Source organism: Magnolia sinica, chromosome 6 (assembly GCF_029962835.1).
Source record: "Magnolia sinica isolate HGM2019 chromosome 6, MsV1, whole genome shotgun sequence".
In the NCBI taxonomy this organism is placed as follows: domain Eukaryota; kingdom Viridiplantae; phylum Streptophyta; class Magnoliopsida; order Magnoliales; family Magnoliaceae; genus Magnolia; species Magnolia sinica.
The window spans coordinates 84,159,184-84,231,272 of record NC_080578.1 but is presented as its reverse complement, the minus strand read 5'-3'; the positions used below and the strand labels follow the sequence as shown (position 1 = coordinate 84,231,272).

Sequence of the window (72,089 nt, the reverse complement as noted above, 5' to 3'; positions counted from 1 at the left end):
ATCTACAAGCAGTTGCGGTTCAAGGGAGCTGAAGACTCTTCACCACTAGGAAGATCTTCAACAATATGTGCTGAAACGGGGATCCCTCACTTACTTGTAAGTATATAGAGTTCGTTGAGTCTAAAGCCCTTTCCTTGTGTAAGATTGAGATTCAGAGTTTGAGTTGACAAACTCGCTAAGACCTTTCGTAGGCCTCCGATGGGAGAATATGTGTTTTTGTCCTTGTGTGAGACTTAAACGTTAGGTTCTTGTGTAAGACCTTGGCCCGTATGCCCTAAATTGCTAGGTTGCCTTGTGTAGGCTCCTAAGTAGTATCCTTGTGTAGGACCTGTTGCCTTGAGTAGGTATTGCCTTGTGTAGGCTCCTAGTTATATCCCTGTGTAGGACTTATTGCCTTGTGTAGACTCCTTAGTTTAACCTTGTGTAGGTTGTAAAGGTTCATGGTTAACCTGATTTAAAACTATTAGATAGTGAAATCCGGTACACTTTAGGAGAGAGTGCGTCTACCGGGAGTGGAATAGGCACATAGCTGAACCACTATATATGATCGTGTTTGGGATTGTTATTTATGCATTTATTTAATTATCTTATGTACCTTGAATGATTAGTTACGATGCATGATTAGATGAATGTTTAGGATTGATAGGAATCACATCCCACACACTCTTATACACTATCTTTATAGGCTAGTTGCTTTATTTGCAAATCATTTATAGCCTATGTGAATGGACCCTCTATTGGCTTGGAAGCCTTAGAGTTACTTTGCCTTACTTAACCTGATTGGTAAATTACTTTAAGTTACGCATTGTTTGCTTTTAATAAGTAAATATTTTTGAAAAGTCCTATTCACTCACCCTTTAGGACGCTTGGACATAATTCCTTACTTTAATTAGCGGTTCATCCGCAATTTCAATATGTATTTTATCCAAACTGTCAGTCCATTTTGAAAGATCATTTTACGGCATGAGCCTAAAAAGGAGAGATCAAAGGCTCGAGTGGATCACATCACAAGTAGTGGTAATAATCATTTAAAACTCTCGTTGTTGTCTTGAAGAGGTTTTTAACGATAATCATTCAATACCCAATGTTTCTTGTGGTGTGATCCACTTGAGCGTTCAATTTGCCTTATTTTCAGGCTTATCACTTAAAATGATTTGTCAAAAATGGATGGATGGCGTGTATAAAATACATAGATCACAATGGGCCTCATAAAGCCCTTGACAGGATCATTAGTCTCTAGTTGGGTCCTGGTGGGGGTAGTACCCAATCCCCACCCTTCTTCTAGGTATTCTTTAACGTGAAGTTTTTTAAAAGAGAGTGGCAGAGAAGCAGGTTATGTAACTCTCTCTCTCTCTCTCTCTCTCTCTCTCTCTCTCTCTCTCTCTCTTTGTAATTTTAGTATATTAAAAAAAGAAGTGTTACTAGCCCATGAACATAAGCATATATCGTATTATAAATTTTTTCGACAGTCCATTGCTAAATTATATAAATCTTCGTTTTTCTTGTCTCTTGATTTTAGTTTCATCCTTTGACTTTTTGTTTGATAATTTTTCTTTTTCTGCATTGATCGTGTGTGGGTATTTCTTCGATGGTTACATAGATTTTTCTTTTATAATAACTGGGGTCCATGTTTTGGTAATTCGGAGCATGCATGTGTTAAAATCTTACTGCTATTTTTTCCTTCAAAAGTAATTTTGCTATCGGCTTTTCTATTTTACCATAACTTACTTAAAAATAGCCCTCTACATTTTGACCATCAACTCTCCATTTTTAGTTTCCAGGGACAAGACATGTGGACACAGGAGAAAACATCCATTATTTTTGGACACATGTAACCTACCTCATGAATTGATGGGGTGTTTTGGCCAGGTCATCCACATAGTTCGGCCCACCTCATTCACAATTGGGTGTCTTGTTGAAATTTTGGCTTTAAAAATAAAAAAAATTTTGAAAATTTTTATTTCCTGCTAAAATAATTTTTTTTAAAAAACAAAGGAAATGTTGTTTTTTTGTTTAGTCCCACATCAGATAGAGTAAGAATTTTTTTATTTTTATTTTTCATTTGTAAGTCTTTGAGTGTGAAGTATTCTTACTTGGAGAAATGGAGAGATATGCTCGATTTGTGTGTTCTAGTGCTACTGTGTACATTTATAGGCTGTTGAAAACAGTTAGATCAATGGATCCAAAACCGTCGATCATTATGTTTCATAAACATTCTGAACCATTGATGATCACCCGACAATGGTCCACATCCCAGATGCTATATAAACTAGACCCTCTAAGTCTAGAATCATCCAAGTCCAATAGACTCAATCAAAATTCGATTTGATATCTTTAAACAGTTTTTCCTTTTAAGTTTATTCAAGAACTTGTTGAGTGACTCAAACATTGTTGGAATCACTGAGTTCGACCGACCACTCAAAAAATCTGCCAGAGTTTCAAATTGCGTTAACCAAGTTCTTGAGTAAGTCCCTTCGTGATTGCTCCACACATGACCTTAAGATAAAGACTTGTTTTATCGCGGAAGCAATTCTCCTGTAACCCATCAACGTACCCAATTCAATCAGGAAGGAGATGAATTAAGCTTTAATGACAACTTATTACATAGTGGATTCCACATAGTGTTAATTTTATTTTTATATTTGGTTTCCAATATTATTTATAAAATATTTTCTAACATGTCTTATTTGCAAGATAAACATATGACATTGGCTTTACATTATCTTCATAGGCGGCCAACCTGATGTTAGAGCCCTATGATTTCAACGTGGGGCCCACCTTTTGCATGGCTATGTGCACGCAACCACAAATGCATTTGAACACTGCTCTTTCCAAAGTACACGTGAAAATACAAGATGGATACGAATCCTAACGGATGAGAGGAAAAGTTCGGTTCTGACCGTTGAAAAAAAGAGGCCATAGGACAAAATCAAGCAACTCACGTTATCACCGCTCGTTACGTATTATCTTTTTGTTCTTCCATGACCTTTATCCAATACCGGTTCTCACATTTTTCTTATTTTTTGTTCAAGTGGGGTCCACTATTGATTGATCTAAAGCACTGATATTGTGGCCCCAAAATTATCCATGCACCAAAATCTCCCATTGCTGTAGTTACTATCTTGACCGTTCATTTGCTTGCCACCAATTGTACGGTTAGGATCTCTTTTTCTCTATCGGGGAGATTTTTACCATGGACCATCCAGAGTGTGGCCCACCGTATCAAATCATGGATAACAACGCCATGGGTCCCACTTGTACAAAATGAAAACGCGCGTAGATTATTCTCGAGTTGAGCATTGTAAGTAGAACTACGGTCGTGAAATGCTCCTGATCCCGTGCATCGCACGGCTGTATGGTGATCCCTCCGTTGATATAGTGGGCCACCAAAGGATGCAGCAAAGCCTAAGATTGGTTCGATTGGAATGTCCTAAATTTCAATGTATGTGATTGTCATAGCTATTTGAGGCCACTGATCAATAGATCAATGGTCCTGATCATCCTTTAAGTGGGTCATGTGTCAGGTGTACGGTGGGGATGGTAGAGTCTGCAGACCAAATAAACCATGGTACATGTACTCCCATTAGTATCATAACCGTCCACACGGTGCCAATATGGCACTCGTGATTGCCCATAAGGTGGGCCACACTGTTTAGAAACGATGGCTAGAAAAAGACAAGTCGACCGTCCATTTGTTTCATATGTTGTGGGCCACCTTATGTATAAAATTCCCTTATTTTTTTAACGAACCAGATCTAATTTCCGTGTCCCACACGATGGAAAGATCGAATCCCTCACACGTTTTCCAAATTGACACGTGTTGTTGCGATGGATGTGCATGGCGGACGCGAATTGCCTCTGTCGACCCACATGAAGTTCCTGTATGTGGGGCTCACTGAGATGTGCGTGAGAAGTCCACTTCGTCCATCAGTTTCCCAAGCTCCCAATAGGACAGGGATCCAAAATTCAGGCAGGTCCAAAACTCAAATGGACCACACCATACAAACAGTGGGGGATTGAACGTTCACCATTGAAAACTTTGTGTGGGCCACAGAATTTTTTGATCAAGATGATATTTATACCTACGATTTATCCCAATGAAAATAACCTTATGAACGGCTCTAGAAAAAATTCAACAGTGGACGTTTCTATTCTCACTTTTTCCAATCTTGTGGCCCACCTGAACTTTTGATCTGCCTGATTTTTGAATTCCTTTCCTACTGTAAGATTTATAAACTTAACGTACGGAGTAGATTTCTCACGGAAATATCTGTGGTCCCCACATGGCTTCCGACTTCCTGTAGGCCAGGCAATTCCTGATCGCGCATGCCTCCGGGAGCGTTGGCGTCGCCGGATGAAAGAATCAATCTCGTCGGATAGTCATCCGGTCAAAGTCTTTAGTAAAAGTCAGGAGTCGTGTTCATGTAGACTTCGTTTTGCCTCTTCCGCGATGTCGAATCCAGGGTGTGTCCCCATCTGCTGAGGCCCACATGTTGAGATAGGCCAATGATTATGAGCCGTACATATTATCACTACTATCGTAAATAAGAAATTATTTCATAATCACTTTTCAGTAATGATCTAAACATTTGATTTTTGAAGTTGAATGCTAAGACATTGTAATTTTCTTTTTATTGTTCTAAATTCACATAACCCATTCAGTGTTCTTTTGGCCAATCCGGTGTGGAATCTAAAGTGTGGACGGTGTCGATTGTCAGAAGATATAGCATGTGGTCCATCGTGGACAGGGACGGACTCTTGACTTTTATATCGCGATGGAGAGAAAATAAACAATTTCTTGTACTTTCCTGGAACCTCTTACCCGGGTAATATGCAGTGGGTGTTTCTCCGACCGTGGGCCACCTTGATGTATGTGTAGTACATCTACACCGTTCATTATTATTATTATTATTATTATTATTTCACCTTGATGTATGTGTAATACATCTACACCGTTCATTATTATTATTATTATTTCAACTTATTCTAGGGCATGGTCCCACAAATAAGCAGATCCAAATCTCAGCTAAAGCATACAACATTAAAACTTTTTTAGGGCTACTAGCTGGCATCATTAAAAAAACAAAAGTTTTAGATGAATTTAACGTGGAGTATTTTCTCAATTTCACATTAAGTAATATTTTTCAAAATTAGGTGGAACATACCTTAGGATACAACTAAAGATAGGGTTTAATTCCATTTTTATTTTTCCCTCCCACGACAAAACCCATGACGTTAGTGTTAAAATTCATGTGAGTCTACCACTAAGCGATGCAGAGAGTCAATCTCGGTGAGTCAGAGCCAGACAAATTCTATTTAAAAGCTGAGATCATCAAATGGGCCCACACAACTGGACATCATGGTAAGTTCTCAAGAGGTCTACGTCATAGTAATATATATACATTATTAGGACATCGACCTCTTGAGAAACTAACCATGATGTCGAGTTCTGTGAGCCCCATTTGATGTGTGTTGAACATCATCATTGTGTATTTCATGGGTAACTTTTAGGTTATAGGATATTCCATGGTATGGAACCCAGGTGGGCTAAACCATTTAAAACCCCACTTGAGTTTTGGATACGGCTTAAACTTGATCTAACCCCTCAACTAAGTGGGACACACACAATGAATAGTCTAGATTTATGAACCACATCTCGGTGGGCCCAATAACTAATTATGAATGTTTTAATGAAGGGTAATCCCTCTCAACTATTGTATGTGGTGTAGTCCACCCAAGTCATAAATTAACTTGATTTTTAAGCGCAGAGCCCACCATGAAATGGTGCATTTGACCGATGGGGTAGATGTTCAACATAATCACAATGGGGTCCGCACAAGTAGACCTCATGGGAAGTTCCCATGTGGTTTGATACACACACAGTGCATGGAACTTAGGTGGGTCATACCATCTAAAATCATGTAAAAACATTCCTAAAACATATAAAAGCATGTGGTGGGGCCCACCTAAAATTTTGATGCATTTGAAAGTTGGTCTGACCCCTCATCCAAGTGGGACACATATAATGGATGGGCTGGATTTGTGAACCACATCTCGGTGGGCCCAAAAATGTTTATGAATGTTTTAATGGAGGGTAACCCTTCTCAACATTTGTGTGTGGTGTGGCATATAAAAGTCACGAATTGACTTGATTTTTAAGCCCTAGTCCCACCATAGAATGGTGTATCTAACTGATGGGGTAGATGTTCGACATGCATCACGGTGGGCCCACACAGCTTGACCTCATGGGAAGTTCCTGTGAGCTCGACCACATAGAACCTTTTGCCAAGCTGTGTGGGCCTCATCATGATGTGTGTCAAACATCTACCCCATCAGTCATATGCACCATTCCATGGTGGGCCATCGGCTTAAAAATCAAGTCAATACATGACTTGGTTGGGCCACACCACGTACAGTAGTTGAGAGGGGTTACCTTCATATTAAAACATTCATAATAATTTATTGGGCCCATTAAGATGTAATTTACAAATCCAAACCATCCATTGTGTGTATCCCACTTGGATGGGTCATACCAAGTTTCAGCCGCATCCAAAACTTAGGTGAGCCCTATTAAGTGATTTTATATGTTTTAGGCATGTCTTTATATGGTTTTAGATGGTATGGCTCACCTGAGTTCCATATATAGCTGATTTTTGGGAATTCCCATAACCTAAAAGTGACCCATCAAATGCACGATGTTGATGTTTGACACACATCACAGTGGGGTCCACTCCAGCTTTCGATCTACTCATTCTTTTTCTCATGTCCTAAAATGATCTCTAAAAATGGATGGACAGTGAAATATAACAAATACATCAAAGTGGGCCCACAGAACTTGTTGACGTCACTTCATGTCTCACTACTTAACTTGGTAGTAGCTAATCCGCCTCCCATGGCGTGAGTGTAGGAGAGAGTCATTTAAAAAAAGAAAAAAAAGAAAAAGACTCTCTCTCTCTTCTTGCGGCCAAATTCCAGCCGTTTTCGTCATCTCACGGCTTATATGAAAGCTAGCATATAACCTCCTTACAGTACGGTACGCAGAAGACCTGCTCTCTCTCTCTCTCTCTGTATATATATATATATATATATATATATATATATATATATATATATATATATATATATATATATATAACATCCTTATTTCTACAATCAGCTATAATTTTCTTTTTATTATTCTAAATTCACATAACCCATTCAGTGTTCGTTTGGCCAAAACGACGTAGACAGTGTCAATTGTTAGAAGATATAGCATGTGGTCCATCGTAGGCAGGGACGGACTCTTGTTTTTATGTTGTGATGGAGAGAAAATAACAATTTCTTGTACTTTCCTAGAACCTATTACCCGAGTAATATCGTAGTGGGTGTTTCTCCGACCGTGGGGTCACCTTTATGTATGTGTAGTATATCCACACCGTCCATTATTTTTTTCAACTCATTCTATGGCATAGTCCCACAAATAAGCAGATCCAAATCTCAAATGCGGCACATCACAGGAAACAACAGTACACAAATATCAACTTCGTCTAAAACTTTTGTTTTTTTGAGTGATGCCGGCTTGTGGCCCTAAAAAAGTTTTAATGTTGCATGCTTTAGTTGAGATTTGGATCTGCTTCATTTTTGGAACCATGCCCTAAAATGAGCTTGAAAAATTGATGGAGGCATGGATTTCACATAATGAGTCTCCAAGTCCGCTACTCGACCGGTCGAGCGGGCCGCTCGACCAGTCTAGGCCTGCTCGACTCAAAGTCCAACGAACTCATTTTTTAGATGTCCAGGATGCTCGACCAGTCGAGGGTCAGGCTCGACCGGTCAAGCGGGTTGCTCAACCAGTCGAGGCCCTCCTTCGACTAGTCAAGGTTACGCAGATCCTGCACAGACTGCATAAATTTGAGGTGGTTTCCGGACTTTTCCAAAGGAGATGCGTAAGTGGAGTTTCCTAAACTATAAATAGGGGTCCCTAGGGCTATTCTAAAGTATTCTAAAGCTTTCTAAAAGTTTTCCAAGGGTTCCTAAAAGGGTTCTAGGGTTATCAAAGGGTGTAGCAAGGGTGAGATTCGAGATTGTTCGAATCGGGTAAGTCTTCTCTCTTGTAATTTCTATTTTATAGTGGATTTCTGTTGCTTTATGCCATGGTTTTTTCCCGCAAGAGTTTTCCACATTAAATCTTTCTGTTCTCTTGTGATTGCTTGTTGCCCTTGGATTACTATCCTAGATCTAGATCTGTGTGATTCCGCAGCACAAATCCCCAACACATAACACGTTCATCAATGTGGGCCCTATGGTCACCTTAAAAATTTCATACTAACCATTAAGTTAGATCCTGTCACCAGAAAAAAATTAATAAAAAATAACATGATATTTTTTGAATTCGGTATTAATAAACAAAACTTAACGTGGAGTATTTTCTTAATTTCACGTTAAGTAATATTTTTCGGCATTAGGTGGACCATACTTTAGGATACAACAAAAGATAGGGTTTAATTCCATTTTTATTTTTCCCACGCACGACAAGACCCATGACCTTAGTGTTAAAAGTCATGTGAGTCTACCACCAAGCCATGCACAGGGTCCATCTCGGTAAGTCAATGCTAGACAATTTCTATTTAAAAATTGAGAGGTCGACCTCAAGAGAACTTCCAATGATGTCGAGTTGTGTGGGCCCCGTTTGATGTGTGTTGAACATCATCATTGTGTATTTCATGGGTACCCTTTATGTTACAAGACATCCCAAAAATTGGCCGTATGGAATCTAGGTGAGCCATACCATTTAAAACCCCACCTGAGTTTTGGATGCAGCTTAAACTTGATCTAACCCCTCAACTAAGTGGGACACACACAATGAATAGTCTGGATTTGTGAACCATATCTCAGTGGGCACAATAACTAATTATGAATGTTTTAATGGGAGGGTAATCCCTCTCAACTATTGTATATGGTGTGGCCCTTGATTTTTGAGCGCATAGCCCACCATGAAATGGTGCATTTGACTGATGGGGTAGATGTTCAACATAATCACCATGGGGCCCACACAACTAGACCTCTTGGGAGGTTCCCATGTGGTTGACCTCATAGTTATATATATATATATATATATATATATATATATATATATATATATATATATATATATATATATATATATATAAAGGAAAAGGTTCTATGGGGTCAAGCTCATGGGAACTTCCCATGAGGTCGAGCCGTGTGGGCCCCACCACGATGCGTGCTAAACATCAACACTGTGCATCTGATGGATCCCCTTTAAATTATGGGATATCCCAAAAATCAGCCATACATGGAACTCAGGTGGGCCATACCATTTAAAATCATGTAAATACATTCTTAAAACATATAAAAGCACTTGTGGGGCTCGCCTGAAATTTGGATGCGTCTGAAAGTTGGTTTGACCCCTCATCCAAGTGGGACACACATAATGGATGGGCTGGATTTGTGAACCACATCTCGGTGGGCCCAAAAAACGATTATGAATGTTTTAATGGAGGGTAGCCCCTCTCAACTTTTGTATGTGGTATGGCCCACAAAAGTCACGGATTGACTTGATTTTTAAGCCCCTGTCCCACCATGGAATGGTGTATCTAACTAATGGGGTAGATGTTCGACATGCATCATAGTGGGCCCACACAACTCGACCTCATGGGAAGTTCCCGTGAGCTCGACCGTATAGAGCCTTTTGCCATATATATATATATATATATATATATGGAAATGGTACCATAAGGTCGAGCTGTGTGGGCCCTATAGTGATGTGTGTCGAACATCTACCTCATCAGTCATATGCACCATTCCATGGTGGGCCATGGACTTAAAAATCAAGTCAATACATGACTTAGTTGGGCCACATCACGTACAATAGTTGAGAGGGGTTACCTTCTTATTAAAACATTCATAATAATTTATTGGGCCCATTAAGATGTAATTTACAAATCCAAACCATCCATTGTGTGTATCCCACTTGGATGGGGGTCATACCAAGTTTTAGCCGCATCCAAAACTTAGGTGAGCCCTATTAAGTGATTTTTTATATTTTAGGCATGTCTTTATATGGTTTTAGATGGTATGGCTCACCTGAGTTCCATATATAGCTGATTTTTGGGAATTCTCATAACCTAAAAGCGACCCATCAAATGCACGATGTTGATGTTTGACACACATCACAGTGGGGTCGACTCCAACTTTCGATCTACTCATTCTTTTTCTCATGTCCTAAAATGATCTCTAAAAATGGATGGACGGTGTAAATACAACAAATACATCAATGTGGGCCCACAAAACTTGGTGATGTCACTTCAAGTCTCGCTACTTAACTTGGTAGTAGCTAATCCGCCTCCCTCGGCGTGAGTGTAGGAGAAAGTCATTATTTTTTTTTAAAAGACTCTCTCTCTCTCTCTCTCTCTCTCTCTCTCTCTCTCTCTCGCCTTGCAGCCAAGTTCCAGCTGTTTCGTCATCTCACGGCTTATGCAAAAGCTCGCATACAACTTCCTTGCAGAAGATTGGCTCTCTCTCTCTCTCTCTCTCTCTCTCTCTCTCTCTCTCTCTCTCTCTCTCTCTCTCTCTCTCTCTCTCTCTCTATATATATATATATATATATATATATAGGAACATTTTTGTCATAAAAAATAAATAAATCAAATATACCACACCACCCACTTTTAACATTTAGCATCAAGTGAAGGAAGGAGAGTAGAAAATAAGCGACCTATATTTTCAGTAAATATTAATTAAATGAAATCGATTGCGTACTGAGTTACTCGGTGAGTATTTATGTACTGAGTGAATTTTATTGCGCCCACAGTGACTGTATGTGCTTTGCCATCGTAATCAAAGCTCATGTGGACCACGACACTCAAAACAATGAGCACAATGATTTTCACCGTTGAAACTTTGCTACGGCTCATAATGATGTTTGTTTGTCAACCAGCCTGGTCATAAGATCACATAAACATAAAATAAAGGAAAAAAAAAAAACCAGATATCTGCTTGATCCAAAGCTCCTGTAGCCCTCTTGAAAATTTCAACCGTAGATGTTCAATTCACACTGTTTCATATGGTGTGGTCCACTTAAGATTTAGATATGCTTCATTTTTTAGACCAAGCCCTAAAATTATCTAGTAAAATGGATGGCCCGAGTAGATAAAATGCATAAATCATGTGGACCCCAAGGAGTTTACTTAGTATGCAATTAATAGAGGCACTGACATTTTCAGTACAAGGCTTAGCCCAAACATAATCCAGGACCAGGAACATTTATTTTTATTATAGCCGCGCTCTCGGGCCTTAAATTCATGCCATTGGCCAGGCTGGGGGCCTGAATTTCATGCTTGAAAATTAATGAGGTTGGGTTCATGAAGACCTTGGCCTGGCTCATCCTGGTCAATTGACAGCCATAATGTGGACCGTTGATCTGATATTTTCCTAGCTGTCTATTTGTAATGCACAATGCACAATTGGAAGTAACAATGTTGATTTTTCCTATCAAGGGACGTTTTTGGGCACGGTCCATCTACGACGAAAGCCACACCAGTCTGGATGGCCCACATGGGCCCACTAATAAATCGCCCTTCCATCAAATACCCATTTTAATTTTATCATTGATTTCTTTAATTAGTTAACGGTGCGATTTAGATACATGTGGTGGATAATCAGTGGTACCCATTTTGGGTGGGCCCCAAAACAAAAATCGGATCCGTTGGCTGTCTTTTGTGACTCAATTCATTATCAGAACCTTTAAGATAGGACCTGAATTGTAACAGATGTGGATTTTGTGGCACATGTGCCTATTGGGTGCCATGGACTGAAATATGATTTATGGCACATGTGATCTCGGCCATCCATCATGGCCAGTCCTCATGAACATGCCTGAGTCTGAAAGCTAAGCTGGTGCCGTCAATTCAAAATTCTTGAATTAGCCCAGCTACTTCTACATTTGAAATCAAACCAAACAAGGCCCACCTGTCTGGTGAGACTATACTTCAAGTATATACCATTGACCTCTTTCCTCTGTCTATTCTTTTCTTGTGTCTGTAGCCCACTTGATGAATGGACTGGCCTGATTTCTTGGTCCTGGTGGGCCCCAATAGAACCACAATGCAAATCTCATTGCTAAATTTACAATGGATGTGGGCCCCACATAGAGATAAGAAAGAAAATAGACCATCCTTTCATTTCTTTTACAAAATGATACTTTGTTTTATGATCAAACCATGATTACTGAGAAGATCAACGGTCAGATATCGATCTATTTATTGATAATAAAACATCCTTATTTCTACAATCAGCTATAAGATGGTAGTTGAAGGCATGTGGATGTTATGTGTAATCAGTCATCTCAGTCGATGACTTAACAGTTGACGAACTCGTAGTTGACGATCATGTGGCCTTGATTATAACCATTCCTATCGGTGTCGATCTGATCGAAGACGGCCTTGTCTAAATCCAGCCCTCCATTGCTACATTGGTCCACGATCCTCGCCGTCACCTGGGCCCCAGTCCTTGTGTTTGTTACCTGTGTAGCATTAGCCATTGAGTCAGTCCTAGCCATCATACTATGCATACATGTAGAAAATATATCTATGGACATGATTGTGGTGGGGCCCACAATCAGCTGGGGCCCACCATGGGTTAGATTTGGGCTGGTTTTTAACCTGCTAGGTTGGTCTGAAGTAGGGGTGTACACGAACCGAGCTAGTTCGTTTAGCTCGCTCTACTCCACTCGGAAAAAGTTGGATTTGATTCGGTTCAAAGCTGAGTTTGTGCTGATTTTTTGAGCTCGAAAATGAGTTCGAGCAGGCCCAGCTTGACTTGACTCGGATCGAATCCAGCTTGAATCGAACTCGGATCGAACTAGTTCAGTGAGTCAGTTACTTTGCCATTGATGTTGCTCACCAACTGTTTGATAAAATGACTCAACGAAATGTGGCTGGTGGCAAGGAAGGTTTGGCTGGCTGGTGGCAAGGAAGGTTTGGCTGGTGGCAGGGAAGGTATGTACATGAAACAAATATCTTTTTTCTCTTTGTTTGTTTTTTATTTTATTTTTATTTTTTATAAATGTTATTTAGAAGGTGTTTGAGAAAATACTTGTAAAACCATTGTCTCTGTTTGTAAAACAGTGGGATTTTGAAGTTACAGTTAAGGTGTTTGTGGAAATGCCTCAATGGCGAACTCGGTTCGAACTCTTCCTGAGCTGCTGACCAAACTGAGCTGAGCTAGCCAATCAAGCTCGAGGACCGACTGTGATGTGTGTGCCTTACATCCATACCATCCATCCATTTTGAAAGCCCATTGTAGGGCACAATCGAAAATTTGAAGTACATGTAAGTCTTGGGTGGAACATACTATAGAAAACAATAGAGATTGAATCCTCACCATTAAAAACTTCATGAGAGCCACTGAAATGTTTATTTGCCATCCAACTTATTGATGAGGTCTAGAGACTTGGGTGAAAAGACTGCACAAATATTAGCTTGATCCAAAACTTTTGTAGCCCATAAAAAGCTTTTAAAAGTTGATCACCATTGTTTCTTACATTTGATCCACCTTAGATTTTTGGATCTCTTCATTACAAGGATCATGCTCTAAAATGAGTTTTCAAGCTGGACGGACAACATAAATATAAGGCATATACGTCAAGGTGGGCCCATGGTTATGAATCCCACTCACGTTGATGGATTCTGGGATATCTACCAAAGTTGCGACCTGGATATCAATCTTATTATCCAGGTCATTGTCAATCAACACCATAGAATTTAATAAATTATGTATTAGTATTTAATGGTTTGCTTAAAATATTATTAATTGGTTAAATTATGATAGGTTCCTCTCATATAGGCCACAGTTCTCTTTAATTGTCAGGTAAGTTGCTAGGGATCTATGCGACATGTTGTCATTAGAAATAGGTCTAGCTAGTCGAATTTATATATTCAACTAAAGAATCTTCAAATATGCTTTCCATGGGCCCATCTATATGACTATGTTAGGTAACAGAGTAGCCGGGCAATCTGCGTCCCTCTCTCTTTATCTCTCACTTTTACACCAAAAAAAAAAAATAAAAAAATTATCTATTCATCTTTAAAGAAAAATTATGACCATCAGATTGCAAGTTAGTCCAATTGAGTAATAGAGCGGGCTATACGATGGAAAACAAGATAAACCCCCTAACGCTTAATATTTTTTAAAGTATATTTAATCACTATTGTGAGGTACACTTTAAAAAAGAATTAAATAATTATTATTATCTAAGTCTTATCGAGACTAACCGGGTCCATGCCAGTTATTTTCACCATTTCAATACAGTTGAAAGTTTTGAGGATGCCGCCAACCTGACACAACCGATCCTCCTCCCTTCCAGGATATAGGCTAATACATAGGTTGCATTATATATTATTGCATGGTTTGATTACAATTAACGGCTGGATGTCATTCACAAACTGTGTCTGCCCACAATGCTGATTGGACCGTTAACAAAAAGATCATGGGCATTTTCGTCGTTGTGTTCACCAAGCCACGTAGGAGGGGTACTTTTCAAATTCAAAATGCTAGGTGACTTTTTACGTAAGTTCTGCTAACGGTACCCGTGGATTATTAGGAAGCGGATTGGCTAGTATACCACACACCACTGACCCTGGCTGGTGTGTTGAGGTCGCCAAGTTCGGTGGGTCCAATTATAAGGTATGTGTTATATCTAGACCATCTGTTCATTTGGCGAGCTTATCCTAAGGCTTGATCCCAAAAATAAGATAGATCCAAAGAGCAAGTGGACCACACTGCAAAACGAAGTGAGGAATTGAACCTCTACCATTGAAAGGGTCACACAAGTTTTGAAATATGATATTTGTTTTTCCTCCTCATTGTCTTTGTTACCTTATGAACAGATTGGATGAAAAATAAACATCATAACGGGCTCTATGAATATTTTAATGGTAAGAATCATGGTCCTACTGCTATTCGCGGTGTGGTCCAATTGAGATTTGTATTACTTATCTTTAGGCTCATGCTTTAAAATCTATCTTTTTTCATCTCAAAATGAGCCCCAAAAACGAATGAACAGCATAGATTTCTCACAAACATCACCTTTGCGTGGCAACTTCCTGCCAAAAGGCTGTAGCAGGAAAACTGTGTCCTCATGGGATCTGGGCCATTCATCAGGACATCCATCCACAAACATGCTTTAACCCTAATAAACTAGTGGGGCCAACTCATCAGGCAGGCCATGTGTGTTAATTGAATCTGGACCATTGGTTGCTTTTCAAACAATCCATTCGCCTCGTACAACTCTGCCTCCCCTGGACGCGGATTGAGTACTGAGCAAACTCTGTGGGGTCCACCATGATCTAAATATGTTATCTACTCCGTCCATCTATTTTAAGAGATAATTTGAGAGCTCTAGCCCAAAAACGAAGTATATCCAAATCTCAACTGGACCTCACCATGGGAAAGAATGTGAATTGAAATTCTACCGTAGAAAATTTCTTGGGGGCCACAGAAGTTTTGGGTCAATCTGTTATTTGTGTTTTCCCTTCATCCATGTCTGTGTGATCCTATGAACATATTGGATGACAAATAAACATCACTGTGGGCCCTATCAAGGTTTCAACGGTGGAAGTCAGTATTCCCACTGTTTCTTGTGGTGTGGCACACTTGAGCTTTGGACATCCTTCAATTTTCAGATCAACCACTAAAATGAGCTGAAAAAACGGATGGACGGCGTGGATAACTCTCACACATTCACGGTAGCCCTAGCTGAGTTTACTCAATACGATAAAAGGCTACTGAGTAACTCAGTACGCAATCCGATTTCTGCCTCACCTAATGAGTGGACTGGCCTTAATTTTCTTGCTAAGCCACACACTAACGGCCAGGATTTTCACATGTGCTAGTCGTCAGCACATGTATAGGTATAAATCGTCTAAACGATGTTGCACATAACCCGCCGGTTGGACCCATGCACGCATACAATGGGTCCCATAACTCCCATCGAGTGCGAGGATGGTGGTGGGCCCCACTTTCTTATTATACTATCCTTGTGCATGGATTAACCCTTAGATATTAAATGTATGGTTATTATTAACAAAGCACATATGATCTTACCCGCAAGCACCGTCCACAGGAGGCCTGTCCCCTGGGCCCCACAGGGCCGCAGAAGGCAGTCCAGCCGTACCTCTGGCGCCACTCGAGGGGCTTGTTCGCGTCCCACGTGGCGCAGTACACGCTGGCCCTGAGATAGTCCCACCCAATCTGCGACGGATTGTAGAGATGGTACGTTGCACGCACGTTCGACGCGCTCTGCGCCTGGGCTGCTGCTACAATGCACAGTAAGAGTGCCGCGCAAAGCTTCAGAGAATCCATTCTTCTGTTCCTTTTCTGATAGGAAGTTGGCTAAACGCGGGGCTCGTATTTATAAGTGAGATTCGGTTGTGAATTACCAAAAGTACCCCTTAGTTTATGTTGAAAACAACGAATATACCCTGCCGTGAGTTTCGGGTAATGGCATGTTTCTGTGATGAAGATGCGACGACTGACGACTGGCAAAATGAGAAAGTCGAATGGTAAGGCTGCTAGATGGAGGCAACTTATCTCACATATCATACGTGTGAGAGATCTGGGACGTTCATTTGGATGGCCCATTGAAGTGTGCACTGGCTTCAAAATCGCGTTCAGCCAGTTATCAAGTGGGCCATACAAAAGTCAACAGTAATAAAAATGACTTTTTGGACGGCGGATTTTGAAGGTGGATCAAACGTGATGGACGGTTCACACTCGTTAGAAACTGCAAAATCCAGGTATCGATCGAGTTAGTAAAACGAGGGAAGCTGATTGCCCGTGACCCCCAGGCACAGAGATATTCCTGTGCCTAGGACTGTGTGGGGCCCACAGAGATTTCCGTGACAAACCCTCTCCGTCCATCTGTTTTGCAAGACCACGGTGGGATAAGATTCTAAAAATCAGGCAGATCCAAAATTCATGTGGGCCATACCACATGAAACAGTGGGGATTGAACGCCGGAGGCTGACAGAAGTTTTGTATAAGGATAATATCTGTGCATACAGTTTATCTGAGGGGTAACAACCATATGAACGGTTTGGATGGCATATAAACATCATGTTCAGCTCCAGGAAGGTTTCAACGGTGGACATTTCCTTTCCCACTGTTTCATTGGCGTGACCTACCATAGTTTTTTTTTTTTTTTCCTACCTTATTTCCTGGTCTTTATCCAATTTGTGGTCTTTAAAAACTGATGGATGGAGCGGATTTGTCACTTACATCTCTATGAAACCCACACAGCCGGGCACAAGTATACACCTAGGGGTGTACATAGAGGTGGGCATCGAGCCGAGTCAAGTTCGAGGTGGGCTAAGCTCGGCTCAGCTTGTTCATGATGTACTCGAGTTCGAGCTCGAGCTAGAGCTTGGCCTCGAGCTCAACATCGAAGTTTGGCTTGTTTGCTAAAGTTGTCGAGTTCAAGTTCGAGTCGAGCTAGTGGTTCGGGCCAAGTCGAGTTTACCTCGAGTCGAGCTCGAGCTTGTTGGGTAAGAGAGTAATGGATTCTATTATTGATCCTCCTCCATTGATGAAAAATTCAAAAATCTTAAGAGAATCAAAGCAAAACCCGATGAAAAAACTAAACAAAACTTCAAATCGAATGAGGAAACCTATAAGAACCGATATGTTCTTGATCTTCTTCCACCAGCAGAAATCCAAGTACTAGAAAAGAAACAGAGCAGAACACAGAGCAGAAATCTGAGTAAAGAGCTCTAGCCAATCAGATCATTGGATTTCCTTGAAGCTCTAACAAATCTGAGAAAAACCCATCTCGGATTTCTATCCAAGTGCTAGAAAAGAAACAGAGTAGAACACAGATCAGAAATCCAAGTAGAGAGCTATAGCCAATCAGATCATTGGATTTCCTTGAAGTTCTAACAAATCTAAGAAGAACCCATCTCGAATTTCTTGGGTTTCTTGCCCAAGAAGTAGATCTCAAGAGATTAAAATCATACTATTGTGGAGCTGAAATGAAAACTGGTGGTGACTCCAGTTTTTTTTTTTAAAAAGTTAAAAGTTAAAACTTATATTAATATAATATATATAATATATAATATATAATATATTTATTATAATCAAGCCGAGTCAAGCTCGAGTTCGAGCTTCGAGTCGAGTCGAGTTCGAGTCGAGCCGAGTTGAAATGCCCCTTGGTCGAACTTGGCTTGAACTCAACTCGAGCTTCAAATAATTAGCTTGGCTCGGCTCGAATTGACCATTTAAGCCGAGTCAATCCGAGTTGACTCGAGCCGAGTCGAGCAAGTTTTTCGAGCTAGCTTGACTCATGAACAGCCCTAGGTGTACATGAACCGAGCTAGCTTAGTTAATTCGCTTGACTCGACTCGAAGAAGTTTGATTCTACTCTGTTCGAAGTTGAGTTCAAGCTGAGTTGAGTTGATTTTTTGAGCTCGAAAATGAGTTCGAGCCGAGTTTGAGCAGGCCCCATCTTGACTCAACTTGGATCAAATCCAGCTTGTATCCAGCTCGAATCGAACTCATATCACTTTGCCATTGATGTTACTTACCAACTGTATGATAAAATGATTCAACCAAATGTGGCCGGTGGCAAGGAAGTTATGGATATGAAACAAATATCCTTTTTCTCTTTGTTTTTCTTGATTTTTATATTGCTTAGAATATGTTTAATAAAATACCAGTAGAATCATTGCCTCTATTTATAAAATAATGGGATTTTGAAGTTGCAATTTAGGTGTTTATGGAAATACCTCAATGGTGAACTCGGCTCGATCTTGGCTTGAACTCAGCCCGAGCCGCTGGCCGAATCGAGCCGAGCCAAGCTGGCCAGTCAAGCTCAAGGACTGAGCCAAGCCGAGTTCAAGCTGAGGTCAGCCAGTGGCAAAGCGGTGTACACCCCTAAATTATACTTCTTCCTGAACTATGGAACTCTTAGATTCCTATGATAGTTCAGGACCATTTAGAATAAATGGTGGCGACTTTTTAATGTGCACTTGTCATAGTTTTACCCCAATCTGGACCGTCGAAATTTCTGGCCCAACTGTGAATAGAGCTTAAGTAAATATTAATAAATAAATAAAAAAGAAAAAAAACCAAAAAGATAAACAGTTTTATTTGATCCTTTAAATTTAGAACACTCGCTACTTTAATTTCCATCATCTATTTGATATCAATCAATTTTATGGATAGGATCACTTGAAAAGAGTTTTTTATTGATATTGGATGGTCTGGATAGTCCTACATGAGTGCTACATGCGAGGACGATGAGTCACCACCATTTTGGAAGTGGTAGAACTATCACGGGGCTCTAATCGAAAGAGGAGATGTATGATACTGACCGGAAGTTAACATTGGTTTTCAATTATTACATGTGGGACCTACGGTCCGGTAATCCACACCATTAGTCTGCTGAGCCCCACTCGGGATGGACCATACCTCAAAATGATCTAAAATTGGAAGATTGCAGGCCTAGCGAAAAATACCCAAACCTTTAGGATCCAGTTGTATTTCTCTTCTTAACCATCCATTTCTAGGCTACAAAATGAAAGATATGGATCGTCCAATCAAGAATATTTTCATAGAAATATCTATCCATTGCGGATAAAAATATACCATTGGTCTGGATTATCAAACAGTAAGTGTAAAAAGTCAGAATTGAAAACGCGTGTATACTGTGTAAAGATGCAGCTGCATATCAAATACTCTTCTAACATGGAGCATTTGTCTACCGTATTTGGCCAAAGAAAGAGACCATGAACAGTTAGACGCACTACTTTTCTGTAGACACGTGGCAGACGTCAGGATTGACATCTTTCATCACGGAGGCCCACCAAATATGGGCCAGGACCCGAAAACCGAGGACTCGGATTGCGTCCTACCCACGCCCAGCTGGGAACGGGCAGCAGCGTCGAGTGGCCACCCTGATGTATGTGTCTTATCCACACCGTCCATCCATTTTTTCGTATCATTTTGGGGTATAGACTCAAAAATGAGGCAGATCCAATTCTCAAGTGGACTACACAATGGGATTAGACTCTTACCGTTGAAAACTTATTGGGGCCACAAAAGTTTTGGATGGAGCTGATATTTGTATTTTCTCTTCATCCAGGTGTATGTAACTTTATGAATAGGTTGGATGACAAATAAACATCACGGTGGGCCCTAGAAAAGTTTCAACGGTGAGAATCACTATCACCGGTGCTTCATGTGGTGTGGTCCACTTGAGCTTTGAAAATGTCTCATTTTTGGGCTTATCCCCTAAAATGATTAAAAAAAAAAAGAAAAAAAGAATGAACGGTGTGGATAAGACACATACATCATGGTGGCCACTCAAATCTACTGCCCGTTCCCAGGTAGAGAAGGGGTAGGACGCAATCCGCGTCTAATCTGGAGCACTGGTGCCTGAAAATCTTACCTTTTATTATTATTATTATTATTTACGGAAATGTTCTGAAAAATGGGAACTTATTTTGGTTAAATTTGAACCGTTGATGTTCTTCTCATTTTAATCATTTACTTGCATACCACATATTGAAAGGTTAACATTGTCCAATTGATGATATTTTTGAGGAACACTCAATTAACAGTGTGAAGAAAATGATCAACAGTCCTGATTATCTAACCATTAGCTCACTTGTGAGAACTAAAACCTGCATCTGCATGCTATATAAAGAACGGTTTACAAAGCACATGGAACAGTTCGACCCATTCAAACAACAGCGATGACTATTCAAACTCACACAGCAGTCTCACGACAATGCAGACCGTCCAATTCATTGACCAGTGATGGTGCATAACCAAGAAATTTCACCGAGAAAATGATATTAACCATCTGTTTTTTCGCTTAGAATATTTGGGCCACTTACTATTTTATTTTTAGACATACAGTTTGATAGACGCTGATTGAATGCTTAGGATCGCTGACCGACTCAAGCCGAGCTGGCCGGTTAGGCTCGAAGACCAAGCTGAGCTGAGTACGAGCTGGTGTCATCTAGTGGCCAAGCCAAGTCCAGCTGAGGCCAACTCGACTCGGTTTACACCCCTATTTGTCAGGAGAGAAATTTGAGTGGCAGAAATTTGACCTTTTGATCCATGAAAATGGAAGACTTAAGTTTTTTAAGTCATTGTTTTGTATAATCATATTAGAAATTTGTTGGTACAATTCAATCAAACTCAAGACTACACGTACGATCAAAGGCTTGTATTTGGTTCATGTATATGATTAAGAAGTGTGGGCTATCATAACATTTCTTTCAGATGATTTTTCTTTCAGCCTTCTCTCTTTCAGTCTCTTCCCTATAAAATGACAATTGCTGTGAAAAATTTATAGACCGAAACCATTGGCTTATGATGAGCCAATGATATCGACACCTAACCCTATTTTGAGATTTCGTCATCTGATAAGTTAGGTAAGATGATATCGACACCTAACCCTATTTTGAGATTTCGTAATCTGATAAGTTAGGTGAGATTTTGGTTGAGTATAAAGCATGGTGGGTGGTTGTCAGCTTATGGTGGCTAACGGTCTACTTCATTCATTTGTGCTTTTTCTGCCATGTACAATGGTTTTTGAATTTTTGAAGAGTATGGTTCCTTCTTGATCTTTGCCACCTTTCTTAGAGAGTTGGACTTTTATGCTTCTTGAGTTGGCTAAGATTATTTTTATTAAACAGATATGCAATTAGGAATATTTCTAAAGAATAGGGATTATTGGGTAGGATTAATTGATTTATCAAGTTCCGAATTTCGTCGGTTGCTCCCATGATGCATGGGGTCCAACCCATTTTGGCCTATTTAGACTTAATTTCAGCGGTTCTTGAGCTGTTCGAGTGAGATTTTATGGAATAGTAGTTTTATCCTCAATTTGAGTGAGGTGTCTACAAAAATGCTGATCCAACTACCGTGTGATTAATTGTTTGGATCAAATTGCATTGAATTAGCCATTGGATTTAAAGTGTACAAGGGCGTACTACTGCATGATCAATCTGCCATTGGATTTAAAGCACATAAGGACGCCAACGGCTGTGTGATCAATCATTTTGGATAAAATTGGATCGAATTATAGCCATTGGATTTAAAGTGTACAAGGACGCCAAGTGTGTTCCACCGTTCATGATTAAATTAAAAATGATTGGCATGGAAAAACTACCCTTAAAAATAATTAAAAGTGAGTTTTGTTGAATGTACTGCTCATGTTTGTTGGAGACTCGAGAGAGGAGATTTTGTGTGATGGGTTAGACTCTTTCTCACCTTTCCAACTCGGTCTCAACCGTCTCTGAGCTTTCCAACTCGAGGTCATTGAAAGGTTGCAATGGAGTGGTGAAGAAGAACAAGCTATTCATGATGAAGCCTTGTTATTAGAATGGCACCAACAATGGTGATCCACACATGCATTATTTTAATTTCTCTAACTCCATGATTTCAGATAAATAACTATCTTGGACTACATGTTAATGATTGTGATATTAGCTTCTCCATCTTACCATAACCTAGTAAAAATAGCAACATGACAGTTGGTCAGCCCTCCATTTTTGACTTTCAGGAACAACACGTGGACATAGGAGGAAATGTCCATGTCTTTTGTACACGTGTGACCTACCAAATGAATTGATGGGCCTTATCATTTTGGCCATTTCATGTGTTGAGGCATAAAATTGATTGAGAAGAAAAAGTCAAAGAGAAATAAGCTTTTACAGCCTCTGATTGCGTGGCACGCAACAAGACTTTGGCAGTTTCATTTTGTGGTGCGCAACAAGACTTTGACAGTTTCATTTCGCGGCACACAATAAAGGTTAACGCGCGATGACCGTTAACGCGCAAAGGGTTTTGGGGATGATACGTTGCGCGGATGGAGAGGTTCACACGCGCGGGGGGTTATAAATACCCCTTCATCTTCTTCATTTGCATCATTCGGGAGATTTTGGGGCAGTAGAGTAGAAGGATTTAGGTACTCCAGAGTGACTGTTGTGCGGTGCACAATGGATATCCCGTGCAACGGGTATCCTCGCACAACCAGAACTCCCACGTGAGGGGCAAATTGAAGGACTCACTATCCGCGCAACAAGTCCATTACATGGACAATAAGTTTGAAATAAAAGTTGACTTGATTCAAGTTGTAGAATACGAGTATTTCAGAGGAATGGAATTAATCAAGAAGAATATCATTCCTACACAATGACATCTCCAGTCAAGAAGATCACACTATGATTCGAAACGCTGTCGAAATGAATATTAGGATAATTTAGTGCTTTTATTCAAATACTTTATGTTGGAATCAAAGGATAAAAGGACGTAAACGAATTCAAAATAAATAAAATATGATGATCATTCTCTTCATCTATTCTCTTTGTTATTATTAAGTAAGATAGTTCTCCAAATTAATTACATTTTGTTTCTTGTCGAAACAAAATGGTGACTCCACTAAGGATCGAACCCAGAATCTTTGGTTTCACAGACCAGCGCCTTATCCATTGGGCATTGGTCTGTGAAACCAGTGCCCAATGATAGAAAGAATAATGAATCGGCCTCGAAAGGCAATGCCATATACTCTTCTCCATATATGAATAAAAAGCAGATTCTCAAAATATATCAAGTTCAAGCATATCAATCTTGCCATGATTATCACCAAACGTCGATGATGATTATCGCCAAATGTCGATGATGATTATCACCAAACGCCAATGATGATTATTACCAAACAATGTCACTAATCGCTATTGATCATTATTACAAAAGAAATCATTATAATCAAATTAAAATCATGGGCAGCTTAATACACTATCTTAACTATAAATATCATCAAATATATTATTAGCAATGCCGATGTATCATATCGATTTATTGGTTATGACTAATCATATAAGCCTTATGATAGCGATGGTGATTTATCATTTGCGGCAGCAGTGAAAGGCCTATATGGCCAGTAATGCATAGGACCTATTATATCCGACAATTTATGTCCAACGATTTATATTCGGTGATTTATATTCTACGATTTATATTTAATAATTTTGTAATGTCCTGAATTTTCACTATTTTGGATTTCCAAAAATTCTTGATTTTTTTTTTGTAATTAACTTATAATATCACTTACTGACTATTAGCACTCAATGTTAGTTTATACACAGGTGGTACCAGTAAAGAACCACACAAGTTCGATTAATCAACCGTAGGAGGCCAACGAATGCGCTTGATTACTTAAATATCAAGTTTAGCCCTATGATTTACTCACATAAGACCCAAATCTAATCGATTCATCGCTAATTAATCAAGACAATCATAACTAAATTAAAGATCTAACCGAAGCCGAGTCGGATAAAGCCCGAATCTTGACTAATAGACCAAATCAACCCCGCTACTCTTTTAGCCTAAAACTAACGGTTTAGAGTAATCATGACCAAATCTCTCCTTTCACTAGCTATAAATAGGCCACACTATGAACATAGTTAATCCAAACCCTTATCATTGCCCACGAGAAATCTCAATACCTAATTCATTCCAGAAATGCTCCGATTTTTTGAACAAGTTTTAGACCGCTCATTGGTGGGCCACTAGCTCCAAAACTATAGAATAATGTCCGTCTTACTGGGCTCGGTGTCCATCGCGAAAGTCGGACCTGTGTACTGTCCAGAACTGTTCAACTTGAGCCAAATGACGAGTGCATGAGAAGTGCAAATACACTAAAGGAAGAAGTTAAAACTTAAGTAAATTGGGTCGTCCACTCTTTTGTAAAGTTGAGGATTTTGGACCGTCGGTTTACGACCAAACTTCACACGTGGAGTAAGGATATTTTTCTGCTCATATCCGTATAGCCGCGGCCCCAATCGACCATCAGTGACCGTTGAACAGACTTCTAAACATATCTGTCGATCAGCGCCTCCATATGGCAGGCCGATCATGTCCGTACGTAGATCATCATTAGGGCTAACTATCCTACTGTATATATCAATATGTACACCCCATAGTGGGCCCTAGAGGTTAGAAAGACCCTCCCATAGGGCTAGTATAGTAAAAACCTAGCCCTTGGGGTCATTTACACCAAAACTGGCACTATATAAGGGCTTCTTTTGGGCACCCCCTCCTCCCATACGAATTTTAACAACAAAAAAAAGGGAGAAAGGGAGAAGAGAAAGAGGAGAAAAGAGGAGAAAGAGAGAGGGAGAGCTTAGAAAGCATGAGGGTTTGTGCACCTTTACCCCCTCATCTCCTCTTTAGCAACATTGTCCTTCATTGGTGTCGATTCGGCGACAATTGAAGGTAAGTATTGAGTTATGTTTGTAGGTTTAGGTCTTGTGTTTAATTCTTTCTAATTCTTACAAGATTGTATGCTTATTTAGGCATTTCAATGATGATTTCGTAACACCCTAACCCTACAGGCACCGTGAATCGAGCGGTTCGTCACAAGGTGCGGACTCTTATCCTTAGGTGACAAATTACCAATTCTAGGATGGACTTAATGATTTTGGATGTCAGATTGATATGCATGTGTAGATTTTAGGAGATTCTATCTAGGAACCTGTTTGATGTGTATGCCTAACATGCATGCAAAGATAAATTGATGTTTAATCAATCTGAAATGGTGGTTAGGCCTGGGAATTTTGCTGCATGTTTACCCTTGCATTTAATCTCCAGCATGATTTTCTATACTTTTGTATGTTTGCATTTCCTGCATTGTGAACGATATATGAAATTTTGTCTCTTAGAAAAAAAATTCAATTCCATGTACATGCATGTCTAATTTTTGCTGCTAGGGGTAGTTTGCATTCATTTTGATATTCTGAAAATTGTGTCTTGACTGCGTGTGTTATATTCTATGAATATTTGATGAGAAATCATAACTATCTTAATATGTTAAGAATTGAAGCCCTTTTATCTACGTTGGTCAGGAACCTATAAATTATGAGGGCAGCCCCGTTACTTAGGCCGTTCCGAGACTAGACTAACCAATTTGGGCGAACTTGTATGTATGATAGTAGTGGGACTACATGGGTTGCTTTCACCCGATGTCGTGCGATACATGCTTGCCTAAGTTTGGGCGGTTGGGTCCACCAACTGACCAACCGTGTTTGTTAACCATGTTTGTTCACACCTGTTTGGAACCTGGAACACCCCTCTTCCACTAACGCTCACTGACAATAGTTAGAAATTGATTCACAGTCTCGTGAGCCGGGCATGGTGGAATGGGACACTATGTCTGAGTTATCGGCCTACGCTAGGGTGACGAGCCTCCCCATAGTAACCGCGAGCGATCCCACTTCCCAGCACTCCCCACGTGCTTGCAATCGGGGGTGGGGACTCTGATGGGATCAAGGATCGCAGGGTCTTAGCCTCGCACGTTGATGGGTCTTAGTCTCACAAATGGATGAGGGCATTGATATCATCGGGGTGTACCAGTTTTCCTAACCTACTGGATGAACGGAATTAACTAAATACTCGGCTAATATTATCTATGCATTGCATTAGCTAGGATATAGCGACTCGGCAGTTGAGGTTGCAATGAGGGAGTGTTGGTCATGCACGATCGTGAGACGAAGTCGCTCGAGGGAGTGTTGTGGGTGAGGTCATGCATCATACCATAATTCAAGCATACGCATTTAACAAGATTAGTTAGAGATGTGTGAATTTATGCTTTTCATTAAATTCATCATGAAATTGTTATTTGATGTAACTTATGGCTAATGGCACCCATTGAGTTAGCTACTCACTCCCACTTTGGGACAGTGTTTTAAAACACCAACCAGACCCTTTACTAGATGCAGGTAAGGCGGAGTTCGACGAGCCAAGTGAGATGGGGATGGATAAGGAAGAGGAGCTTTCCTACTTCCATCTTATGGGTGGATCACCGTATACTATGCGGGTTATTTATGGGTTGTTGAGTAGGGATCTAGCACACCATTTCTTTTGGACATTTCTTACATAAATTTTATCAAGCAATGCCTTCTGCGATCTGTTGATATTCCTATAGACTTGTATTTCTTAGCCGCATTTATTTCAGTAGATTAGTTGTGATTGTGGTTTATGTTCCAGCCGATTCTTTTATTGCTCATTTAAACTGATTTATGTACAAATCATCATAAATTAGGATATAAGCGACACCTGAAAATTTGGAGGCCGAGTTCCTACATGGCCCCTGAAAACCCGGGGTGTTACAAATTTATATCTGGTGACTTGTCAAATATTTTGCGGGTAGTGAATGAACTCAGTGACTAAAAGTCCTAAGTGGCCAAAGTCCAAATTAGGCTAATCTTGCGTGAGACCAATGTCGTCTGTTTAGTTTTCAACAGTGCCACGAGGGAATGTGAGAGAAAATGCCCTCTTGTGAATGGGTCTGACTTAGCAGACAAAGAAAAAGTGCGCTGCAGTGTGTGCTCTTTGGCTTTGTCCATAGATAGGCCAACCATGCATAAGACCCCCCCAGATTCTTGTTTTGATTCTAGTAGAAACTCACGAGGACGGGTCCTTAAAGCAAACTACCCACTCATTGATGGACTGACGATCTCGAATTTGGTACCTTAAGGTAGCCTTGTGTGCCCCATGAAATCTAGAGAGTTACTACGACCAACCCTGTGTATAAAATCCACCGAGTTTACTGCCCCAGTAGCTTCATTGGGCCCCTCAGATGGATCATAGTTTGTGAACTCCCTGGCCACAATAAGTCTAGTAAACTCATAAGAGTTATAGAGACCATTCGCATAAGACCCGACGCCAACATGAGTCTAAAAAACTGTACTAGCTCCACTACTCATGAGCTTAAACTGTGTGAAAGTGTTAAGTTAAGTCCAGTTAAGTTGAGTCAAGTCATGTCCAGTCAAAGTATGTTTAGTAAAAAATATACTAGCTCCACTAACCAAGAGCTTAAACTACATGTAGCAGCAAAATGCTGCAGGTGCATTGATGCTGTGGATACATATGCTTGCCTATTTTACTTAAAATATGCTCAAATGTAGGCAATTGTTTGATATGATGAAGTAAATTTAGAAAATCTTAGACACTGATCAGACAAATATATATATATATATATATATGTATTTCTCTTGAAACAGGTGCAAATTACAACGACAAATACTTTCAAAATGTCTGCAATACTCTATTCAAAAGTTAATCTCAGGATCGACTATTAGTCTTTGATTATAATATATTTATCTTTCCGACGAGAGCTATGGGATTTTTCTGTCTCTTGCTTCTTTGATGACAAAGGTAAATTATCCCATAAAATTCTCAAAGGTGGTGGAGAATGAAATCGCAAGGAATCATCATTTTCTTCTAGAAAATTTAATGACTCGAATACATTCTCTGAATTCCGTAAAAGGACACCAAAAGTTGTGAGGCTCATATCCTAGCTTGTACTGTTTCGTATGCTTCCGCGGTCCTCCCAGTCGAATTCCGGTGACCCATGACACGTAGACTTCATTTGCGCGCAACCTTGAGTCACCTCCCGTATTCCAGAGTCGGCTCGACTTGAGACTTGTACCATTGCGACCGCATGGTCGCCGCGGTTCCGACACCGCGTAATACGCGCCGAGGCGATACCCAGGCCAGGATATGTGGGCCCGCATTCAGTTCGAGACAATGCCATGCGTTTGTAATTCCAAGAGAATCTCTACAACATGTTAAATCAATCCAATCAATCACCTCACATGTCAAGTACATTTCCCATCCCCAAAAGCAACACCAAAGTCAAAGCTACCCATCCCTTACATGTCAAGTACACATCACTCACCCATCACCCATCACTCACTCACTCATCCCTCTCTCTCTTTACATCCCATCCTCTCTCTCTCTCTCTCTCATTTCTTCATTTTTTTCAAGCAAATCCCATGAGAGCATCTACCGTCCAAGTTCCATGAGAGAGCTTTGTGTAGCCCACTTTCTATCTCCCATATCCACCATCCAAGTTTTATCTCAACCATTGAAATTGTTCCTATGGAGCTGTAGCTTGCATTGGCGGAAGAAGGAAGAAGAGATCAAAGGTATGTGTTTTATATGCCTAGATTTAATGCTTTGATGATGGGCCAAGTGAGGCCTACCGATTGATGGTATGGATCTCACTTTGGACCCTAGGTGTGGCCGATGGCCCACCTTAATTCTCATGATCATTCATGATGGGGCCATTTTCCATGGACCCCCATCATGATGTTTATCTTCCTTGCATAAATAGGGTCATATAGACCTTCTATCTTGGTAGAGAAAGGATCTTTATCGTTAATTTTGATCGGTGGGCCCACATGTAATGGGACCCACTTGATGTATGTTGTAAATCATGGAAGGGAGGGCCCATAGTGCCGGAGTCCCTCCATCACTCAATCTCTCTCTTTCCCTCTCTTTTTCATTCTTTTTGTGTGATGATGTGGCCGTGTGGCCCACTCGGATGGATCCCACTTCGATGTATGTCTTATCCACACCATCCAACCATTTGGCGGCCCACCTAGGCAGCACGCCTGTAGGTGGGGTCCACCTTTATATGTATTATATGCAAACCATCAAGCATCCAGGGACGCTGGACATGGGTTCCTGGAAGTGTGAATAGACAGTGGGGAGTACTTGCAGTAACACAAAAAAAATATATATATATATATGTTTATTTTAGAGGTTTTTGGGTGGGCCACTCATGCAAGCCCCACCTTGATGTATGAGTCTAATCCACGCTGTCCATTCCATTCCCCAGCTCATTTTAGATGTTAAGCCGAAATATGAGGTGAATCCGATTATGTGGCGGGTCATAGCATAGAAAATATTGATTTTTACCGTTAGAATCGACTAGGACCCACCTTGAGCTAAAACATGCTAAATATTGGGCTAATTTAGACTGTCTTAAGCCATAGAATCCAATAGCTAGAGCGGATCCTCTTAAAGCTGACCCCACCTAGGAAAAACTTCAAAAAAATAGTTTTTTTCAAAAAAAAAGAAAAATAGCAGCAGACGCTTCTGCTGCTGATGTCCAGAGGACGGCACAGTATCGTCCTGCTACGTGGATGGAATGGCAGGGGGTCCCAGCCATGGGCCCCACCGTGATGTGTGGGAACATCAACACCGTGCATTTTGATGGGGCCCCTTTGGGCAGTGGGCCCTCCAAAAATCAGCCGTATACGAACTCCGGTGGCCCTTGCGGTAGGAAACAGTGAGGATTGAGCGTCTGCCATTGAAACCCTTTTGTCACAGAAGTTTTGGATCATTATGAAATTTATTTTTCCTTTTCATTTAGGTTTGTGTGACCTTATTAACAGATTGGATGGGAGATAAATGTTATGGTGGGCCCCACGTGAGACCCACTGATGTGTGCATTGTATCTCACACCTCCCCACGTGGGAGTGGGATGACTGGTGTACCTCACTCCAGCTACATAGCTGCTGTAGTGGCGTCACCAAGTTCTATGGATCTCACCAGCTTCATCCACGCCATCCATCTATGGGACCCACCATGATGCATGTGCTGCATCCAAATCGTCCAACCCTTTGGCAAGCTCATCTTACAGCTTGAGACTAAAAAAAAGACAGATCTAGGATCAGGTGGACCACATTATAGGAAGTAGTGGGTTTGAACGTCCACCATTGAACCCTTAGGCTTCAAAGTTTGGACCAATACGATATTTATTTTTCCTCTAAATCCAGGTCTTTGTGATCTTATGAATAGGCTGGATGGGAAATAAACCCTATGATGGGGCCCACTGGAATTTAACCGTGGAAATCATTATCAAAACGGTTAAATATGGTATGGTCCAGTTGATCTTTTGATATGATTCATTTTTATATAATACTCTATATTGATATCTAAAAATAGATGAATTGTGTTCGGCCCATTTGAATTGGCCCTCATTCGACTTGACCCATTTAATTTGGCCCATTGATTTGGCCCATTTGATTAGGCCCAATATGATATATGAGGTTCATTGTTGAGGCCCACCTTGATGTGATGTATGAGGCCCGTTGTTGAGGCCCACCTTGATATGATGTATGAGGCCCATTGTTGAGGCCCACCTTGATACATACGATGCTCATGTGATGCGGCCCATTTGATGTATTTGAGGCCCATGAGTCGAGGCCCAATGGTATGTACATAGGGTCCATTGCAATGTGTGATTCCACCATGGTTTACATAATGATGTTTATGGCGGGCGATGCCTTGGGAGTAATGATGGTTTGACGTCTACATTGTAAGAATAATGTTGGTTAAATGTCCACATTATGACTCTCCCTATGGCCCATTGATAGGCCCATACTTGTTATGTGTAGGCCATCTAGGCCCATCTTCATTGTGAAGATAGTTCATCATCATATAACATGCTTAGTATAATTCCATGACTCATGCCACACGCATCATATGTATGCTTGATATGAGTAGTGACTGATCATAGCATATGGCATTGGGTAGATTATTTATGGGATCACTGATAGGAGTTACCCACATGAGTGCGCGGTACGTACAAGATTGCTACATGACTGGATGGTGTGACTCGTGCATCTCACATATGTGTGACTTGATCGTTGTACGCCCTAGCTACATCAGGGCCATGATCTCCACAAGCATGTCATGGATGGCCAAATGGGACACCAGAAATGTTTGGTTCTAGCATCTGGGCACTTTGGATGTCCGTGAGTGAAAGTCTCTAAACTTCCGAGGCCACGAGACGTCCCACCGTCTTGACCGAGTGGAATATGAGCGACCGAGTACCGAATACCAGTAGACCGCGTCTCCCACTGTGTCGTTGTCGGTTAGGAGGGGGTGTGGCCTTATTCGCCTGAGTGAGGGGGTTATAAGTTAGGCTGAATTTAACCAGCTCGCAAATGGGTCTACTATCGACGAGCCGGGTAGCGATTGACAGACTACTGGTTAGGTGGATAGTGTGGTCTCTTCCACCTGCTGGGTGGTGCGGCTAGGGAGGCGGCAGTCAGTATAGTGTGTACTAGACCTCGGTGATGTTTCCAAAGAGGAACCATATTGATATGTGGACTTATTGAGCAGGAATTGCATACTCATTCATTCATTCATTCACTATCCACTCGGGCAGGTGGTGTGCAACTATTTGTTACGTGTACCTTCGCATGGCCAGGATTTCAGTTGGGCATGCGACTAACCTGAGATCAGGAGTTTACTACATTGAGTCTGACTATCTAAATTTAGGTATGGGACTGGTTTGGATAGAAGTCCCTTGTGATGGACCCCGTAGCCTATGATACTACGTACTGTCATCCCGACCTCACACTCCAGCTTGGTCATTTCATTCGCATCGCATATTACATCCGCAGGCATATGACATTTTGAGTTGTTATGTTTTCTTTACTTATATGGCCTAGACGGACTTGGCAGGATCTGCATATTACATTGCATCCACAGTATATGATATTTGGCTTATTATGATTTGCATTGCGTACTCTGATATTATATGACTCATGGACTTACTAGTATATTTCCGCTTATTCTGATATCGTATGATTCATGATCTTGTCAGTATTTTTGCTTATTCCGATGATGTATGATTTATGAGCTTTATTGTATACTTGACACTTTCCTTACACACACTTTCACCACCTTTTAAGCTTTCTATAAGCTTATGTACGATAGATGTGTGTAGGTGGCGTTAGGTTGCAGCAGCATTGAGCATGGAGTGTGCAACAGTCTTCTGGAGCTTTAATTTCGATATATGTATTTCCCTTTCAACACTGTATTAAAATGATTATATTAGTGGATATGTGATGATGATGTTGCCTTTGTGATTTGGGTAAACTTGTGGTTATGCTTATTACGAGTTAAATGTAAGTTAGAAAATCCTCCTTGTAGGATCCCATGATTGAAATCTAGCGTATGGACACTGGGAGTCGAGAATGGGGTACTATGGAGCCTGTCGGCATCAGATTTGGCAATCGGAAATTTTGTGAGCTCGATGTTCGAGTTTGGGACGTGATAAAAGCTATCCATCCATCAAGGGTATCAACAGATTTTACTTCATGAATAGTATCTTCTGAAGAAATCTTTACACAAAACTGACTTGGAGAGGGGGCATGATCTACTTCTTGCCTTGGTCTTTCTGGTAATCTCTTACGTGCGGCGGAGGAATCCATATGACATGATCCACTGGATAATACTTGCATACTAAGTAATATTGATGAGCCCACCAACGCATCTAGGAATAAGAAGTATGAACTGGATAATCATAGCCGGGAATTAAGAAGCGAGATCCAGTATTGACGTTTAATAGTTGCCTCCATATCAAAGCTCAATTATGTAGCCCGATACCACAACTTCTAATGGGTCTCGTAACAATGTCACAAGTCTCCGACATATTTTGATCAAATCCAAATTGACGAGCAACTCTGCTTGAGTAGTATGGTTCACACCAGAACGTGCTACCTTCTCTTAGTGGGAGAGTACTAGATCTGATGGAGACAAGAAATGAATGCTCACCAAAAGAGATGGAATTATCGTCAACAACTTCTATACCTTCTGGATGGCTTGTTAAGGGTCAAATATTACATATTATCCTCCATTTATTTCTTGATTTTACAAACATAATATGGCTTAATGGTATATTTTACATGTGTTTGTGTTGCAAGGTGAATTTAAGAACTTGGAATGAAAAGAATACTAAAAGCATGGATTTAGTGCTCAAAAGTCACCAAAGCAAAGAAGGGATCTATGGAGACCAAGATTGAAGATTTCAAGACTCCAAGATCCAAAAAAAGCAAGTGAAAAAGGAAGGAAGTTGAAAGAACAAACACATAAATCACAAAGACTGTGTTATCGAGAACCGTTCGATGACATCAAAGATCTGTTCGATGACATCGAACATTGGTCAATGACATCAAATCTATGAGAAAAAATCGAGTTGGTTGCTAGACATATTGGGTGCTTTTCTCGATTAATCGAAGACATGTTCGATGACTTGAAGGAAGGTGCTCGATGACATCAAATTTATTGAAGAAATTGAAGCAACTCGCTGGACTATTTTGGATACATTTTTGATGACTCGAAGACCTGTTCGATGGATTGAAGCTTCGCTCGATGACATCGAAGGACGGTTCGATGACATAGAGACTTACGCATTGTGAAAGAAGAAAAAGCACGACTTTCAAATTCAAACCCCTTCGATGACATCGAAGGGTGTTCGATGGCATCGAAGGCATTACACAGTCTACGTAAATTTGATCTGGTTTTGCGATTTTGCGGAACTTTGCTTATAAATAGGGGTTTCTAGGCACTTTTTAAGATATTTAGGGTTTTGAGGAGCAGAACAAAAGGGCAGAGCCTCTTCCCAAGAGTTTTTCTTCCCTTCTCCTAGTTTTTAATGCTTTCTTCTTGGGTTTTTATTTGAATCATGTCTATGCTTGGCTAGTTCCCTTAGCTAGGGTTAAGGGGTGAAGCTTGTAGCATGGTTAGCATGTTTTTCTTGTTTGATTCTTGTTATTGTTGAACTTCTTTTATTCTAGTTTGATATTTAAGGAATACTTTTAGTGTTTAATGATTTGTTGTGACTGAAATTACAATGGATATGCAATAGCTTGAAGTATCTTCTTTGTTTGTTTGGAGTTTGTGAAAATAGGAAATCCTGTTGTTCTCCATTGTCCCTTAGGCATGGCTGAGTGATGGAATCCCTTTTATTCTTCACAATTCTCCCATGATTGGTTGTTGGATTGGTATACCCTGTTATCTACCATTGTCTCCTGGGCATGGTTAGGTGATGGAATCTCTTTTAATCTTCACAACTTTTATCCGTTGAGAATTAGGTCATTAGAAGTTCAGAACTGATCTTATTGAATATCTTCCAATTGGATAGGATAAGACTCCAATTCCAATTGAGTGCCTTAAATCGAATAAGGAAACATCCTAATAGCTGCAAGTGGATCCCTGGAAACCTTAATTTCCCACCTTTAAATTCTTAAGTTTCTAAATTCATCATCTCAGAATTACTCCCTCCTTTCTTGATTTAGGTTAGATCTTTTCCTAGTTTTGATTCTAATTACCTTCAGAATAGACACACAAGATTAGTCCCTGTGGATTCGATCTCGGTCTTATCGAGATTATTACTACATCGTGACCATACACTTGGGGTTGTGAACAAGTTTTTTGCACCGTTGCCGGGGACTAATGGTTGCGTTTTTCTGAGATTGATCAGTTTTAGAATTAGGTTAAGATTAAGGTTTTTCCAATTTCTATTTTTAGGTTAGGGTTTTTCTAAATTATTTTAGAAACTTTCCTTTTATGTTTTTCTTAGATCTACTTTATAATTTTAGTTTATCAACTTTCTAATTCTAGGATTGCTTTATTTTTAGAAACTAACTCTTTTTTTTTTTTTTAAGAAACTTTCTAATTTTAGAATTTCTGTTTTAGAAGCTGACTTGTTTTGTTATGTTTTGCAGAATCTTAATTTAGGAACTTCTAATTTGGTAACTTCTTTCTATTTCTAGATTTCTATTTTCCTTTCTTTCTTTTAGGTTAGATTAGAGTTTGAATTTGAGGGCTGAGAGTGTTTCATGCCCAAGTGGGTTCGTGACAACACTCGACGTCTTTTGAGTGAATGAGGATTAGTTGAGGGGTTATCTATCCATCGCAGGATTAGACACCACTCGAGATCCTTAGAGTTAATTGAAGTGATGACTGTCAATCAACCAGTTAATCAACTAGGAAGACAAGCTCAACCTCGAGTTGAGGAAGTCCAGGATGAGAATAAGGTGCATCAAGCACCCCCGCCTCGTACTTTACGAGACTATTTACAACTAACAGGGGTGAGCACGCCCTCATGCATGGTTTTTTTAGAAAATACGGAACACATGGATATCAAGCTAGGGGTGATCCAACTCCTTCTAAAATTTCATGGGCTTGAATATGAAAATTCGTATCTACACTTGAAAGAGTTTGATGAAATCATAGCCACTATATTTTCCTAACGTGTCTGATGACACAGTCAGGCTGAAACTCTTTTCTTTTTTCTTTGAAAGTGAAAGCTAAGATGTGGTTACATTCATTACATCCTCGATCTAATGGTAGATGGAATGAAAAGACAAGGGAGTTAGTAAAGAAAATTTTCCTATACCATAAGACGAACACCCTTAGAAAGACGATCATGAACTTCACCCAAAAGGAAGATGAAACATTCTTCCAATGTTGGGAACGGTTCAAAGATTTTGTCAGTTCATGCCCACAACATGGTTTTGAAATGTGGTGCACCACGAATTTCTTCTATGATGGACTGACATCTTCCATGTGCCAATTGGTCGAAACAATGTGTAATGGGGAATTCATGAATAAAAGTGTTGATGATGTGTGAGATTATTTTGACACGCTTTCTGAAAACATACAATCATGGGACATCTCCCCAAAATCAAGCGTAACGTCTAGGCCGACTCAATCCAAGGAGAGGGGCAAAATGTATCTCCTGAAAGAGGACGATGATATCAATGCTAAAGTGGTTAATCTCACCAGAAAACTCGAGCCATGAAATTAAAGAAGGATAAGGGTAAGAAAACTGTTTGCGGTATTTGTGCTTGCAACATTCACACAACTAAAAATTACTCAACAATATCTGCTTTTCAAGAGGTATTGAATGAATAATCTAATGTCGTAAATAATTACCAAAGTCCTTTTAGTGGGCTCACCTCTAATACGTACAATCCCAGCTGGAGAAATCATCCAAACTTCAGTTGGCGAGACGAACAAACTGTTACACCTCAAGGATTCCCTAATCAAATTCCAATTCAAGGGAAACCTCAGGAGGATCCGGTTTTAAAGCATCTTCAAAATCAAGAGTTTTTCAATCACGGTATGCTATTAGTCTTTCAAAACCTCACAAAGGCCATACAAGGACTTGAAACTAAAAGTGCAATTGGGAACAAGGGGAGTCTTCCAGCTCAACCTCTTCCTAATCCAAAATTGAAATATGAAGTTAGCGACCCGAAGCTAAATCTATCACCACTCTTAGGATTGGGAAGACCATTAACAAAACCATTTCGATTAGGGCTGAAAAGCCTAAGGACTTGGAAGAGGACAACAATGATAGATCTAGCTATGTCCCACAAGAATTAGAACCGGAACCTCAAGGGAAGTCGATTGCTCCATTTCCCCAACGGTTAATTGCACCAAAACCTCTCTCTAACTCTCACGACATTTTAAAGGTGTTGAAACAAATAAAGGTCAATATTCATTTACTGGATGCAGTTAAACAAATACCTTCATATGCCAAAATTTTGAAAGACTTGTGTACGACCAAAAGATGACAAACTATTAGAAAGAAAATCTTTCTAATTGAAAAAGTGAGTGTCCTCCTAAAGCAAGATGTGTCACAGAAATACAAAGATCCCGGTAGCCTAATCATTGATGTGTAATTGAAAATTACCGCATTAAGCATGCACTTCTTGACTTAGGGGTGAATGTAAATCTGATTCCTTACTCGGTCTACGGACAACTGGGTCTAGGTGAATTAAAATCCACCTGGACCACATTACAACTTGCTGATCTCTTAGTTCGTGTACTAAGAGGGATAATTGAGGATGTGTTGGTCTAGGTTGATAAATTCTACTACTTGGTAGATTTTATCATCCTGGATACTCAAACCATTGTGGACATGAACACTCAAATTTCCTTCATTCTTGGTCGCCCGTTCCTTGCCACATCCAATGTAATCGTTAATTGCAGGAATGGAGTCATGAGCTTGTCTTTCGGGAATATGACATCGGAGTTGAATATCTTTTTTAACACAGGCAAACAATCAGATGATGATGACAATCTCTACGATATTAACCTGATTGACTCTTTCGTGGAAGATAGAATACTCTTGACCATATCCTCTGACCCTTTAGAAACGTGCCTAGCCCACTCCCATGATTTAGATGATGATATGATTAGGGAGAATGGGGCCATGCTTGATACCGTGCCGGTACTTGAAGTTAACCGATGGAGGCCATAATTTGAAGAATTATCCCAAACTGATGTAGCGCCTCTACCGTCTAACCTCAAGGCACCGAAGCTTGACTTAAAACCTTTACCCTCTGATTTGAAATATGCCTATTTAGGTTAAGATGAGACATATCTGGTGGTGATTTCTTCCCACTTTGAGCAAGAACAGGAGAGTATGCTCATCTTTACTTTTAGTGAGCATAAGGGAGCCCTTAAATGGTCGATTGTGAACCTCAAGGGAATTGACCCTTTGATTTGTACTCACTGCATTTATCTACAGGATAATGCGAAAACCTCCCGGCAACGATAACGTAGACTAAATCTAAATATAAAGGAAGTGGTTAAGGCTGAGGTTCTTAAACTATTAGATGTGGGTATCATATACCTTATATCCGATAGTCAATGGGTGAGTCCAACTGAGGTGGTTCCTAAGAAGTCCGGAATCACCATCGTAGCCAATGCTAATAATGAACTCATACCAACTAGAGTTACTATAGTTGGAGAATGTATATTGACTACAGGAAATTGAATACCATCACGAGAAAGGACCACTTCCCTTTGCCCTTTATCGATCAAATTTTGGAAAGGCTAGTTGGTCATTCCTATTATTGTTTCCTTGATGGATATTCAAGTTACAATCAGATCGAGATAGCCCTTAAAGACCAAGAAAAGATTACATTCACATGTCCTTTTGGCACATTTACTTACCGAAGGATGCCATTCGGACTGTGTAATGCCTTCGCCACCTTTATGTATTGACTACAGGAAATTGAATGCCGTCACAAGGAAGGACCACTTCCCTTTGCCCTTCATCGATCAAATTTTGAAAAGGCTAGTTGGTCATTCCTATTACTGTTTCCTTGATGGATATTCATGCTATAATCAGATCAAGATAACCCTTGAAGACCAAGAAAAGACCATGTTCACATGTCCTTTTGACACCTTTGCTTACCGAAGGATGCCATTCGGACTATGTAATGCCCCTGCCACCTTTCAGCGATGCATGATGAGTATTTTTTCTTACATGGTGGGGCAATATTTAGAGGTCTTCATGGACGACTTCTCGGTCTTTAGTCCATCTTTCAAGGATTGCTTAAAAAATCTTAAATGTATGCTGAAAAGATGTGAAGAAAAGAATTTAGTACTCAATTGGGAGAAGTGTCATTTCATGGTTCGTAAGGGAATTGTTCTTAGACAATCATCTTGTCTAAGGGAATAGAGGTAGATAAAGTAAAAATTGATCTTATCTCTACCCTACCTCCACCCAAAAGCATACGAGACATGCGATCCTTCTTAGGACACGCTGAGTTTTATAGGAGATTCATAAAGGACTGCAACAACATTCTCGTCCTTTATGCAATTGACTTCAAAAGGATGTACCATACAAGTGGACTGAGCAATGCCATGAAGCTTTTACTAAGCTCAAGGGCATGTTAACCACTGTACCTATCATGCAACCACCCGATTGGAGCCTTCCTTTTGAACTTATGTGTGACACATCTGACTATGCTCTTGGGGCGGTTTTAGGCCAGAGAAAAGAAAAGAGGCCCTACGTTATTCATTATGCAAGTAGAACTCTAAATCCTGCCTAAGTGAACCACTCTACTACAGAAAAGGACTCTTAGCCATAGTATTCCCTTTGGATAAATTTAGATCCTACTTGATCGGATCCAAGATCATTATCTATACCAATCATGCGACGCTCAAGTATCTTTTTTCTAAGAATGATGCTAAGCCCCACCTGATAAGATGGATCCTCCTTCCCCAAGAATTTGACTTGAAAATAAAAGATAAGAAGGGAGTAGAAAATATAGTGGTTGATCATCTTTCTAGACTTGACCTCCCTGATTTCCTTAAGACGACACCCACAAATGACATGTTCCCTGACGAACAACTATTTAAAGTCACCCATTCACCTTGGTTCGTTGATATTGCTAATTATCTTTCCACAGGTTTCACGCCGACACATTGAACTGAGCAAGATAAGAAGAAAATTTTCATCGAGGTACGCAAATTCTTTTGGGTTGATCCGTATTTATTTAAATATTGCCCAGATCATATTTTAAGGAAATGTGTTCCAGACAATGAACACCAGAGTGTCATCTCCTTTTGTCATTCTTAGGCCTGTGGTGAACACTTTTCTGCTAAAAAGAACATAGCTAAAATTCTGCAGTGTAGCTTCTATTGGCCCACTATTTTCAGGGACTCTTATGAGTTTTACAAATCTTGTGAGTATTGTCCCATCCAAATATGATGCCTCTGAACCATATTTTTATAATTGAAGCATTTGATTGCTGGGGCATTGATTTCATGGGACCATTCCCCCAATCTCATGAAAATTTATACATTCTATTAGCCGTAGACTATGCCACTAAATGGGTCGAAGCAATCCCATGTTGAAATAATGACCATCAGACAGTCATTAAATTCTTAAAAGAGAACATCCTTTTCCGGTTCGGAATGCCTCGGGCTATCATTAGTGATGGAGGCTCACATTTTTACAATAGGCCATTCACAAACTTAATGAAGAAATATGACATCTCTCACAAGGTGAGCAATCCATTCCACCCACAGATAAGTGGGCAAGTTGATATTTTCAATAGGGAGATCAAACACATCATAGAAAAGATGGTTAACCCTGACCGTAAGGATTGGTCAATCCACTTGATCGATGCCTTATGAGCTTACCGTATAGCCTTTAAAACTCTCATTAGAATGTCTCCCTTTAAACTTGTCTGTGAGAAAGCTGCCACCTACCTGTGGAATTGGAACATAGGGCCTACTAAGCTACAAAGAATTTAAACTTTGACTTGGACAACGTTGGCTTGCTGCGTAAACTTCAATTGAATGAACTCAAGGAGATTCGAAATGATGCGTACGAGAACTCAAGAATTTACAAGTACAGGATGAAAGTATTTTAAGACCAACATATTTTTCAAAAATCATTCACACCAGGTCAGAAAGTCCTCTTGTACAATTCTCGGTTACATTTCTTTCCGAAAAAATTCCGATCTAGTTGGATCGGCCCTTTCACTATTACTAATGTATATCCTTATGGGATGGTCGAGATAAAGAATCTAGACAGTGGCAATAAATTCAAAATAAATGGACATCGATTAAAGCCATTTGTTGAAAATTCGATTCTGAGGACATGTCCATACCTCTGAGTGATCCTGTTTACCAGGATTGTTCTCCTAGTCTGATGGAGGTATAGGTAGATTTATCGCTTTCTTAGGACTAGGGTAGTTTTCTTTCCGCTGTTAAGATACTTTTCTTATACTCTGTTGAGTTTTGTTGTGTACTAACCCATTTTTATGCTGAGATTCGTGGAAAAGCTTCAAATTTCCTTCCTCCAGGTAATATTTTTCCATCACCATTCTCTTTCTTTTCATTGCCTCATTTACATTACATGATGATTTCTCGTACATTGATGACAATGTAGATTTTTATGGGGGGTGTAGGGGATTAGGTAACTTAATCAGTGTTTTTCTTAGTTTTGAGCAAAATTTTTTGAAAATTTTCAATATTTTGAGTTGAACTCTATTTGGAAGGCAAGAAATTCTGTGATTTAGAATGCTTTGAGTATGATGAGATAAGAGATTGGATATTAAATTATTAGAGTTTGATCATTTAAGTAAATTATCACCTAAGGTTCTTGAATGATTAAGAGGAAATTTGTACATCATGTTAATTTAAATCACAAAACACATTCAAGTTAATTCATTGGGATATGCTAGGGTTTCTAATTGTTAGTATGTGAATCATTGATAAATGTTGAGAATCGAGTCTGGAGAATTTTATCTACCTTAAAAGATGAAAAACCAGTAAAAAAATAGGAAATTGACAAAAAGGCCATGAAAATGAAAAAAAATTGACATCATCGCTGAGGAGAATGAAAAAGGTTTCTGAAAAAGATGAATTGTCAAAAAAAAAAGAGGAATAAAAGTAATCATCAATTAAAAAATAAAAATTGGAAACTGGAAAAAGAAGAAAAAGGGGGTATATTCGGAATCAGTACTTGAGTTTTCGAATTATTTTGATATGATGAACATGACTGATATTATGAAACACTAGTACTCCCATGGGAAGTAAGTTGACATATGTTGGAAAACTAGATATTTGAATTTCTATTCTGATTTAGGTAATATACTTGATCAATTGCATGTTTGATTTAGCTCTAAGTTTTCAAAATCTCACTTTCTTGTCTTGTCCCTACTTATTCATACTTGATTGCACGAAAGATTGTTTTCGGAAAAAGGTTTTGAACTTGAGATTGAAGATTATTTTTTGCATATTTTGCTCAGGACTAGTAAAATGCTGGTTGGGGGTTGTATTGAGGGTCAAATATTACATATTATCCCCCATTTTTTTGTTGGTTTTATAAACATAATACGGCTTAATGGTATATTTTACATGTGTTTGTGTTATAAGGTGAATTTAAGAGCTTAAAATGAAAAGAATGTTAAAAGCATGGATTTAGTGCTCAAAAGTCACTAAGGCAAAGAAGGGATCCTTAGAGACTAAGATTAAATATTTCAAGACTCCAAGATCCCAAAAAACCAAGTGAAGAAGAAAGGAAGTCAAAAGAACATGCGAAGAAATCACAAAGATTGTGTCATCGAGAACCATTCGATAACATCGACGATCTGTTCAATGACATCAAACACTGGTCGATGACATCGAATTTATGAGGAAAAATCGAGTTGGTTGCTAGACATATTGGGTGCTTTTCTCGATTAATCGAATACATGTTCGATGACTCGAAGGAAGGTGCTAATGATATCGAAGACTACTCGATGACATAGAATTTATTGAAGAAATTGAAGTAACTCGCTCGATTGTTTTGGACACATTTTCGATGACTTGAAGACCTGTTCGATAGATTGTAGCTTTGCTCAATGACATCGAAGGACGGTTTGATGACACAGAGACTTACGGAGTGTAAAAGAAGAAAAAGCACGACTTTCAAATTCAAACCCCTTTAATGACATCGAAGGCATTACGCAGTCTGTGTAAATTTGATTCGGTTTTGCGATTTTGTGGAACTTTGCTTATAAATAGGGGTTTCTAGGCACTTCTTAGGATACTTAGGGTTTTGAGGAGCAGAGCAAAAGGGCGGAGCCGTTTCCCAAGAGTTCTTCTTCCCTTCTTTTAGTTTTTAATACTTTCTTCTAGGGTTTTTAATCCAACATGTTTATGGTTGGCTAGATCCCTTAGCTAGGGCTAAAGGGTGAAGCTTGTAGCATGGTTAGGATATTTTTCTTGTTTGATTCTTGTTATTGTTGAACTCCTTTGATTCTATTTTGATATTTAAGGAATACTTTTAGTGTTTAATGGTTTGTTGTGACTAAAATTACAATGGATCTGCAATAACTTGAAGTATTTTCTTTGTTTGTTTGGAGTTTGTGAAAATATGAAATCATGTTGTTCTCCATCGTCCCAATTGGGCATGGTTGAGTGAGGAAATCCCTTCTACTCTTCACAATTCTCCCATGATTGATTGTTGGATCGGTATACCGTGTTGTTTACCATTGTCTCCTGGGCATGGTTAGGTGATGGAATTTGTTCCAATCTTCACAACTTTCATTCGTTGAGAATTAAGTCAATGGAAGTTTAGAATTGATCTTATTGAATATCTTCCAATTGGATAGGATAGGACTCTAATTCCAATTGAGTGCCTTGAATTGAATAAGAAAACATCCTAATAGCTACAAGTGGATCCCTGAAAACCCTAGTTTCCTACCTTTAAATTCTTAAGTTTCTGAATTCATCATCTCACAATTACTCCCTACTTTCCCGATTTAGGTTAGATCTTTTCCTAGTTTTGATTCTAATTGCTTTTAGAATAGACACACAAGATTAGTCCCTGTGGATTCAACCTCGGTCTCATCAAAATTATTACTACATCGCGACCCTACACTTGGGGTTGTGAACATGGCTGGTTATTGAAAATTGATAAAGGTCGATAGGATCATTATCCTTTATCTTTCGGGTGACCCAACCGTTCGATTTCTCGATCATCCTTCTTAATTGATAATGTTGAAGAGGGAACCGATGAGGGTCTAAATATGCTCTTCTGGAGTCAGCAAAGGTCCAAGGGAAGTATAATCCTAGCCAGCCTATGAAGAAATGCCAGGGAGCACAAACTAAAAAGATTTAGTCGTTGAATCTCCAGGACCGGAGATGACGTCCCCAAAAGCGCGATATAGGGAACACAGAACTTAAGGAGCAAATAAATATTTTTGACCCTCTGCCATTGCACCTGCAACTATGAAGAGAGATGGTCTGATGATATCTATTTGATTGGAATTGAGAAATATTACCAAGCTTAGCCAGTAAGCTAGAAAAGTGGATAATTCGCAAGAAGAACTATATTCGGTGGTACTCTTAATACTCTCACGAATGATTTTGAGTTCTTGATGATTATGGCCTGCGAAGCTGTCAAGACAAAGATGCGACTGAAAGATATGAATATATGTAAGACAAAGGCTTCAGAAAGACAAAGTAATATATATATATATATATATATCGTAGTCTTCGGAAAAAATGAGCCAGTCATTCAAGAGAATTAATATGATCAGGTTGCGGGAGGTTGGCCAGTTCTTTGAAGAGTTCAAGTGTAGTCTTTGAAATCTTAGATTTATTATCTTCGGCAAAAGCAAGAGCGAATTTTTCGTTTTAAGGAATGTATGCATCGAAGATATTGCCCATGATGGGGAGACCTAATATGCAGAGAAGATCCTATAAGGTAATACTCATTTCACCTAAAGGAAGATGGAATGAATTGGTGATCGGAGACCAGTGATTGAGGAAACCCCTGAAGATAGTCGTGTCTCCATAAAAATGTTCTAACGTGACTATGATTGCGTTAAAAAGGTTAATCTGTTCTAAGAGAGCAGTATGTTTTCGAGCAATGGCTCGAGCCCAAGCACTGTAGAAATCTCGATGCGATAGAAGACCTTTGGTTAGAAATTTGTCTATTCTCCAGGATGAATGGCTATTGAAGAAATGTTGCTTAGCAGTTTCGAAGAAGTGAGTAGGAAATGGCTGATGAGGATTGCAACAAGGACATAAGAATCGCATTTTATAAATCATGCCAGCTTTCTGAGGAGATTCATTCCCTTCTAAACGACCTTTCAGAATTCTTAGTTCTTTAATGATCTAGTTGTCCATAGAAACAAGGCTGCTTCGGTGGGTAGGTGGTTCACTATGTAGAATCGACCAATGACGTCGCAAATTTATAGGAATGATAGTTGTTTCGTTCTCAGAAGGGTGGCAAAGCTCCAATATTTCTTCATTAATTTCTACACAGTCCCAACTGTGATGGGAAGTTTGTTCAAATGCTGGAGAAGATGAATAATTCTTTCTCTTTAAAAATGAAGCCTTCGAGTGTTTCATATCTACGGATCGAAGATTATCAAGATTTAAGGTTTAAGAAGATAATTCAGCAGAGATCAGGTACTTGGAGGATTTTTCCAAAGCAGGAAACTCTATTGCGCAGAAAGCCTATTGCGTGCAGGGATATGTTGTGCATAAAGATTGGTAGCTTGCAGGACAATGTTGTGTGCAAGAACTTGTTGCGCACTAAGATGTATTACGTGGAAAGGGATGAAGCACGCAGAGAGGGCTCTCCAAAAACTTCGAATGAATGAAATGAAGACAAAGTCCCACTTATATAGTACCTGGACTTGGGTATATTGCGTGAACCCGATAGCGCAATATATATTGGTTGTGTGCGAAAAAAGGAATGGAGTGAAGTTTTATGAATTGATCATTCATTTCATTTTGAAGAAAGAAAAACAGAAATGAAGGATCAAGGGGGCATCTATTGAGGCATAAAATTGATCGAGAAGAAAAAGTGAAAGAGAAATAAGCTTTTACAGCCTCTGATTGCGCGGCGCGTAATAAGACTTTGGCAGTTTCATTTCACGGCGCGCAACAAGAATTTGGTAGTTTCATTTTGCGACGCACAATAAAGGTTAATGCGCGATGACCGTTAACGCGCAAAGGGTTTAGGGGATGATACGCTGCTCGGATGAAGAGGTTCACACGTGCGGGGGGTTATAAATACCCCATCATCTTCTTCATTTGCATCATTCGAGAGATTTTGGAGCAACTGAGTAGAAGAATTCAGATACTCCAGAGTTACTGTTGTGCGGCACGCAATGGGTATCCAGCGCAATGGATTTCCCCACATAACCAGAACTCCTGTGCAACGAGCAAATTGAAGGACTCACTGTCTGCGCAACAAGTCCATTACGCGGACAATAAATTTGAAGTAGAAGTTGACTTAATTCAGGTTGCAGAATAGGAGTATATTAGGAATGGAATTGATCAAAAAAATATCATTCCAGCATAATGACATCTCCAGTCAAGAAGATCACACTATGATTCGAAATGCTGCCAAGATGAACATTAGGATAATTTAGTGCTTGTATTCAAATACTTTATATTGGAATCAAAGGATAAAAGGATGTAAAAGAATTCAGAATAAATAAAACATGATGATTATTCTCTTCATCCCTTCTCTTTATTATTATTAAGTAAGATAGTTCTCCAAATCAAATACATTTTGTTTCTTGTCGAAACATCATGGACACAGTTTGGCCCACCACATTCATAGTAGGGATGTCTTGCATGCATGTCAAGCATATCATGAGGTTGTCCGTACATTATTTTCAGTTGTTCAATCAAACATGAGACCACACGTATAAAATGCATGGCCCGTAATCAGTCAAACATGTGCAGTTAATGTTGTATTTTAAATTATTTTAAAATAATTGTGTTTCAAAAATTTCCGTTGGGACAGTCTGTGGCCATAGGTGAGCACGTGCCCTACATATGTGTCTTTTCACATAAGTCTAAAAGGTTGCATCCTTTCATATCTTGTCTTGAAAAGTTGTGTCTTTTTAAGCTTAAGGGTCACACCAATTGGGTTTAAACCCAATAGTCACAACTCTTTTTGAAAGGGTGTCTTCACAAAGTCTATAAATAGACTTATGCTTTTAAGTTTTATAATGGATTACAAAGTTAGGTTTTGTTGTAAAAATTGTGTTTAAGTATTTCTGGTTCGGGTTAAGACTATAAGTGGTTCGAGCCCGTGTATAGTGAGTGCATCGCTAGGACTAGGTCATAGTCGTTGTATCCTGGAGGTCAATTGCTTTGGAAACCTGTTGCACTTGGGATTTTGTCCAAGTTCAAGCCAAGTGACGTCATGCCTCGAATTTTACAAATTGATAAGTTTTCTAACTTTCTTATTTTAATTTTATATATTTAAATAGTCTTCCAAAATCCAAATATCCAATAATATTGAAATCGAATTATTGTTTTGGAAAACTATTTAAAAGTATACTTACATTTTGAGTTATATAAAATCAAACCGGCTTAGCCAAATTCAAGCGGCCCACCAACCTAATTTGTAAGCCATAGCCCATATAACATGTTGTTCGAATAATGGTCAGGATCTTATGTGTCTCTAATATACTTGTTCTTTGGACAGCCTATGCAAAAAGGCGTATAGTTGCTATAGCCCATAAATGATCTTTATGTCACAGACACCGCAAACATGTCATGCGTGCAATATGGTACCTGTGCTTGGATGCATTGACATATAATTCACGACAATTAAATCAACATGGGCTACAGTAAAAATAAATAAATAAATTGGGCAAATGAAAGGCTTTATGACAACTTTATCAATCACCCTATTATATCAAAAATTTGAAATCAAATTGGAAAACTATTTGTGGCAAAGTTAGTAAATGCTTATTTAGTGATAATTCAAAAGGAATATTTCTTATATTCCATTAATCATCCTTGTAAATATGGATCTTAACCAATGTGAAGAAGGTAGATGGTAATATGAGAACCTATCATCGGTTGCTTCTTCTAGAATGATTATATAACATCTTTTTAGTGGATAGGAGGTTGGGATGAGAAATGGACATCCACATGACAGGGAGATCAATGTCTATTTCCATGGATATTAATAATAATAATAATAATACTAATAATAATAAATAATGAAAAAATTCAAAGGAAGAGAGAAATGATGGTTAGATAGAGGAAATTTCATTAACATTTTCTCTGGTTCTTTTCATGCAAAATATTTGTGTTTTTTCTTTTTATGGTTAATTATTTTCTCTTACTTTAGTGTTCATTTGGCCTTTGATTTTGATCAAAATGGATCGTGGTTCGACGATCTGGACTATTGTTTGGATGGCTGCACCGTGGATGGATAGTACCCTGAAAAACTTTCATTCAAAATGATCTTATCCGTAGAATCTTTGGACTTTTCCAAGTTAATTATGGAACGTTGCTGCATTCCTGATGATATTTGCCTGAAAACCAAAACCGATATATTTCAGCCCTAACATATAAATTCTCATCTCTTACAAAACCTAAATGATTACAAATCTTGATTGAAAGAGGAAAACTTTTTCTCTGTCAACCATTCGAAGCCATGATAACAGGAAATGATTGGTTATGTGATGGTTCCAATGGCAACGACGAGGGCTTGTTGTTGTTGTTGTTTGTATGTGTAAATCCCGATTTGGATTTTGGATTTGAAACGTTGCGAGAATGGATGACGCTTGTGGATGTGGTGGGTTCTAATGGCTACAAGGTCCTAAGGTTTTAAAGAGAAAATAAAAGATTTCCTTATTTCAATTTTCATATCCGAGGTTCTGTACGGTTAGGATTATTCTAATGTCTATCTTCTAGTTGCGTGTTTATTGTTGAACTTTTACATGCCCCAAAATTCTCGATGCTTGATATTCGTTACATCCATTAGGTGTGTCATTTGATGTCAGGGCATGGGGCAAAAATATCATGTTTAGATATCTGGTTACCTATATAATAAGAAATGGTTCACGTAAAAAAAAGTTTATCAATTGATGACTGAGATTATTCTCTACTATCCACTCATAAGAGTCCACTAAATGAACCATCTAGATCATTGGGGGTGATGCTCCATCTTTATAATGTAATGCTGTCTTGATCAGGAAATGGTGTCGATTCTAGCCGAGATAATATATTAAGCACAAAGTTTATTAAACTTTTATCCTAAGAATTTTTAAATAAGCAGTCATGATCATCTCTTGGTGTGCAAAAGGAACAAATCCTTTTAAAAGAAATATCTCCACAATTGTTCTTATAAATCGCTACATGGTTAGTGCACATCTTTTTTAATTTAGCATAATTTAAGTTATGTTGATGTTAACATGCATTAGTTGGGTGATGTTGCATATGACTCATCATTTTTCTTTGTGGATTAGTTGAGAAATGCAACACTCTCGAATAGGGAGAGATTCCAAAAGTTCTCGTGTTAGTACGGTGCATGTGTGACAGATCCCAAACCATTTACCAAGTAGCGTTATAGATAAACAGACTTTGTCTAAAAGCCAAACATGGACACTAATGTATAAGAAAGACATTCTCTTACAAGTATATATGATAAGTGGATTGGCCAAATGGGACAGGGCATTGTCTATAATTAAATGCACATATTGATTAGATCAGTTCCCTCACACATGTTGCAAGTCATGTGAAGTAGGCATTACACTTCTCATTGTTGGAATAGTTTTCCTTCATATGATTTCATGGTTACTTGGAATTATAACTTAATTTAGATTATCTTTATGTTATGGTGCCTACTGCATAGATTCCATGATTCAAAATATTAATCTTAATCATGTCATTTTTCATATGAGATACGTGAGAGTAAAAAAAAAAAAAATTTTTATTTAGTGGGCTTTGCCTTTAATGGCTCAGATGGAGGGGTATTCATTTAGGACACATGACACATATAGGTGGTGCATCAATGCTACCCATCTAGTGGATCATTTCCATGGATGGTCATTGATGGAAGTAGCATCATGTGTAGGCAAAAGGTCAAAATGTGAATAGTAAAAAATAAAAATAAAAAAAATAAAAACTCTTGTGGCTGATTTTTTCAACTAGGGGAATTGATTAGAAAGGCCCACTAAATGCATAGTCTGGATTCACCGTGCGATGACAATTGGATTGTAGTTACAATTCATTTTAAATGTGGCTCATCATTGGTTGTTCTATAGAATGATGGTTCTCACATGCCTTGATTGGAATGACTTCAATGGATCTGATTAGATTGATGATTGAGTCAATTAAACTATAGGCCAGTTATAACTATTCTTATATAGATGCCTACATTTTCTTCTTGTATGAATAAATCTGCTTGTAGTCACATCCATCATCAGCAACATTCTATGGTAGGATCCAATACTTTTTAAGGAAATATTATTTCCATCCGATCATATGCCAACCTAGGACACATGTGTTAGATCTAGTCAATTCATATAATAGTTCCTATGAAATCCTCAAAATTTAGTTAATGGATTTACCAAGTAGGCCATAGATATATCTATCGAGGTTAAATCTGAATTGTGGGGGTGTAAATGGATGCATTTAAATAAACCAGGTTGACATAGGTTTGTACCAAGAAAGCTATATGATAAATGTTATGGATCAATATGCACATGTGTTACATTGACATCATGTAGGTTTTGGAGACAAGATATCTGGAATTAAATTGATTACATGTTTTGATGATCTAATTGGTAGCCATCAAATAAATGGTTAGAAAGAAAATTGTCAGTGGTTTGAATTCAAAAGATGATTGTTGGATCAATTGGATTTTTAGGCTATATTTTATTTTCATTGGAGGCTTGATTTGGACATTTAAGATTGGTATTCATATGAGACTATAGGTTCATTTAATAAACTATATTGTTTTACCATCAACACATGTATCTAATGGCTATACTTATGCACCTATGGAGCCTATTGTTCAATCCGTCGATCAAGATACTTGATAATGAACTTAGACATTTCTCCTTCATATTCAGTTGCCAAATATGCATTAATTATATTATCGATAAATTAACCAACCTTTCGTGTGTCATGGAACATGTGATAAGATAATATTACAATATGATTACATAAAGATTATACTCTATTTTATTTGTCATATGTCTATGTATGACAGATTATGCTAGTATCTTTGTACTTTAAATATAATAAGTTCAATTAACTTTCTTGCTAGTTGGTTGAATGGTGGGCTAGTGAAGTTGGTTGAATAGTAAGAGTACATTCAGGGCTAAGAAAGTTGGTTGTATTTAGAGCTGGTGATACGACAACTATCATAATAAAAGTGATTCTCATTATCTGTTGCATGATGGAGTCGTAATTGTTGATTCTGTGAAATTAGAAAATAGTTGGCTTGAGATGTGAATAGTCAAAGAGTTTGAAACTGACTGCCGAAGACTTGACTAAGGAGCAAAAGGAGGAATCCTCCTAACTAGAGGCTAGTTTCTGTGTAGCTAGTTGGTGATGCAATAGCTTATCAAGGTGATGATCCGTAGTTGGTCTGAATGGATGATTAGTCACTCTGAGACTAAGACATGGAAGGTAGTAGTGATGAAATTTCGTAATAGGCGAAAGCCTAACGGAGCAATGCCAGGTAGAGGTAAAAGGTCTAAGGGTCATAAACTTTAAATCCTTTGACCAAAAGACTATCTATAAGATTAGTCAATGATACATCGAAAGAAATGAGGCTGAGCTTAAATGCATGGCTAAAACGCACCGAACCGAAAACTCACTTGTAGCGGAAAGTTATGTGAGTGGTATGTACTTCAATTTACATAAAAATGAATCAAGTTCAAGACTATGGTGTCACATGATTCCTGTAAACCTGTCTTGCTTACTCTAATGTCTGTTCAAGTCTATGGTGACACCGACACCATTGCACAACTCTTCCATCTTAAACCGAAATGTCATAAAATTTTGAAATATATGAGGGATTGATGTATTTTAAATTATTTTAAAATAATTTTGTGTTTCAAAAATTTTCGTTGGGATGAGCCGTAGTCATGGCCATAGGTGAGCACGTGCCCTACAAATGTGTATTTTCACATAAGTTTGAAAGGTTGCATCCTTTCATATTTTGTTTTGAAAAGTTGTGTCTTTTTAAGCCTAAGGGTCGCATTAATTGGGTTTAAACCCAATAGTGACAACCCTTTTTGAAGGGGTATCTCTACACCCTTAAGGGTGTCTTCACAAAGTCTATAAATAGACTTCTGCTTTTAAGTTTTGTAATGGATTAGAAAGCCAAATTTTGTTTTAAAAATTGTGTTTAAGTATTTCTAGTTCGGGTTAAACTACAAATGGTTCGAGCGCTCATACAGTGAGTGCATCGTTGGGACCAGGTCATAATCGTTATATCCTGGAGGTCGATTGCTCTAGAAACCTGTTGCACTTGGGACATTGTCTAAGGGGAGCAAATTCGATTTCAAGCCGAGTGACTTACGTCACGCCTCGACTTCTACAAATTGATAAGTTTTCTAACTTTCTTATTTTAAGTTTATATATTTAAATAGTTTTCCAAAATCCAAATATCCAATAGTTAAGATGTGTCAGGTCTGTCAGAGTCATATTCAATTCAAATCTATTAAATGCTTATGACCTCAGGCACCAAACTAGCTGTATTAGGATCAAACCTGTGAAGGTTGATTTGACTGTTTAACCACCAATGTTATACCGATCAAGTGATTTAGAAGGGAAGGATTAGTCATTTGTTGTATTGTGTTAAGATTTTATCATATTATTTTATTTCTTTAAAAGGTGATCGCAGTTTTCAAGTTTCTTAGTAATGCGATGATGAATGAATAAGATAAAAAATAAGCTAATCGCTGATTTTATTAATTTGCATGTAAGAACATTATAATCAACTATCGTAAATAAAAAACTAGAGAATATAGAAAAAAATTACCTATAAATGCCCGTTAGATGAAACAATTGAGGTGTATAGTTTGCAAGACGCGACGGGTATGATTTACCAAGTATGGACTTGGTGATCAGTGTGATCTGACGATGGAGGTCGTGAATATTTAATCTATTCGTAAGGCATATTGCAACTATGATGCTGGACATGTAGCAAATCTAAACTAAACTAAGTATTCCAAACTTGCTGCAACAATATGGCTGAACAGAAGTAGAATATTTAATTAAAATTAGAATAAGTAATATTGTACTACATAGATTAATTGATTGTATGTGGTGAGTGCCCATAACTATCCATCAAATGTTGTTTATATAAACTTGGATGTGCGGTAGAGATTCCCTTGCCTGCCCTTAAAGCGATACGACCGTCTTCAAATAGATTCATATTTTTTTATACCATTGTAATCTCATTTCCATCCAGATGAATTCATTTCTTAACCCTACGTGTCTTTGAAAATGCATAGATCATATCTGATTTTTTTTTTTTTTTTTTTATCCTTGATTACAAGATATCCGGCATCAACGGAGCTTTATGAAATTTGTCATATATGCTGCTTGGTTTCACATGTCACTCATACCACGGCCACGTCCTTCATTCAATGTCTCTCACATGTCCTTCATACAATATCTCTTTCTTTATTCAACGTGTATATATGGCTCCGAGCCGTGCTACTTTTGACCATTCATGTATGGAGGAAATCACGGATTGAAAATTCCTCGAGATATGGAGGAAATCATGGATTGAAAATTCCTTAAGATGGTTTGCCCTTCGTTGTCAGTCATAAAATAGAATAGTGTTAACATGTGGCAACGTCATTTTGGGCTGGGTAATATGGACAACGGCAGGTGTAACATCTTCATAGGCGGCCAACTTGATGCTATAGCCGTATGATTTCAACGCAGGGCCCATCTTTTATATGCATGCGGCAACACGCAGACGTGCATTTGAACACCGGTGTTTCTAAAGTCCACACAATAACAGAAGATGGGATAAGCAACCAGCGGATGTGAGGAAAAGTTCCATATTGACCGAATGACCGTTGAAAAAACGAGGCCGAGCAGTCAAATCAGGCAACTCATGGTAGCCATCGACCGCTCTTCCATGACTTTCATCAGATAACGGTTCTTAGTTGTTTTGAAGTGGGGTCCACCGTTGGTTGATTGAAAGCACTGATATTGTGGCCCCATAATGGTCCATACAACAAAATCTCCCGTTGCTGTAGTTACTTTCTTGACCGTTCATTTACTGGCCACCAAATCGTAGGGTTAGGATATCTTTTTCCATCGGAGAGATTTTTGGCGCATGGACAGAGTGTGGCCGATCATATCAACACATGGATCGGATTACAACTTCATGGGTCCCACTTATACATAATGAAAGCCCGCGTATATTATTCTGGAGTCGACTATTGTAAGTAAAATTATGGTTGGGAAATGCTCCTGATCCCATGCATCCCAGAGTGTCTGGTCTCCGTCCTTTGATATAGTGGGCCATGGACGGATTCACCAAAGCCTATGATTGGTGCGATTGGAATGTCCTAAATTTCAATGGACGTGATTGTCATTGCTATTTTAGGCCATCAATCCAACGACTGATCACTGCAGCCATAGAATGTGGTTGATCAATAGATAAATGGTCCTGATCATCCTCTGAGTGGGTCATGTGTCATGTGTACGGTGGGATGGCAGAGTCTGCAGACCAAATAAACCATGGCAGATGCACTCTCACATGGTGTCAATATGGCTCTCGTGATTTTCCATAAGTTGGGCCACACTTTTAGATTTATGGCCACCAAAAATCATGCAACTAATGATGGCTATAAAAAGAAAAGTGGACCATCCGTTCGATTCAGATGCTGTGGGCGGACGCAGATTGAGTGCTGAGTAAGCTCTGTGGGGCCCACCTTGATGCTTATTTATTTGTCATCCCACCTGTTCATAAGGTCACACAGACATGAATGAAGGGAAAACACAAATTTCAGCTTGATCCAAAACTTCTGTAGGTGGCACCTGAGAGGCTTTTAACTATCGGTATTTAATTCCCACTTTTTCCTGTGGTGTGGCCCACTTCAAGTTTTGTTATGCTTCAGGTTTGGTCTCATCCTCTAAAATGAGCTGTTAAAATGGATGGACGGCATGGATAAGACAAATACATCACAGTGGGCCAACCGAGTTTCTCTCTGTGCAATCCGCGTGCATTGTGAGCCTACTTCCTCCTTGAGCATAAAATTCTCTTATTTCAACGAAGAACCTTCCAAACGAAGGAAATATGGAATCTCTCACAAGTGTTCTATATCGACACGTTTAGTTGAGTGTGGATATGCATGGCGTACGCGAATTTCCCGTGGCCTCCGCTAAGGAAAGTTCCGGTGTAGGAAGCTTTGTGCGGCCCACAGAGATACCTGTGAAAATTCCACTCCATCCATCAGTTTTCCAAGATCACAATAATATAGTATTTGGGAAAACAGGAAGATCCAAAATTCAAGTGGACCACGCCAAATGAAACATTAATGTGGCCCTAGAAAGGTTTCAACGGTGGACGTGATTACCCCACTATTTCATACGGTGTGGTTTACTTGAGATTTGTATATGATTCAATTTTAGTTTCATGACATAAAATGATATGGAAAAGCAGATGGACGGAGTGGATAGAATACATACATCCTCCGTGGGCCCTCAGAGTTTACTCGGTCCGTGATCGGCTTCCGTGGTCTGATAGTTATCTGTTGAAGTCTACGGTTAAACTCAAAAGCCGTTATTTTCTAGAGTTCGTTTTCCCTCCGCCGTGACGCAGGTTCTAGCGTGTATCACTTTCCACTGGGCCCCACATGTTGAGATAGTCCAATGGTTTTAAACCGTCCGTATTATCATCGCTATAATAAATAAAGTATTACTCTCTAATCATTCTTCGGTGATTATCCAAAAGTTTGATTTTTAAAGTTGAATGCGAAGAGTTTGTAATTTTGCTTCCATTGTTCCAAATTCTTTTACAAATATTGACGGTCAACATCTTACACTCAGTATGTGGGGCCCATGGTCCACTAATATGTGATGATGGACGACCATCTAAAAATGAAAATCTTCAATGTGACCATCTTAAGCTTTTGATTTATGGCCTACTGATGGATACGGAAGACTATTGCTATTGCATACCCGGCACACAATCTTTGCATAGAGCATGCATATTGCACGTGACATTATAATTATTAACAACGAGGGCTGAAAGTCGGGCGGGCTTAACCCGACTGACCCATGACCGACCCGACATTGGGTTAGGCTTGGGTACGATGCATCGGGTTTGGTCTCAAGCTTGGGCAGCATAAACACCAATCCTATTAAAGTTGGGTCAGGCTTACATTAAGGTCACGGGTTGCCTAGCGAACCTAGACCCGATACATATATAAGTTATAAATTATAACTAGGTGCAGATCGTTTGTGTTAAAGGCTTGGTCCACATCATTTTTGATGACTCAAGCTATTAGGATATGCTGGATTTCTCTCTCCCAAACATATATTTTAGTTTGTTTGTTTGGAAAAAAAATAAAAAGGAAGCTCTTTACCATAAATAACTTGCATATATAATTTATAAAATCATAGGTACAAAAACAATAGGTGTATTGAAATATAATAAATTAATGTAGTAACAAAAATATTAGCATATATCCACTCGACCAACCCAACCGAGTTCACTTAGGCTGGGCTTGGGTTGAGAATTCCTAACTTGAGATTGGGCTAGGTTGGGTTAGGGTTGAGATATGGGAACTTTGGGTTGGGCTAGGGTTGCGCACCAACCCAACCCAACCCAACCCAACCCTCAGCCCTATTATTAACTTCATGTCTGAAAATTAATCAGGCTAGGTTTAGGAAGACCTTGACCCGATCTCATCCCAGCCCATTGAAGCCCGTAATGTGGACCGTTGATGTAATATCTTTCCTAGCTGTCTATTTGTAATCCACAATTCGAAAGTTTCAATGCCGATCTTCCTATCAAGGGAAGTCTTTGGGCATGGTCCGTCTACGATGAAATGCAACTGGCCACACCAGTCTGGATGGCCCACATGGGCCCCACTAATAAATCACCCTTCCATCAAATACCCATTTTAATTTTATCATTGATTTCTTTAAGTAGCTAATGGTGTGATTTGGATACGTGTGGAAATGCAAAATTGATAGATGATCGGATGAGATGGATAATCGGTGGGACGCATTTAGGGTGGGTCCCAAAACTAAAATCGGATCCGTTGGCTGTCATTTCTGCCTCAATTCATTATCAGAACCTTTCAGTTAGGACCTGAATTGTAGCATATGTGGATTTTGTGGAACACGTGCCTATTTGGTGCCATTAGAGTTTTTTTTTTTTTTTGGGTTAGCTTGTTAGTACACACACAATCCGTTAGAGTTGTACATGAGTTGAGTTAACTTCGTTAGCTCACTCGACTCGACTCGGAAATGCTCAACTTGCCTCGGCTTTAAATTGGATTTAGACTAAGTTATGACAGTTTTTGAAGCTTGAAAAATTTTTGAGCCGAGTTCGACTTGACCCCGGATTGAACCTCAACTCAAATCAACTTGGATTGAATCGCTCAGTGATTCGGTTATTTTGATATTGATGTTGCTCGCTGAGTGTGATGAAATGACTCATTAAAGTTTTGTTTCGGGTGCATATATTCTCCGCGGGAGCTGCTGGTAGTGAGGAAGGGATGAATACGAAACAAATCTTTAAAATTTCTTTTACATTATAAGACTGCCCTTATATCTTGTTTTTGATGTTACTCGCCGAGTGTTCAATGAAATACCTATGACATGTTATTATGGTTTTGCATTATATGAGAAATTTAAAATGCATTCTATATATTTGAAAAAATGTTGCATTGGCTTGAGCTGCTGATCAAACCGAGTCGAGCTGGCCAGTCAAATGCAAGGACTGAGCCGAGCCGAGTCGAGTTTGAGATGGGGTTAGTTACTGGCCAAGTTCGAGATGGGCTATGCCAAGCTCGACTCGGTTCAGACTCATGTACAGCTCTAGGTGCCACGGAGTGTGAAATATGATTTGTGGCACATGCGATCTCAGCCATCCATCATGGCCAGTCCGCACGATCTTGCCTGAGTCCGAAAGCTAAGCTAGTGCAGTCAAGTCAAAATTCTTGAAGTAGCCAAGCTACTACATTTGAAATCAAATCAAATAAGGCTCACCTGTATGGTGAGCCTGTACTTTTTTAAGTATATACCATTGATGTCTTTTCTCTGCCTATTTTTTTCTTGTGTGTGGCCCACTCGATGAATGGACTGTCCTGATTTCTGGGCCAGTCCTGGTGGGCCAAAACAGATGCGGGCCCCACATAGAGATAAAAAAGAAAAAAGACCATCCTTTCATTTCTTTTCCAAAATGATACTTTGTTTTATGATCAAACCATGATTACTAAGAAGATCGACAGTCAGATATCGATCTATTTATTGATAATAAAACATCCTTATTTCTACAATCAGCTATAAGATAGTAGTTGAAGGCACGTGGATGTATGCATAATCAGTCATTTCATTCGATGACTTAACAGTTAACGAACTGATAGTTGACGATCATGTGGCCTTGATTATAACCATTCCTATCGGTGTCGATCTGGTCGAAGACGCCCTTATCTAAATCCAGCCCTCCATTGCTACATTGGTCCACGATCCTCGCCGTCACCTGTGCGCCCGTCCTTGTGTTCGTTACCTGTAGCATCAACCACTAAGTTAGCCCTTTACATCAGTCTACACCTAGGGCCCATGATCAGCTGGGCTGGGCCACCATGGGTTTGTTTGGACCGATTTTTAAGTTGGTAGGTTAGCCTGGGCCTGAAATCAAGGCCCATTTAATATCTAGGACCCTTATTTTGAAACCTGTACGCCCATTTACTTTTATCTGTGATGTGCCTATCACATCTAAACCGTCAAAAAGGTAGACCCACCATGATTATCATACAACCAAAAGTTAGATAGTTTATTGCATAGTTTGATTACAATCAACGGCTGCATGTCATACACAAATCCCATCGGCCTAGGGTGGACCGTTAAAAAAATGATCATGGGTATTCTGGTTATTTATTGTGCCCTCCATCTGTACTGTTGGGGTCTCTGTTTGAATTCAAATGCTTGTCTTTTTCTTTCTTTCTTTTTTTTTTTTTTTCACACCGAGAGGGGGCTTTTTGATGAACGTGATATAGAGGTGTGAGATCTGGGCCATTCATCAGGAACATCCCTCCACAAACATGTCCTGACCCAAATAATCAGGTCGGGCCAACTCATCAGGCAGGTCACGTGTTCATTGAATCCGGACCATTGGTTGCTTTTCTAACCATACATTCGCCTCATACAGCTCTGCCTCACTTGATGAATGGACCTGCCTTAACTTTCATGGTAAGCCACACAAACGGCCAGGATTTTCACACTTGTGAGGCTTAGTCGCATGTATGGGACTAAATGATGCTGCACGTAACCTGCACGATCAGATCTATGAACGTACACAGTGGGTCCCAAGACTCCAACCAAGTGCCAGGATGGTGGTGGGCCCCACTTTCTGATCACCGTCAGATCACGATGCGATCTTGGTTTATGATCATACACTACCTTAGATATTCAATTCTACTGTTATTATTAACAAAGCACATATGATCTTACCCGCAAGCACCGTCCGCAGGAGGCCTGACCCCTGGGCCCCACAGGGCCGCAGAAGGCTGTCCACCCATACCTGCGGCGCCACTCGAGGGGCTTGTTCGCGTCCCATGTGGCGCAGTATACGCTGGCCCTGAGATAGTCCCACCCGATCTGCGACGGATTGTAAAGATGGTACGTGGCGCGCACGTTAGACGCGCTCTGTGCCTGGGCCGCTGCTACGATGCACAGTAAGAGTGCCAGTGCCGCGCAAAGCTTAGGAGAATCCATTGTTCTTTTCTTTTCCTGATTTGAAGTTAGCCAAACGGAGCTCCTTTTTATAAGTGAGATTCGGTTGTGAATTATCAAAATTACCCCTAATTTATATAGATAACCACTGATATGCTATGCCCTGAGATTCGGGTAATGACATGTTTATGTGAAGATGCTGACACGACCGACGGCTGGTAAAATAGAGATCCAAATGGTAAGGCTGCTAGATGCATGACTGGCGGCTGGTAAAATAGAGAACCAAATGGTAAGACTGCTAGATGGAGGCAATTCATCTGACGTATCATATGCGTGAGAGATCTGGGACGTTCACTTGGATGGCCCATTGAAGCGTGCACTGGCTTCCAAATCGTGTTCAGCCATTTATGATCAAGTGGACCATACATACATGCAATCATTAATGTGCAATAATGATGTTAATCCCATCCAAAATAATTCAATACCATTCAATTCCACCGATCAAACACGCCCTTAGTATTTATGCCTCATTTGACGGTGTCAAAACAGTAATTGCGTCGGGATCCTCTGTTATTAGGTCAACGGAGAATTCCTGTTACCCTAATGGTTTGGCGTCCGTAACTGTTTTTTTATTTTTTTTAATTTTTTTAGTGAGTGGTGACGTGGACCAATGAGAATTTTGGTATCAGGAATTTTCTGCTGACCTGATAACAGAGGATCCGGACTCACAGTAATTTAGATAATGTCATATAGCAACAGAATTTTAAGAAGAGATGAAATATTTCTTCTGTTACTCTTACGACTGAATGGGATTAGAATCTATAAAGTCATGAGTAACAAAAAACGGACAAGTCTATGCGATTACAGCAAGGCCACACATGTCGCGTATCCCACCACAATAGCCTCATGATCAAAGTTGGATATTAATTAAAAGACAGTTATATCGAATGATAGGTTCGGTCGGTGCACCGTAGTGTCTCATAGGGTCTTTATAGTCAAAACATTCGAGGCTTAAAATCACAATACATTATTCAAGTTCGTGTGGTGAAATTGGTAACTGTTGATGCAAAAATCTGGTTGTCCCTCTTGTTGGCCGTCGAGTACTTGCACAGGGAGAAGACAAAGGAGACCCTAGCTAGAGCAGGGGACCCTCCGATGCCAAAGTCAAGCCAGGAATCTAGGTCTTATATATTGTATTGAGGGAGTTCGGGAGAGAGTTTTTGCGTACCTTTCATCCTTGGAGTCTCTCTTATTTATAGGAGAAGGGGGATCCCGCCGTATGGGGATTCTTTCCCGATATGTTGGAGATTTGATTTAGATGGTGTTTTGTTTACGAATACTTCCCAATCTCGAGATTTCCGGGACCGGGAATCCTTTTACAAGATTCTCGGGACGGTGTTTAAGATTACACTGTCTCTCCTTTGCTTGGCTCGGCCTCAATAGATTCGTAATCTCGGGTGGCTTACATAGGAGACTTTTTGCCTACTGTCTGACGAAACTGAGTCGGTTCAGGACTGATGTTTTTCTTCTATCCGATAGCCGATACTACAACCAACCATACATAGGTCGTTTTCATAATCGGTGAGGTGACTTTCTGATTTGGGACCTTTAATAGGTCTCTTTAGACATTGTTGCCTCGTTCACCGAGTCAACTTGATATGTCCTATACTTGTGTAAGGCTCTTGACTCTTAACTTCGGTCGGGATCCATTCCCTACAAATCCGAACAAGTCTCTCCTTTGGCTTTATCTTGCTCGATCCGAACTATTGGCTTAGATCATTCGATCGGTTTTAGCAGAGTTGGTCTATTCCATAACCGAGTCTTCGGACTTGTCATATTTTTTTCCCTAACAGTAAGCCCCTTACTCCTTGTGTCAGTTATATCGGCACTAAGGAGTACTGTATTGCAGACCGAGGTTATGATGGGGTATTTATTGCTTCTTGTGTCGTTCTTGACATGCGACGGATCGTTACTCGAGGTCGTATGAGCGGACAGCCGTTAAGTCATTTCGTCCGCTTATGATCGCCAGAAACGTGGCGAAGACGTTACTTGCGTCAGTCGGCATGCGCCACGCGTCGGGCGGGGGAGTCGAAATAGGCTTCGATTTGACTGCTCCTTAAATGCTGCTGCCACGCTACTCGGCCATAAAAGGAGGAGCGGGATCGACTTTCACACTTTCGTCTGCCCAGCTCATTTCCTTCTCCCATTCTCCTTTCTTTCCTCTCAACTGTGTTTACGGTCTGCCATTCTTCTCTGTCCTTGCTTTCTTCCTTCCTCCTCAACTGTGTGCTTATCGTCTTTCCGGTGAGTCTTATCTTTCTCCCTTTTCTTTTCGACGTTCAGTGACTATGCATCCTTTAAATCCCCAGGAGGGGATTTCTGGTGATGAGGGAAAAATAGAGCATTTTTGGAATATTTCGGAATCGCCTTCCTTACTGGTGGAGATGGCGATGAGTGCCAATAAGGCTTTCCAGCTCATCGCTAGGATGTCCAGTGGGACTCCAGTGGAACGCCCTGCTCCGGAGGGCCCCTCTGTCTGAGACATGCCCCGGGCAGTCCCACCCCCCTTTTCCCTGGGGATGACTTAGAGAAAAAAGAGAAAAATTAGGAACCTCTGAGTCGGCTCTTCTCAGGAGACCGATGAGGACCAAGTTTGGAGGAACCAATGAGTCAGTCCCCCTACGGAGATCGACTCTATTTGCTGAGTCGACAGCTGAAGAAGGAGAGGCTGCCGAGAGTGAGGAGGTCGAAGATGAACAAAAAGGGCCGATTCCCTCAGTTTTGACTGAGATGGATTTAAATAGGATCCGAATAGGGTATCATATCCCTGACTTAGTAATTCTTCAACTTCCGCTTCCAAATGAATTGCCCGACCATCCCCCTCCTGGGATGGTCGCAATTTTTCAAGTCGCCATGCAATGTGGCTTGCGTCTACCCTTACAACCTATTGTTCGGGATTTTCTTTCCTGGCTCAGAATTGCTCCCGAGCAGATAGTCCCGAATGGGTGGAGGAACTTGTTTGGATGTGTAGTGTTATGGGCTGAGGTTGAACAGCCCCCACTGACTGTAGACGAATTCCTCTATCTATACCAAGTGTGGCCGAATACTTCGCAGCCCGGCTGGTATTTTTTGAGTGCTTAGCGGAACAAGGGTGATTTTTTGATAACTGACCCTCCTACCTCTAACAAGCACTGGAGAGAGAGGTGGTTCTGGGCATGCGGTCGCTGGGAAATTGCCGAGCCTGGGCTGTTCAAATCCCTCGTTCCCCGAATGTTCTCTAAAGCAGGTGACTCGGCACACCTTTTCCCTTGTCTTGTTTTGCTAAACTCCTCTTGAGTCTAACTGAACATCTTCTGCAGATATCTCCAAGAAAAAATTGAAGTTAGCAGCCAACGTTTTAGCTCGGATCAGAGACCTGTGGACGTTGAGCCCGGAAGACAGGTCTTGGAAGTCCCTCTTACAGCCGGAGCGTCTTCTTCTCTCGGGCCTTGACTCGTCCGTGACAGGTAATTTTGAATTATTCAAGCACATCCTTCTTGAATTTTTCTAACTCTGCGATTTATCCGACACAGAAATGGCCGAAGCTCGACCCCTCCTGAGGCCGTCGAAGTTAAAGGCTCCTACTAGGTCAGTCCTTCTGTCGGAGCCTCGGCCCTTGAAGAAGGCTAAGACTGCTCCCTCAGTCACGGAGCCCTCTGCCTCAGTCGCCACTACCTCGGCTGTCCCGCCCGTCGTCAATCTTTCTGACCCCGAAGAGTTGGCGGAGGACGTTCTTGTTGAGTCTCGAGCGACTCTCGAGCCAGGACCTGTTGCTGAACGAGTCTCGGGGCAAAGAGAGGAGCAGAGAGGGGAGAGTTCAAGGGAGGAGTCGGCTCCGCAGGAGCAATCATCCTTCCATCGGGCCGTGGTAGATATAGTACCTTGGGCTGTTTCTGCCGGGAGTGAAAGGGAATTTGTTTCCATCTTCGAAGCTCCTGGGAGTCGGATACTCTCTCATGCTATAAAGGTCTTGCTCTAGGTGAAGTTTCAAATTTTGTTCTCTAGCTCTTTGTCTCTTTCAGCTTTAATCGAACTTAGTAAATTTTTTTTTAGCTCGCTCCCTGCCTACTGAGAGCCAGCGTAAACCTGATCGAGGCTGAGAAGGCTCAGAAAAATGTGGCGGATGTCGAAGCGGCTCAAAGACGGATAGCAGAGGCAGAGGCTCAACTTGAGATTGCCTCAACTAGGGTCGGTCGTTTGACTGGCGAGTTGAGGTTGGCTCGGAAGGCGATTGAAGATGCTAGAGCTGAATGTGATCAGACGGCTCAATTGTTGAAAGGGGTTATTGATAAGAGTCGGCAACTCCGCCTGGCTCGCGATGCCTCCGAGGAGAAGCTAACCCGGGTGAAGGCCGATACAAAAGCAGCGCTTGAGGTGGCCAAGAAAGAGGCAGGAGAGAAGGCCGTAAAAGACTTCCTTGAGTCTCCAGAGTTCGAAGACGAGAGAGATCGCCTGTACACGAGCGGGTATCAAGCTTGCATCCAGGTGGTGAAGCAATTTTTTCCCGACCTTGATCTCTCGAAATTGAGGAAGGGCCTCCTGAGGATTTGGCGACTGAAGCGGCTGAGCCTGACGATGTTGGGGGTGGTACTGGGGCCGAGCCTGAAGCGGCTCAGGCAACAGAGGTCATTCCGAATGACCCTTGAGAGCCGCGGAGCTCGGTTTTTGGTACCATCATCGATTCTGCTTGGAGCTCAGTTTTTGGTACCATCATCGGCTTCATTTTTGGCACTAACACCAGCTCCACTGGGAACTCAATTTTTGGTACCATCATCGGCTCCATTTGTGGCACTAACACTGGCTCTGAGCAAGTTCGAGAATAGCATTAACCGAAGAAGACATTCGCACGTTGTAGTCGATCTTTCTTTTGCCCCTTTCTAGTCTAACAATGTATTGTCGAAGCAAGATGTAACTCGATGTAACATACTGATAAATGAATATGATCAGTTTCATTTTATTCATTTTTGACTCAATTTACATGCCTATTTTTTTCGAGTCTCTTTCATTGCTTTGCCGTGCGGACTTTAGGGGTAATAGATTTTTAGATGCTCGACATTCCACGGGTGAGGTAGTAGTCGTCCGTTTAGGTCTTCCAACTGATACGTCCCTGGTCGAATGATGGCTGAGACGATATAGGGCCCTTCCCAGTTGGGTCCCAGTGTTCCTGAGCCAACTTCCTTAGTATTGAGGAACGTCTTTCGGAGAACCATGTCTCCCACTTGAAAACATCTGACCTTAACTCGGGCATTATAGAACGGAGTAACCTATTGTTGCCAAGCTCTCATACTTTGCCGAGCTCTTTCTCTTTATTCGTCCACAAGATCGAGTCCGAGTGCTAGGAGTTGTTCATTATCCTCTTCGTTAAACGAACTGACTTGGGCTGAAGGTAACCCGATCTCGACCGGAGTGACGGCTTCCGAGTCATAAGCAAGGGAGAAAGGAGTTTCACCCATGGTAGTTCGTGTTGTAGTTCGATATTCCCACAATATTTTCAGGAGTTCTTCAGCTCACGCTCCTTTAGCTCGGTCGAGCTTGGTCTGGAGATGGTGTTTGATGATCTTATTGACTGCCTTAACCTACCCGTTCTTCTGAGGATGGTGGGGCGATGAGTACACGTTTCTGATCCCCAAGTTGCCACACATTTCACGAAAGCTATTATTGTCGAACTGCTTTCCATTGTCGGTAACAATGGTCAGGGGTATTTCGAACCGACAGACAATGTTCTTCCACATGAAATTAATGATCTTCTGTTCAGTTATTTTCGCCAGTAGCTCAGCCTCGGCCCATTTCGTGAAGTAATCCACGGCCACGACAGTGAACTTGGTCTGGCCTTTTCCCACTGGGAGTGGCCCCATGATGTCGATTCCCCATTGTGCGAAGGGCGAAGGACCGGTCATAAGTGTCAGCGCTTCTGGAGGTTGTCTCGGGAAAATTGTGAATCTCTGACATCTATCACATTTTTAAATGAGCTTACGAGTGTCATGTTGGATAGTTGGCCAGTAGTATCCCTGACGCAATACCTTATGCGCGAGTGACCGTCCTCCTGAATGGTTTCTGCAGATCCCTTTGTGGATTTCCCGTAGTACATAGTCCGCTTTGCTGGGGTTTAAACATTGCAGCAGTGGAGCATAATAGCCTTTCTTGTATAATGTCCCGTTGAGTATGGTATAACGGGAGGCTCAGACCTTTAATCGTCGGGCCTCGGCGCGGTCTTCAGGCAACTCACCCTTATTGAGATATCGGACGATCGGATCAATCTAAGAAGGTTCCGAGTCGATCGTATGTATGATCGAGCTAACTGGTTCATCGATACTCAGCTCAGCGACGTACTCGACCAGAACAAACTTGGGTATATCGTCTTCGTCGGCGGAGACGAGTTTTGCTAATAGGTCGGCTTTGGCATTCTCTGTCCGAGGGATCCGAGTGACGATACAACGTTGAAAGCCTTTGATCAATTCTTTAGCTTTATCCATATACGCTTTTAATTATTCTTTCCGTGTTTGATATGCACCTGTAACTTGGTTAACAACCAACTTAGAATCACTGAAAACATTTAGATGCTTGACACCTAAGCTGGACGCGAGTCGAAGGCCGAGCAACAACGCTTTATATTCTTTTGTATTGTTCGAAGCTTGAAATCCAAGTCTTAAGGCATATTACATGTAGGTTTAATTTGAAGTTTCCAGAACTACTCCTGCCCCGCTTGCCTTAGAGTTAGAGGAGCCGTCGACATACAGCTTCTAGGGTATTGGGTTGGGCAATGACGCGGGAAAAACAGTAGTTAATTCTTCAACAGGCTCGATTGTATGCTTAATCCTCGGGTTGGTTTTCGGTGTTGCTTCAGCAATGAAGTTGGCCACGGCTTGCCCTTTGATTGCTACTCTCGGCTTATATTGAATGTCGAATTCACTGAGTTCGATCGCCCATGTCGTAAGTCGGCCGGATGCATCCGGTTTCTGTAGAACTTGACGCAATGGGAGATCGGTCATAATAATGATGGTATAGGCTTGGAAATATGGTCGAAGTCGGCGCGAGGAGACTACTAGAACTAGGGCCACCTTTTTCAAGAGTGGGTATCTCATCTCCGCCGGTAATAATGCTTTGCTAATGTAGTAAACCGACAGCTACTTTCCTTCGTGCTCACGTATCAGGGTCGAGCTAACTGCTGCCTTGGACACCGTTAAGTACAGCAGTAGAGCTTCTCCTAACTCAGGTTTCGATAAGATTGGTGGAGATCCGAGATAAGACTTTAATTGCTAAAATACTACTTCGCACTCTTCCGTCCAATCCAACGTTTATCGTCCCTTCAACTGTCTGAAGAACAGGAGACATTTATCTGTGGCTCTAGATAAGAAATAATTAAGTGCTGCTACCCGTCCAGTCAGTCTTTGTATATCTTTAATCATTTTTGGAGACTCCATATCAAGCAGGGCTTTTATCTTTTCCGGGTTTACTTCTATTCCTCGCTGACTGACCAAGAAACCGAGGAACTTTCCCGAGCTTACGCCAAAGGCACACTTGCTCGGGTTTAGTTTCATTCAGAACTTACGTAAGGTAAGAAACATTTCTTCTAGGTTGGCTATGTGGTCGGCCGTGCGTACACTTTTGACGAGCATGTCATCAACATACACTTCCATGGTTCGGCCGATCAGCCGAGCAAAGATTTTGTTCACCAATCTCTGATAAGTCGCACCAGCATTTTTAAAACCAAACAGCATCACACGGTAACAATAAAGGCCTTTGTCAGTGACAAAGGTTGTTTTAGATTTATTGGACTGATGCATTACAATTTGATTGTACCTTGAATATGCATCCATAAAGCTAAGAAGTTCATGCCCCGCAGTACTATCTACCAACTGGTCTATCCTCGAAAGAGGAAAGCTATCCTTCGGTTAAGCTTTATTTAGGTCGGTATATTCAATACAGACTCGCCACTTCCCATTAGCTTTCTTCACAAGTACGACATTAGCTACCCATTTCGGGTAGTATATCTCTTCTATGAATTTTGCCTTGAGGAGCTTGCTAACCTCTTCTTCAATGACAACGTACCTTTTGGGGCCGAGTGGTCGTCGCTTCTGTCGGATTGGTTGGTAGGTCGAATCGATATTGAGTCGGTGAGTGATCATTGACGGGTCGATTCCCTACATATCTTCATGGCTCCATGCAAATATGTCAGCATATCGTCAGAGCAGGGCTATCAAATTATTTTTCAAGGGGGGTTGCAGAGACAAGCCAACTTGCACTATTTTGGACTCGTCTGTCTCGACCAAAGACACCGAGACAAGATCTTCAACTGGCTACCCTCGTTCATGTGTCTCGACCCAGGGGTTTAGCGACTCGATCATCGATACTTCGGCTGGAGCTTTCTCGGTGGGTATTTTTACAGCTGTCATGTAGCAACGTCTTGCGTCCTGCTGATCTCCTTTGACGACTCCTACTCCCGACTCAGTCGAGAATTTCACGAAGAGGTGGTATGTAGACACCACGACCTGAAGGAGACTCAGAGAAGGTCGGTCGAGTATAGCGTTGTACACGGACGATTGGTCGACTATCAGGAAATCAACCATTATTGTCGGTTGGTGCGGAGGATTCCTGGCTGTGAGCGGCAGTGAAATGATCCCCTCCGGGAGTATCTGTCCCCCGGAGAATCCGACCAACGGGGTACGAACCAGTCGTAACACCGATCGTTCAATACCCATCCTGTCGAATGCTTGAGTGAACAATACATCAGCCGATGACTCTATGTCGACGAGTATGTGGAATACCCTTCGGTTTGCAATGGTCAAAGTAACGACCAATGCATCGTCATATGGGTGATGGATCCCTCGGGCATCTTCATTAGTGAACGAGATACAGTACTTTTCCTTCTTCTTTTCTTTTAAAGGCCGAGCTATGATCAGAATGTTGGACTTAGGTTGGCTGAGGCTTCTGGCGTGATTTTTTCAGGCATTATTTGAGTCGCCTCCGCATAGGGGTCCTTCGACTATCGTCTGAATTTCTTCCATAGATCGGTTGTCGCTCGGTCGTTCTTTCGTTGCTCCCGTTCTCTCGACATGTTCTTTGAGCCGGCATTCTCGGATAAGCCTTTCGATCTCCTCCTTCAAGTGATAGTAATCACTTGGCCAGTGATAGAAATCACTTGTACTATGGCCATGATCGCGATGGTAGTGATAGTACTTGTCCTTATTTTGTCGGTTCAGATTACTCCGAAGCTTATTTGGCCAACTTACGAATCCTTCACTTTTAATTTCCATCAACACCTGTTCTCAAAGTTTGTTAAGCGGGGTGTATATAGAAAACATTCGATCGGGTTGCTTGCCTGACTTGCGTTCGTCGCGCCCTCGATCGTCATTACGCTTTTTCCCTCCGGCCGAGTCAACCTCCTTTTTGGTCGACTTTTTTGCCGTAGTTTTGCGTTCTAGACGGCCTCGTACAAGTTCCGCGTTTCTTCGGCATTTGCGTATTTGTCTGACCGAGTCATGAACTCCGTCAAAGTTTCAGGTGGATTCTTGTCTAAGGATGCCAGAAACTGCTTATCCCTTACACCTTGCATGATGGAGTTGAGTGCTGTCTCCTCTAAATGTTTCCGAACTCGGAGCGATTCGAAGTTGAATCGTTTGATATAATCTACCAACAACTCTCCCTCCTTTTGGACTATGTGGTTTAGATGCGCTGGAGGTTTCAACTTCTTTTTCCCGCCAATAAAATTGTTAAGGAAGGCGTCACTAAGTTCTGTGAAGGTTCGAATGGACTTCGGTTTTAACTGTTTGAACCAAAGTGGGGTTACGTCGGCTAAGGAGAGAGAAAAGGCCCAGTACAACACGGCGTCCGAAGCGTCATGTAGTTACATGTACGTCTGGAAGCATTCGATATGCTCAGTTGGGTTGGTTTTACCCGTGAAAGGCGTAATTTGCGGAAGACGGAACCGTTCCGGTAGTCGAGCCTGCATTACTTCCTCCACAAACGGGGACGCTTTTGTTTCGAGTCGATTCTGACTCAAATCCCGACCCTGCTTCATGTCTTCAATCTCCTCCCGTACCTCCCCCCTGAAATCTTAAAGGTTGACTTTCCAAGGTTCGTTGCTTTTGGCCATTCCCTTGACCGGAGGCTAACTGCGCCTCTGCCGATCGATTTCATGTCAGAGGTCAGTGGGGGGCAGCATGGCAGTAGCGGAATGAGCGGGGGCCTGCTCGGACGGACCTTGGGGATGACTTCTCTGAGAGATTGTCGGTTGCAGAGCGTTAGGTTCGGGACCAGCAACTTGTTGCGAGGCGTTAGTCGTCTGAACACCCGGAGGAACTTGCTGCGGATGTATCTGTTCCAACAGCTATTTCATGACGTTGATGTCGGATCTGAGTTCCTGGACCTCTTTATCCAGTTGCTCATTACCTCAGTTCCGCTGAGTGTTCCTCGTCCCAGCAGAGGTCGCTGGTCGAGCAGTGAAATTCTGACCTTGATTCCCTCGAACAGCGTTTGCATCCGATGGCTCAACGGCGGCAGCCTCATTCGGATCTTCTGGGACCATTCTTCTAGTAACCACTATTAAAACACATTTTTCAACCTCTGGATAGAGCGTAGGAAATGACTTTTTATATCGGTTCCCACAGACGGCGCCAAACTGTTGATGCAAAAATCTGGTTGTCCCTCTTATTGGCCGTTGAGTACCTACACAGGAAGAAGACAAAGGAGACCCTGGCTAGAGTAGGGGACCCTCTGATGCCAAAGTTAGACTAGGAATCTGGGTCTTATTGTATTAAGGGAGTTCGGGAGAGAGTTTTTGCGTACCTTTCATCCTTGGAGTCTTTCTTATTGATAGGAGAAGGGGGATCCCGCCGTATGGGGATTCTTTCCCGATATGTTGGAGATTTGATTTAGTTGGTGTTTTGTTTACAGATACTTCCCGATCCCGAGATTTCTGGGACCGAGGATCCTTTTACAAGATTCTCGGGACGGTGTTTAAGATTACATCGTCTCTCCTTTGCTTGGCTCGGCCTCAATAGATTCGTAATCTCTGCTGGCTTACATAGGAGACTTTTTTCCTACAGTCGGACGAAACTAAGTCGGTTCAGGACCGATGTTTTTCTTCTATCCGATAGTCGATACTACAACCAACCATACATAGGTCGTTTTCATAATCGGTGAGGTGGCTTTCTGATTTGGGACCTTTAATTGGTCTCTTTAGACATTGCTGCCTCGTTAACCGAGTTAACTTGATGTGTCCTATACTTGCCTAAGGCTCTCGACTCTCAACTTCGGTCGGGATCCATTCCCTACAAATCTGAACAAGTCTCTCCTTTGGCTTTATCTTGCTCGATCCGAACTATTGGCTCAGATCCTTTGGTTGGTTTTAGCAGACTTGGTTCATTCCATAACCGAGTCTCCGGACATGTCATATTTTTTCCCCAACAGTAACTATCACCAATACATGGCAACGTAAGAGAAACTCTTGTCCATGTAATAGAGATAAAACATGTGTACAATCAATAACCAACACATGACAAACAACTAGCATACGTTGTGTCGTCTATAGGCTACGATCGTCTTTTGGATCCAGATGTTTATCTCTACGTTAGTAAATAAGAGAAGTGGCTAAGAAGATCATCCATGCAATTGTCTTAGAATTCTATAAATAGGAAGAAGGTTGAAGAGCTCTAGGCCATCACCAACCAAATACATATCAAATCAAATCTACAACACAATACTACCTATATTTTATCTTATCTTAGAATAAGACAACCTTTTTATGTTGTTACATCGGACTAACTTTAATGTACTAGTAGTATAATCCCATGCATCTAACCTGTTATGCCGGACCAACCTATACTATGAGTAGTGTAATTTCTTTCCATCTACACCGAGCATTGGATTGCAAGGAAAGCCCCCTTTTTTTTTCTTTTCAATAGTGCAATTCTATTTTTTTATACTTGAATTGCTAGACCAAGAAAACTTAGATCGAGGGTCTCATTATCTACATCACATATGCTAAATCGATAAATGCAATTGATTTATTTCAATTAATGCAATTGAGTTTCTTTTAACTATAACATTGTACGAATCAGATTATCTCCACTGTCACCATGAAAACAATCCTTTTGATTGAAAGGAAAAAAAAAAGAGCTTATTAGAAGGAAGAACTTTCCCATCACTACAATAAAAATGGCCTTTGCTGGCAATCAAAAGCGTCGACAAAGACCAAAAAAAGCGCTGGCAAAACCTTTTGCTAGCGCTCAGCAAGTGCCGACAAAGGGGTCCGTCAGTAAATGTTTTATTGGCACTAATCGCCATTTCTTGGCGCTTTTTCAGTCGTCATAATTGTAGCCTTTTTCGGCATCCATTCTTCTTTTTACCAGCGCATTTTGCTGGCCACCGATAATTACTGGACAAGGTGCTGGCAAAAGTAAAAAAAGCGCCGTTAAAAGTTTGTCCAAGCACAATTTTTAGCA

The 72,089-nt window shown here is 40.5% G+C and overlaps 2 protein-coding genes and 1 non-coding gene across 3 annotated transcripts; all 3 read right to left on the bottom strand.

The window, feature by feature from the left end:
- Positions 1 to 12,155: 12,155 nt before the first annotated feature.
- LOC131248963 (pathogenesis-related protein PR-4B-like) lies at positions 12,156 to 16,395 on the bottom strand. Its single transcript, XM_058249491.1, has 2 exons — positions 16,105 to 16,395; positions 12,156 to 12,523 (listed from the first exon to the last, which is right to left on the bottom strand). Exons 1-2 carry the CDS (start codon positions 16,360 to 16,362, stop codon positions 12,359 to 12,361), a joined length of 423 nt encoding a protein of 140 aa, XP_058105474.1. The 5' UTR covers positions 16,363 to 16,395; the 3' UTR covers positions 12,156 to 12,358.
- Positions 16,396 to 36,064: 19,669 nt separating this feature from the next.
- Positions 36,065 to 36,171, bottom strand: LOC131250227 (small nucleolar RNA R71). Its single transcript, XR_009173153.1, has one exon. It is a non-coding gene; the product is annotated as a small nucleolar RNA R71 (small nucleolar RNA).
- Positions 36,172 to 58,144: 21,973 nt separating this feature from the next.
- Positions 58,145 to 59,649, bottom strand: LOC131248962 (pathogenesis-related protein PR-4B-like). Its single transcript, XM_058249490.1, has 2 exons — positions 59,386 to 59,649; positions 58,145 to 58,441 (listed from the first exon to the last, which is right to left on the bottom strand). The coding sequence occupies exons 1-2, from the start codon at positions 59,647 to 59,649 to the stop codon at positions 58,277 to 58,279; spliced, it is 429 nt and encodes a 142-aa protein (XP_058105473.1). The 3' UTR covers positions 58,145 to 58,276.
- Between the last annotated feature and the right edge of the window lie 12,440 nt (positions 59,650 to 72,089).

What these genes read in the sequence shown, in the direction of transcription:
- LOC131248963 (XM_058249491.1), bottom strand. Translation starts at nt 16,362, where the DNA reads ATGGATTCTCTGAAGCTTTGCGCGGCACTCTTACTGTGCATTGTAGCA. An exon ending in CCTGTGGACGGTGCTTGCGG is followed by an intron (nt 12,524 to 16,104) that starts GTAAGATCATAT and finishes AATGCTACACAG; the next exon opens with GTAACAAACACAAGGACTGG.
- LOC131248962 (XM_058249490.1), bottom strand. Translation starts at nt 59,649, where the DNA reads ATGGATTCTCCTAAGCTTTGCGCGGCACTGGCACTCTTACTGTGCATC. An exon ending in CCTGCGGACGGTGCTTGCGG is followed by an intron (nt 58,442 to 59,385) that starts GTAAGATCATAT and finishes TTGATGCTACAG; the next exon opens with GTAACGAACACAAGGACGGG.